At 37.5% G+C, this 72,089-nt stretch overlaps 1 protein-coding gene and 1 pseudogene across 1 annotated transcript; one reads left to right on the plus strand and one right to left on the minus strand.

Moving 5' to 3' along the window:
* Positions 1-20,968: 20,968 nt before the first annotated feature.
* Positions 20,969-56,245, minus strand: LOC101719114 (vomeronasal type-2 receptor 116-like; annotated as a pseudogene).
* Positions 56,246-57,183: 938 nt separating this feature from the next.
* Positions 57,184-58,113, plus strand: LOC101718772 (olfactory receptor 7A10). Its single transcript, XM_004864298.2, has one exon. The coding sequence runs from the start codon at positions 57,184-57,186 to the stop codon at positions 58,111-58,113; it is 930 nt and encodes a 309-aa protein (XP_004864355.2).
* Positions 58,114-72,089: the final 13,976 nt, after the last annotated feature.

A 72,089-nucleotide genomic window follows, 5' to 3' on the forward strand; every position in this document is an offset into this window, starting at 1 on the left:
AGAGAAGTAGATGTTTCATACAGGCAAGCAGGAGCATCTCAAGTAGACTGATTTAGGTCACTAGGGATTCTATGCACTTTCATCTTAGTGATAGTGGATTTTTGAGTGGAGGAATTATTGAACAGACTTCTATTTTTAAAGATCACTCTGGCATGCTATGCACAATATAGGAAATGGTACCTTTAATCACTCCAGATAAAGCCATAGAGACAGCTATTTACAAACCTGAAAATGCCAAAGAGGATTAAAAGGCCCATTAAATAATCTAAAGCAAGTGGTAAAAAAAGACAATATTTATATTGAAAGATTGCTGATGGGGTCTATATAACTAAGATAATAGGTAATATGGTTTGGATCTTAAATGGCCCCTAAAGACTCATGTGTTGAAGCTTGGTCCCCAGCTGACATGCTATTGGGAGGTAATGGGTCCTTGAGGATGTGGGTGCCTGAGGATGTGGAAGGTTGTAGTAAGTACAGTGGCACCTCAGTTCATGAACCCTTTTGTTTGTAAACAACGTGGTTCACAAACAGAAGCATTTGGAAAAATTTTGTTTTGTTTTTGTACTCTGCATTGGAAGACAAACATGATCATGACCATCTTTCCCAAAAATACGTGGACATATTTTCCAAAATCATATCACAAATTAAGGATCTGAACTGTGGTACTACTGTAGTTCATTGTGGATTTGTCTTTGAAGGGAGTATTAGGATCCCTGTCTTTCCCTTTCTCTCTCCCTCTTTACTTCTTTGCCACTATGAACTGAGCTGCTTTGCTCCACCCTGTGCTCCTCACCATGTTGTTCTGCTTCACTACAGTGCCAGAGAAAATAGGACCAAGTGACAATGGACAAGCCAACATGAATCTTTTGAATCTCTGATGACAAGCCAACATGAATCTTTTCCTCTGTAAGTTGTTTTTCTTAGGTATTATGTCATGAAAATAGAAAACTAACTCACTAGAAGATGGATAAGGTAGAAGAAGAGGAGTAGATTGATGTGATCATTGATGTTGATTGTATTACTTTGGCCATGGTGATGTAATTATCCTAGTCAGTTGTGCTTCCTGGTATACCAAGACTGAGATTGCCTAAGGGTCATTACAGGCTTAAAACAGAGAGGCCAACTAAACCTGGAAGACAATCCAAGAAGTAGCCATTCCCTGAGGGTTCTGAATACTTGCCATAAAGATACTTGCAATAAGCAATTTGCAAGCAGCAACCTAAGAGTTAAACCAAAAAACATCATCAACAACAACAAAAACTAGAAATGAGAACACACATAAGCAAGTCTCAAAACAAGACTTCCAGATCATGTAAAGCAGCCACAAGTGTCAACAAGATGGCATAATCTGAAACTCAAGAACCTCTCATCCCTCAACTGCCAATCAGAGTGTGTGGAAAAAAAGTAATCAGAAATAATTTATCAGATAATAACAGAGATGGTGTACTCAAGGAAAGACATGCTGAATAACTCTAGAGAAGATACAGATAAAAAAATAGAGGAGCTCAGGAACATGATGGAATCCCAACATAGGAAACAAATGGAATCTTTAAAACAGATGAAAAAAGATATCCAGGAGACTAAAAACTCCATTGAAAGTTTACACAGCAGAAACACCCAATGTGAGGACAGACTATCACATATAGAACATAGGATTGTGATCAGTGACAAGGAAAAGAAATAGTCTTAAAAATACCAAAGGAAAATGAGAAAACAATCCAGCAGCTGCTAGATGATGCAAATAATAACATAACCCTGGAAGAAGTCAAATAAGAAAGAGTAGAGTGTGCAAATGACATTAAAAAAAACCTGTTTACAGAAGTAATGGCAGAAAACTACCCAAGCAGGGGAAAAGAACTTGACATACAGAGAAGTGAGGCATATAGGACTCCAACTAGCCATGATCAAATAATCCACACCTGGGCATATAATAGTTAACATTCCAGAAACCCAACAGAAGAACAAAATACTACAAACAGGTAGAGAAAAGTAACAAATCATATACAAAGGCAAGCCCATCAGAATCACAACAAACTTCTCAACACAAACTCTCAAGTCAAGAAGATCCTGGAGTGAAGTATTTCAAGCCCTAAAAAACACAACCTCCACCCCAGATCTAAGTAACCTGCAAAACTATCTTTCAATCTTGATGGGGAAATAAGACAGTTTTATGACAAAGAGCACCTGAGGAACTTCATGATTACCAAACTAACATGCAGAAAAATTTTGAACAATATCCTAGGAAAAGAGAGTGAAGGTCACAACCAATGAAGCCCAACAGAATGAACTCATCAGACAAGACATGAAATTAAATGCAAAGTGGAAGAATCCAACAAAAGGAAAATGTCATGAATATGATAAGTCAATACATGTCAGTTATAACCACCAATGTTAAAGGTCTCAATTCACCAATTAAAGAAATGGACTGGCAGAATGGGTCAAGAAGCAAGATCCAACAATATCCTGCATACAAGAAACACACTTAATTAAAAAAGAAACTCATAGACTGAAAGTTAAAGGGTGAAAAATAATGACCCATGTGACAGGAATTGGAAAAAAGCAGGAGTAGCTATCCTCTTTGCAGATCAAATGGATTTTAAACCAATACTAATTAAGAGAGACAAAGAAAGACACTGCATCCTTGTAAGGGAAAAATCCAAGAGGAAGACATGACAATAATGAATATATATGCACCAAATACTAGTCCACCCAACTATATAAAACAAATATGAACAGACATGAAAAATCAATAAGCATTGATACTACAGGAAAGGGGACCTCAATACCCACTGTCACAAATCAATAGAACAATTAGACAAAAATAAACAGTGAAATACTGGAACTCAATCAAACCCCTCAACAAATGGACTTGACAGATGTTTACAGAGTGTTTCAATACACAATATCAGAATACACATTCTTTTCAGCTGCACACAGGTCCTTGTGCAAAATATACCACATACTTGCTTAAGTAAATGTTTAAGTAAATGGAAAGGAATTAAAGTTATCCCCTGCTATTATCAGATAATGGTGCAATGAAATTGGACATCAACACCAAGAAAAACACAAGAACTTTATAAACATATGCTTCTGAATGATCAATGGTTCACAGAGGAATTAAAGAAGAAATCAGACAGTTTCTACAAATAAGTGATGTCAATACAACATATTGGAATTTATGGGACACAGTGAAAGCAGTCTTACAAGGGAAATTCATAGCAATGAATGCCCATATTAGGAAAACAGAGAGAGCTCATATACAAAAACCTGATGCTGAACCTCAAGCTTCAAGAAAAGAAGAGCAGGACAAAGCCAAAGCTCATACAAAGGAGGAAATTATACAGATCAGACCAGAAATCAATGCAATGGAGACTAAGAGATCCATACAAAAAGTCAATGTAGCAAAGAGTTGGTCCTTCAAAAGAATAAATAAAATTCACAAACCTTTTGCCAACCTTATCAAAAAAGAAAAGAAAAGACTCAAATCCAAGCAATTAGGAATGAAGAGTGAAATTACAATTGACAGAGCAGAAATCCAGAGGATCATCAACACATGCTTTGAGAACCTATACACCAATAAGATGGAAAACACAGAAGAAATTGACAGATTTCTAGACACATATGAATTACCAAAGATGAATGAAAAAGATCTAAATATTCTAAACAACCCAATAGCACACAATGAAATTGAATACATAATTTAAAAATTATCAACAAGAAAAGCCCAGGTCATGATGCCTTCACTACTGAATTCTACAAGACATTAAGAGAAGAACTATTGACACTACAGTTTAAACTCTTCAATGAAATTGAAAGGAAAGCATACTCCCAAATTAATTACTGGAAGAATGCATCACCTTGATTCCAAAAGCAGAGATTGATGCAACCAAAAAAAAAAAGAACTATAGCCCAACCTCATTAATGAACATAGATGCAAAAATCCTCAATAAGATACTGGCATACAAAATGCAGAAGATCATCAAATAGATCATACACCCTGACCAAGAGAGATGAATCCCAGGGATACAGGGATGGTTCAACATGTGCAAACCAATAAATGTAAAACACTCTATGAACAGAGCCAAGGACAAACCATATGATAGGCTCAATAGATGCATAAAAAGCATTCAACAAAATCCAACAGAAATTCATGATAAAAAAAACTACAAAAAATTGGAATAGACAGTCTCTATCTCAACCTGATAAAAGCCATCTATGAAAAACCAATAGCCAACATCACTAAATGGCCAAAACCTAACATCCTTCACACTAAAATCAGGAATAAGACAAGGATGTCCACTATCACCACTCCCATTCAGTATAGTTTTGCAAATATTAGCGAGAACTATTAGACAAGAGTAAGAAATAAAAGGAATAAAGATAGGAAATGAAGAAGTTAAATTGTCATTATTTGCTGATGACCTGATATTCTATATAGAATACCCCAAGAACTCCACCAAAAGTCTTCTAGACTTAATAACAAAATTCAGTAGCGTAGCTAGATACAAGGTCAACACACAAAAATCATGAGCCAGTATAGTAAAAATGCCCCTACTTCCAAAACTGCTATAGAGATTCAATCCAATCCCAATTGAAATTGAACAGCGTACTTCAAAGACCAGGAGAAAAAAAGTCCACAAATTCCTTTGGAACAAGAAGAGACCTAGAATAGCAAAAGAAATTGCAGGCAACAAAGACAAGGTAGGGGGTACCACAATTCCCAACTTGAAACTATACTGCAAAGCTATTGTAATAAAAACAGCAAGGTAACGGCAATGAAACAGACCTGCAAATCATTGGAACCAATTAGAAGACACAGAAACAACTCCAGACACACTCAGTCACTTCATCTTTGATAAAGGAGTCAAGCACCCTCACTGAAAGAAAGATAATAAATGGTTCCGGGATAAATTGGGTCTCAACTTGCCAAAGATTAATACTAAACTTATATTTCTCAGTATGCACTAAAATAAAATTGAAATGGGTCAAAGATCTAACTACTAAAACAGAAACACTAAACTGGCTGGAAGACAGGGCAAAGATTTCATGAACAAAATCTCAGTCACACATGAACTAGCACAATGAATCAATAAGTGGAAACTCTTCTCATTAAAAAGCTTCTGCACAGCAAGAGAAACCAGCAACAACATGAAGAGATAACCCACAATAGGGAAAAAAATTTTTCCAGCCGTTCCTCAGACAACTACTATCTAGAATATATAAAGAATTTACAAAAGTCAGAGTTCACAAATTTAATGACTCAATCCAAAAATGGGCATCTGATATGAACAGATATTTCTCAGAATTAGAAACAGCAAATAAGTATTTAAAAAATGTTCGATGTCACTGGTAATTTGAGAGATCCAAATGAAAATAATGCTGAGATTCCACCTCACCCCAGAAAGAATGGCTTCTATCAAGAAATCAACCAATAACAAATGCTGCCAGGGATGTGGGGGGAAAGAACACCTCTCCACTGTTGGTGGAAGGGTAGACTGCTGCAACCACAATTTAAATTAGTATAGAGATACATCAAAAAACTAAGACTAGAGGTCCTACTTTGACCCAGCCATTCCCCTGATGGGTATCTTCCCAAAAGTATTAAAAGCATCATACCACAGCAGTATATATGCATCTATGTTGAAAGTGGCACAGTTTTTAATAGCTAAATCATGGAATCAGCCCAAGTGCCAATCAACTGATGCCTGGATAAAGGAGATGTGTTTTTTTATATAAAATGGAGTACTACTCAACCATAAGGAATGAGAAACTAGAGACATTTATAGCTAAATGGATGCCCATTGAGGCAATACTCAAATGAAATGAATAGGACACATATTTGTAAATACCAAATAGTTTCTGTGGTGTGAGAAACTGTACATGTAAGTAAAGATTAAAATGTGTAATAGATAATGTGAAATAGGAAGAAAAGGTGCAAAGAGGCAGGGGAAGTGGGAGGGGTAGGGGAAAGAAAGAAGGGAATGGAATTAACATGAGAAAAGGAAAAAAATGGAAACAAAGTCTTTGTACATAGAGGGGGTGGAGGGGTTTTAGGCAGGGCAGGGGAATGGGAAAGATTAAGAATCAAGTTATATTACGTAAAGGTATAAATCTCCAATGATGAATGTCATTATATTATATACCTGAAATGTACCAATAAAACTAATTAAAAATAGCTGTGAGAATATTGAAAGGAAAATGTTGTATGGTAATTATGTAAATGTTTATCATAACATACTACTGCCAGAATATGAAAGTGTGGTACTTCAAGAGGAAAAGGCTTAATGAAATATATTAAGAAATTCAAAATCTACAGTAATCAAGGCAGCTTTGGTGTAAGGAAAGACATACAGATCATTGGAATAAAACAGGATCTAGAAATAGAACCACACATGTATGGTCCACTGAGTTTTGAAAGATTATTTAACATTAGCATTTTATAGAATATAAACTCAGTTCAAGAGCCAAGGAAGAGACAATGTTTGCAGCAAATGGCACTAGAACACCTGGTATCCGTATATAAAAAATTAACCTCAACCCTTTTTTCCATACATGAAAATAACTTGAAGGGATCTATGAATCTAAATAAGAAAGCCTAAAAGTATAAAACTTTAAGAAGAAATTATAAGGGAAAATATTTATGAATTCAGGGTAGGCAAGAACTACGTAGGATACAAAAAACATGATGTATAAAAGAAAAAATTTGATAAATGGGATTCCATTACTGCCTTGATTACTGTAGCTTTAGAAGAAATCTAAAAATTAGGTACTAAATGTCTTACAACACTGATTTTGTTTTTAACTTTTTTAGGTCCTTTGTACTCCTACATAACTTTTAAATTTCAATATCCAATTCTTCATTTATAGCAAGAATACACGGACCTGAATTTTTATATATACCTTGTGTTTTCTAATCCTGCTAAATTCAAATACAAGTTCTAGGGGCTCCTAGAGATTTCTTAGTATTTTCTCTGTAGATGATCATTTCATCTACATATAAAGATTTTGCTTCTGCCATGCCAATCCTAACCCAGGTGTGTCATTTTATTGCCAGACTATTTTGGTGGGGACTAGGTTTCAAAGTTTAATGGAAATATGATGAGTAAGCATATCTGCCCTTGTTCCCCACCTTAAGGAGAAAGCATTGTATCTTCTCCATTTATATAAGGCATTCTCACTGGAAGTATGAAGTACATGTCTTAAATCGGCTGAGAAGTTGCTGTTCTACTTCTAGTCTCCTGATATCTTTTACCATGAACAGCTGTAGAATTTAGTCCAATACTTTTTCTCCAACTAGTGACAGGATCATATGACTTTTTCCTTTCCTCCATTAAAATGATGACTTTTGGGGGTGGATCTTCTGATGCTGAACCAACACTGCCATCCCTATAACAAAACCACTTTCTACATCCTGCCAGATCTTCCTTCCAATAGTTTGTCTTGTTAAACAAATTTCTATCTCTGTTCATACATTTTTCTTCTATTATCTTTATCCAGTTTTAGGATTCGCACAATGTGACTTCCTTAAATGAGGGGAGAAATGTTCCTTTTTCTTCTGCTTTAATTGTTTGATATAATTTATGAGTTAAAATGTATATGAGCCTACTGTTGTCATATAGGCAGGTTTTCAAGCTAGGAATATACTTTCTTTAATAGGTGCTATTAAAATATTATATTTCCTCCAGAGTTAGTTTCATTAATTTGTCTTCCAATGTACTTCTTAGAAGTTGTCAAATTTATTTCAAAAAATATTTTTGCAATATGCTTTCTATATCCTTTTAAATTCTGTAAAATCTGTGGTAATGTCTCCTAGATCTTAATATTGTAATTTAAAAAATGTATAACTGATATTGTGTAACTGGAAGAAAAGGTCTAAAAGACCAGGGGAATTGGGAGAGGTAAGGGAAGGGAAAAAAAGGAAAGAAAAAAATATGAAAAGAGGAAAAAAATGGAAACAAGTTCTTTGCAAATAGGGAAGGGTGGAGGGGGTGAAGGGAGGGCAAAGGAAGGGGAAAAAATAAGAACCAAGAAACTTATGTAAAGGTACAAGATCCCAATGATGAATGTAACTGTATTTTATACCAAAAATGTACCAATAAACTTAATGGGAAAAAAAAGAAATTCAGGAACAGTAGCCTACTGACAAAACCGTACATAGTAAAACATGTGGGTTTCCACTTCTGAATATACTCAAAGCCCAGGCATTGGAGGGTATCTGAGGACACTTAATTTCACAACTCAGCTCTTGGGGATATTCACGTAATGGGGCACAGTTATCTAAGAATGACTTAACATACTCAACCACACATGTGTAGCATGGACAAGGTCATGCAGCAGCTGTTTAGTCCCACCATGCCTCAGTAAGCTGATAAGAATATAATTGTTGTGAATTGAAGGAAATATAACCTTTTAGTAGCTGTAACTGCTGTTTTGCTGAAGGAATAAAGGCATGCAGCTCTTGAGCTCTGGACTGGAGCTCCAACTTTCATGCTCTGATGCTGAGGATTAGCTCCCCATGTGTTGTTCTTTATTGGGGAATTAATTAATGAACTTACTCATGCATAAAGGATTATATTGACTAAACAGATCCTTCTCCAGGTGCCTGCCTGAGGAGGCTTGGCTCTCCCAAAATATTAACAAAAGAATTGAGAAAGCCAAAGGAAAACAGTGTAAGAGTCAATGATATAATCAGACTTGAGTACAAGTAATAGGTTTGGTTGGAGATAAAATGAGATTAAAAATCCAGATTAAAATTCAAATTAAAAAAGTGACTGTTAGAGACAAAAGTTACTTTAAGACTGTTAGAGAAGAGGAGTCAGTTGTTCACTGAACTAAACACCACATAGTAGCCTAAAAACAGACTACAATATTGGTGAATATTTGCCTCAGATCCCTCTGTATACTTTAGGAATAAAATTCTTTTTAACTTAGAAATGCTTTTTCCCAGAATGTGACTTATCTCTGAACCTTGAAGAGAGTGCCTATTTGGCTTTCACAAAATAATGTACAAGTTGTGGGGAAAGATACATCGTCTCCTGTACTGGAAGCTAAGATGGAGAAGACCTCCATGGCCACCATGACCTTCCCCTTGGTGCTGTGGTACACAGGGAGGAAGGTGACCCACACACTGCAGAACACCAGCATGCTGAAGTCAGGAACTTGGCTTCATTGAATGTCAGGCAGATTCCTGGCCAGAAAAGCCACAGTGAAGTTCAGGAGGGCCAGGGAGCCCAGGTATCCCGGGACACAGTAGAAGGCAGTGAGTGAGCCCTTGTTGCACATGATGATGATGTGGCCATCATCTGAATGTACATCTGTGTCAATGTAGAGTGGATTTTTTCCATCCAGATTCCAGAGAGTGAGCTGGACCAGGGAGGAGAAAGGGATGATGGAGTTAGATTCCCCTGATATCAGCAACTGCCTCATGCTGCAGTGGCCTTAAAGGTCAGCATCACGGTAATACTTTTGGCTAAAATGGTGGAAACAGCCTCAGTGAACACAACTCCAAATGTAGTCTGCTGGAGGATGCAGGTGGCTGTTGGGATGTCCAATGAAGAGTAAGGAGCAGAGAAAACAGAAGGTGAGGGAGATGAGCAGGGTATAACTGAGAGCCTGGTTGTAGACCTTGACAATAGGACTATCTTGGTTCTTCACAAAAAGCCCAGGAACAACACCTGTCTGTGCCAGCCAGAACCTCAAGGGCTCTTCATAATCCAAAGAAGTCACAGACTTTGGGAGAGAGCAATTTCTCTGCATGTTGCTATACTGATTGTCTGGGCATTTCACACACTGTTGCATGTACTGCTATGACCCATTTTTAACTCACAACCTCACTTTCCTCCAATATTGATACTTTCAATGATGACATGGGCTTAGTTAGACATTTCTTTTCTTTCTCACCATTTGGTAAAAAGGGGAAAGCTGGAGAGCACTCCTGTATTTCCCAGCACAGTAATTATTGTAGACAATGGTCACAGAGTGAAACCCACAGCCCCAAATCTCATGGTTTTATCAAGCAATGAAACTCTTTTATATGATACTGTAATGCTGGCTATTGGTCAATTTACTTTGGCCAAAGTCCAAATAACGTACAACAGAAAAATTGAACTCTAAGTTGAACCATTGATTTTATTAGTATAAATATGTGGTGTTGATTTATGAATTGTGACATAAAATTAAACATAATGGTGAAGGAGAAAGAATAGACTATTCAGATGATCTCTTTAATTTTTGTACACTTAAATTGTTCTTAATATCAATTCTCTTCATTTCAAGAAAAACATTTCTCATAGTGAAAAAACACACATTGAGTCTCACAATTTGTATTTATGTATAATAACTATAACTATTTTTATATTTAGTACATACCAAGATAGGTAGGGGTTGGGATGGTCCTGTAGCAGTGTACTTTAATGCATTCTCCTGTTACGTGCAAGGACCATAGTTTGATCTTTAGCACTACAAAAATGATGAGCCTACATGTTTCTGAATTGTGCACTGCAATATGCACACTCTACACACAGACACATGAAAGTAAAGTAGAGCCAGCATTTCTACATGCTGAGATAACCACACAAGTTCTTGACCTACTATATACAAACTCTCAGGGCCAGACTATCATTGTGGGTTGTACACTTTGGGGTCATGCTGCTGGCTGGACAGTGATGTCATTTCCTGGATTGCTCTGCTTAGTTAGCACTATTTCTGTGGTCTGATGTGGGAAGATGAGGAGAAATGAATCCTGAGCAGAGGATGATCTTCCTAGTACAACCTAACACTGAGGTAGGGTGAACTAAGGCTTGCTGACCTCATCTCCACTCCCTTTCATGCCCACCTCTTGCAAAAGAACTTGAGATATTCTTATTTGAGAAGAGGGCCTGAGAAAAGACAGAAACCATTTGAAAATTGCATCAGACCTAAATTCACACAGTTCAAAATATTTGGTTTATCATCAAGCTCATGACCAGAACATGAGATTCTGCTTTTTATAAGAGGTCTTAGAGCAATTGGATGTATCTTTGTTCATCAGCTGACATGCTCTGCCCCATGCTTTGGTCTCAGGCTAAACCTTTTCACTAGCGAGCATAACCTTATAGAGCTCTCTGGTCTGGTTGCCTCTGTTTTGTACCATAAAGTCCTCACACTGTATCTGCTGTCCAGTGGCATCCACTCTGAGTGACCTTCCCTTGGTCAGGCAATAAGTCCCTGTATGGGGCATAAGTTACTGGGGGCTGACCAGACCCCCAATCGCCTTACCAAGGATACAGCAGAAGGATGACAAAAGACAAGATCTTTATTGCATAAAGGGGGTCCAGGATGGTCAAAGCTCTTATAAGGCTAAGACGCTCTCTCCTAAAGCTTACCATTATTTATTGAATACATAGTTCTTGCAGGGGTAAGGGGAGGGCAGGGAACAGTGAAGTGAAGAGCACTGATACAAGCAGTGTCCTAGCAACAAGGGAACAAGGCATGCTAGCTGGAGCATATCATTGATTAATGAGAAAACTGCTTTTGCCCATAGATTAATTTTTGCTTGTATGGAAGTTGTGTCTATGAGTGATGTTGCCCTTAGTGCAATATTGTCTTGCCATCCAAGATGTCACAGCATAATGGATCATTGAGACCTTTGCTGTGACCAGCAGCATGGGGAGTTGTTACATTCCCACACACCAACTGCTGCCTTTTCAGGCAAGACATTGTGGGCTAATAGACATACTCAAACTTTTAATATGAAAAGCCAATTTATAAATTTGCAGCTCACTCAGGCTGATCTTCATTAATCTTTCACACATGGTGTGAAGTCCATGCTTAGGATAAAGAAAATATCACAGGGCTGAGAATTTCCAACACATTTGCTGATGAATAAATCAGCTACGTGAAGGGGCTGCCTTTCTACAAATATTAGCAGTGAAGAAACCCATCAATAAACTGATAATAAGATTCAGAATGAGGGTTATGAAATTTTATATATACAGGGCCACACAGTAAATATTTTAAGTTTGAAGATCCAGTGGCCTCTATTGGATCTTCTCCCTTTGCAGTTGTACTGGAAATACAGCTGCAGAAAATGGGTGTACACACAATGGGGAAAACTTTTTGCCAGCTACTCCTCTGAGGACTAATACCTAGAACATAAAAAGAACTCAGAAAAATTAGACCTCTCCAAAATAAAAGATCCAGTCAAAAAATAGGCAACTGAAATCAATAGATACTTCTCAAAAGATGTACAAGATGTACAAATGGCAATAAATACATTAAAAAAGTTTTAATATCTCTGGCCATTAGAGAAATGCAAATTAAAACAACACTCAGATTCTCTTACTCCAGAAATAATGGCTATCATCAAGAAATCAAATAATAAATGTTGGTGAGGCTGTGGAGAAAAAGGAACCCTTCTACACAGTTGGTAGAATGTAAACTAGTACACCTGTTATGGAAATCAGTATGAATATTTCTCAAAAAACTAAAAACTAGAAATTCCATTTGACCTACCTATTCTCCTTCTAGGTATTTTCCTGAAAGAGTTAAAGACATAATAGTATACAATGATTAGAATGAATAATTGAAAATGTAAAATAGGAAGAAAAGGTCCAAAGGGGTAGGGGTAGTGGGAGGGGCAGGGGAAAGGAAAGAAGGGAAAGGAAAAATGATGAGAAATGGAAAAAATGGAAATAAAGTCTTTGTAAATAGGGAAGGGTTGAAGGCATGAAGGGAGGGCTAGGAATGGGGAAAAAATAAGAACCAAGATGCATTATGTAATGGTACAATTCCCAATGAGAAATGTAATTGTGTTATGTACATACAATGTACCAATAAAAGAATTGAATTTAAAAAAGACATAATAGTACAGTAATGCTTGCATACTTATGTTTATAGCAGCATAATTCAATAGCTAAATCTTTGAAGTAACCCATATATTCATCAACAGGTGAATGAATGAAGAAAATTGTATTCATACAGAATGGGGTACTATGCTATATAGAAGATAAACTTGATCCTTGTGTAGGAAAATGGATGCACTTTGAAACTATAATGTTAACTGCAATAAATAAGATATGCAAGCTTAAAAAAAGAAAGAAAATAGGCACATTAATTTGAAATCAGCTTGGACATCTCAGTGAGAATCCACTTCAGGAAAAGCAAAATAGTATGATGTCTTTTCAACAGATGGTGCCACACTTGTGTGGGGGACCCTAGAGAACATCACATATCATAGAAACCCCACTACACTGCCGGCCCTTAGGGAAGAAATTAAAAATGCACATGCAGCAATCTCGGTGGCCAAGGTTACCCAAGCAGCATTTCTCTGTGCTAATTAATGTCTGGAAGATCATAGTCACCCCTTGGTACTGGGGATCCCTGCAGTTAGGTTCCAGTATCCTGTCCAGTATATGATGCCAGCCTGAAAAACATACATTAACACACAGAACTAGCAGAGAGAAATGAGGGTGCCAGGATGATGAATGCTGGTGTAACTGACCAAGGGCCTGGTCAGTCCCAGGCACTAACTTTATTGGCAATCAATTGGGGTAAAAGCAAGCTAAGTGTAGTTTCTATGGAAATTAAAGTAAACAAGGCTTGCAAAGGACATGACAAAGAATTCTCAAATTAGGAACAGAATAGACAAACTGCATGATAGTAACTAGAATATTGTCCTTTTAGTCAGAAGGTTTTAGTTGTGGGAATGGAATTTGGGTGCAAGTTACTCTGACCTTGGCATGTAGGCTTCAGCCAGGCTCACTTCTATAAACAACACAATTGAGGGGTTAACTCTTTAAACCTGCTTTGGGAATACTCAATATTACAGTCCTTTGCAACTTGGAGCACTTCTTATAATAGCAGAGGCTAAAGTTACCTTGTATTAATCATATGATCTCAATATAATTGTAGTTTTAAAATATTTATATATTTTATTTTCTTAAAATGTGCACACATTTTATTGGACTCTATCTTATGTCTGATTCGTGTTGTGTGATAAAATTATAATGAAAATATAAATTTTTAAAATTTAAATGATTAAAATACAGTAAAAGATTTTATTTCTTTCTCTTGTCTAATTGCTGTGGCTAATGTTTCCAGAACTATATTGAACAAGAGTGATGATAGTGGACATCCTTGTCTTGTTCCTGATTTTAGTGTGAAGAATTTCAGTTTTTGACCATTTAATATGATATTGGCTGTTGTTTTTACATAGATGGCTTCTATCAGTTTGAGGTAGAGACCATCTATTCCAATTTTTTGTAGGGTTTTTATCATAAATGCATATTGGATTTTGTCAAATGCTTTTTCTGCACCTATGAAGATAATAAAGACAGGTAATGAAGAAGTCAAATTGTCATTATTTGCAGATGACATGATACTCTATATAGAAGACCCCAAGAACTCCACCAAAAGTCTTCTAGACTTAATAGCCAAAATCAGTCAAGTAGCTGGTTACAAGGTCAACACACAAAAATCAATAGCTTTCCTCTACACCAATGACAGACTCACTGAGAGAGAAATAGGGCAAATAATTCCTTTCACAATAGCATCTTAAAAAACTGAAATACCTAGAAATCATCCTAATGAAAGAAATCAAAGACCTCTTCTCTGAAAACTATGGCACTCTGAAAAGAGAGATGGAAGATGATATCAGAAAATGGACAGACATCCCCTGCTCCTGGGTAGGAAGGATTAATATAGTGAAAATGGCCATACTTCCAGAACTACTATATAGATATAATGCAATTCCAATTGAGATCCCAGCAGCATACTTCATAAACCTTGAGAAAACAATCCAAAACTTCATTTGGAACAAGAAGAGATCCAGAATAGCAAAAGCATTTCTAGGTAACAGAGACATGGCAGGGGGTATCACAATGCCCGACCTGCAACTGTACTACAAAGCTACTATGATAAAAACAGCATGGTACTGGCAAAGAAACAGACCTGAGGACCAGTGGAACAGATTAGAAGATGCAGAAACAACTCCAGACACACTCAGCCATCTCATCTTTGATAAAGGAGCCAAACACCCTCACTGGAGGAAAGATAGCCTCTTTAATTAATGGTGCTAGAGAAATTGGGCTTCAACTTGCCAAAGATTAAAACTAGACCTGTATCTCTCAACATGCACTAAATTAAAATCAAAATGGATTAAAATCTAAATATTAAAATAGAAACTCTGAACCAGTTGGAACAGAGGTTAGGTAGAACCCTTGAAGACTTTGGTGTAGGAAAAGATTTTATGACCAAAACCTCAGTTGCCCGTGAACTAGCACAAACAATCAACAAGTGGGATCTCTTCTCATTAAAAATCTTCTGCACAGCAAGAGAAACCACTAACAGTGTGAAGAGACAACCCACAATGTGGGAAAAAATCTTCACCTGCTCTTCCTCAGACAAAGGTCTAATATCTTGACTCTATAAAGAACTTAAAAAGATCAGTCCTCCGAAATTTAAAGACCCAATCCAAAAATGGGCATCTGAAATGAACAGACATTTCTCAGACAAAGAAGGAGAAATAGCAAATAAATACATGAAAAAATGTTCAACATCACTGGTCATTTGAGAGATGCAAATGAAAACAACTCTGAGATTCCACTTCACTCCAGAAAGAGTGGCTGGTATCATGAAATCAACGAATAACAAATGCTGGTGGGGCTGTGGGGAAAGAGGAACCCTGCTCCACTGCTGGTGGGAGTGTAGACTGGTGAAAACACTGTGGAAATCAGTATGGAGATACCTCAAAGAACTAGGACTTGAAGTCCCATTTGACCCCGCTGTTCCACTGCTGGGGATCTTCCCCAAAGAATTCAAAGAATCATACCACAGTGATATATGTGCACTCATGTTCATAGCAGCACAGTTTGTAATAGCTAAAACTTGGAAACAGCCCAAATGCTCATCAACTGGAGACTGGTTAAAGAAAATGTGTCTTTTTTATAAAATGGAGTACTACTCAGCCATAAAAAATGAGAAATTAGAGACATTTATAGCTAAGTGGATGCACATTGAGGCAATGCTCTTAAGTGAAATAAATAGGACACACATGAATAAATACCGAATAGTTTCTCTGGTGTGAGAAACTGAAAGTGTAAATAAGGACTAAATGTATAATAGGTAATGTGAAATAGGAAGAAAAGGGGCAAAGAGGAAGGAAGCGGGAGGGGTAAGGGAAAGGATGGAAGGGAATGGGATTAATATGAGAAAATAGAAAAATAAGAACAAAATCTTTGTAAATAGGGAGGAATGGAGGGGTTGAAGGGAGGCCTGGGTAAGGGTGAAAAATAAGAACCAAGAGAGATTATGTAAAGGTGCAAATTTCCAATGATGAATGTCATTGTATTTTATACCTAAAATGTACCAATGATTAGAATGAATAATTGATAATGTAAAATAGGAAGAAAAGGTCCAAAGGGGTAGGGGTAGTGGGAGGGGCAGGGGAAAGGAAAGAAGGGAAAGGAAAATGATGGGAAATGGAAAAAATGGAAATAAAGTCTTTGTAAATAGGCAAGGGTTGAGCGCATAAAGGGAGGGCTAGGAATGGGAAAAAAATGAGAACCAAGATGCATTATGTAAAGGTACAATTCCCAATGAGAAATGTAATTGTGTTGTATACCTACAATGTGCCAATAAAAGAATTTAATAAAAAAAAAACAGTAAAAGCAACTTTGCCTTCATTTCCCCCAAACACTTGAGACACACTCAGCCCATTGTTCTTACCTCTTTCTGAAAGAGTCTTGGAAAGTCTGTTTTATGAATGTCTTTATTTGTAAAGACCTGGCTGCCTCAGTGTTCTGAATTGATTCAAAATGTTTACCTTTCATGGTAACTTTTTACTTTGCTTCAAGGCAGAATTGAAATGGTGCTGTATTTGGTAAGTACGGTGACTTAGGGCACAGAGTAATGTTCTACGAGCCTACATTTCTGTTGGACAGCACTAAGCAGTAACATTCATTTCATTTTTTACCTCACCTTTTAAAGACACTCAGAGCAGAGAACTTCCAAAACTGCTCAGGAAGTGGCAAGGATCATGGTAGGTGTGCTTGGAGGAAGAGAAAGTATTTTAGGTGGATTAATGGCAATGTGTCTGTTACAGTAAAAATTATTTTAATTTGTACAATCACTCCATATTGCAATCACACCTCATATTCATAAGGAGTAACTGGAGTGGACAGAGGAGTAAAAATGGAGAGATGGAAGTGGTTTCCTTATGATGACAAAAATGTGTCATGTGCAGTAATTGTGGGAATTATTTAGAAGATAATATTCCAGGACAAACAGATCTTGTGTGTGTGTCATGGAAATGGAACATGTTTAGAAAATTGAGATCTGGAAGGAGATACACACATCTAAGTTTATAATCTAGCCATGTCATATTTTAGTCATGAATGTTCATCTGTTACTAAAAGTCGGAGAAATGCATGTCCTCATTTAGAAGTAGGTAGCTAATGCCTACAACAAACTGTATATTGAATGTTAAATGTTTGTTCTGTGTAAAATATGAATATATTCATAACTAACGCAATAATACGTTTTTCAGGTACCTCAAAGTGAAAAAACTGAGTCACTCTTCCTTCTTATTATGACACATATCATCATTTATATATACAGTGTATTTTATTATTAACTGACTGGGAACTGTAGCTTAGAAGTGTCTCGCATACACTAATGTGCATGAGGGATATTGCAACTCACAGAGATAATTAATGGAGGGCAGGATTGAAGTATTACATTGCTAGTACATCAGATAGAACCAAGGAAATTTCTCTGGACTCCTTCTCTCTATACTTTGTGATCTTTGCTTCTATTCAGGGTCATAGGACACATGGGACAGCACTGGCATCGTGACCTGGTTACACTGTGTCTTTGCTGGGTAACAGATTTGGGAGCAAGGCTTGCCACATAAGAGTGCCAATTCCTCCAATATGTTCTGCCTAACCTTCCATGGACTCTATCCCTGCCTGAGTAATAGAACAGAGAGTGGCAGAGGATGCATGTGGCAGAGGTACATGTCAGGATGGATGCATCAGCATTGCCTGAATATCTTACCTGAAAGTACTAACAACACTAAAATTATTTCTCCTCTGAGAAACCCTGGAGCATGTGAGGCTCTGAGCTTCTGGAATCAGTGAGGGATGAAAGTGCTTTTATATCCAGCCAAGATAAAATAAATTTTTAAAAATTGAAAGTGACTTCTTCAATTAGGAGAAAAATGTCAGTGTGCAACATATATCAGGTTATCCTAGGATTTAGCTGTCAGGAGGAAAGATTGAACAATAAGGGAAATTCATTCTGAAAAAATGATTTTCATTTTTTAAATGAAAAATTGGCATAGAAATATATTCTTTTTATAGGTATGAATATTAAACCTCAATGCACTTTATCACTGACCTACATCTTCAACCATGATCTGTTTTATTTTGTGTGTGTGTATGACAAAACCTCACTCTGTTGCCCATGTTGTTCTCCAACACATGATCCTCCTCAATCAGCATCGCAACAGGCTGTGCCTGCAGGCCTTCACCTCCTTGCACAGATGAACACATTGTTTATGCACAGTAAGAGCCAAAGTCTGAATTTTGGCACTGGAAGAGAAGAGAGCGCCCTCTGCTTTTCAGAGCAGTCTGAAAGAACATGTGCATGGACTTTGGAGGGGTCAGTCTCAGACGGTTGGGGGGGAAATTGTAACTGATGTGTCTGGAATTGTTCAAGACTGGAGTTTAGTTCTTCTTGCTTGGTCAGCTCTGCCTGCTGTGACTCAGGCAAAGAAAGGTGGATGCAGGTAGGATTTTTACAATGAATTCTCCAAAACAAAGGGACCTAGACTGTTTCTTAAAATGTCATTTACTGCCAACAGATGGACAATTTTCTTGTCTTAGCCTGAATTATCCAATGTTGCCAAGATGCATTCACAAATCTGAGCTCCTGGCAAGATTCCCCAGAACTCTCTCTCTGATTATTACTGTGGCACAGAGTGATACACAAACAATCAGATTCTTAAAATTGATACTACTTGGATCCAAGCCCAATTGAAAATATACTGGAGAGATGTGGATTCCCTTGGTTTATTTCTCCTTAGACAAGATGTGCTGTGAAAAGCACAATTAAATACTTAATTTAATGCATAGAGCTTGCTTATAGTTTGACAAAGAGAAAATAGAGATAAGTAAAAGAGTGGATTGTGCCGGGGTTTTAGCTCAGTGGTTCTGCCACCTGCCTTGCAAGAGGAAAGATCCGAGTTCACTTCCCAGTACCAAAAAAAAAAAAAAAAAAAAAAAGGGTGGATGATCAATTTCTGGGTAGGGTGAAGTTTATTTCCCATAGATGAATCAGTCAGAGCTAAAGGTTTTGCAGGGTTTAGCAGAGAACAAGGATAAGTGTACTTCCGTGGGTATAGGTAAAAGAGGAAAGTGATGATATTTAAAATTTTAGTGAATAAATTTTGATAGATTAAAATTGAACCTTTTAAAATTATAATAAAAATTAAAATTCTGCATTTCTCTGCTTTATTTTTTGTGCACTCCTTGCCTCTATGCTTCCTTCTAGTTATGCGTGGACCACTTCCGTTGTTTTGCTGCTAACACTGTCTCTTCCCTCTGCCCACCCATGCTTTCATCATCAGACCTCCCATTCATCCAGTTCCTCCTCTCATTTAAGAAATGGTTTTACAGTGTATTTAAATGTAAAAATCCAGCAAGAATGGCACTACAAAAAATGCTGTTCATCAAATCATTGACAATGTATCCAAACAGATTAAATTCAATTTTGCTCAAAATTATCTTAGAAAAAAACAGTACACTGTGAACAATTAAATTTTTACTACTTGCTAATAGTGTTAATACTATTAATAAAATTTCTAAATTTAGGAGTGCTGAAAAATGTATTATGAAGTAAGAAATAGTTTGACCATGAACTGATGAAAATTCTGAGGACTATATAATACATATCTGATCACCTTTATAACAAGATGCCATATTGGCAGTGTAATGAAAATCACAAAGAAACTGCAAGGAAGGAGTAAAGAACATAAATGTATGATAGATTGCAAGATCATATGCATTAAAAATCCAAGGGATTCAACAAACACAAATGTACACCCAAATAATTTGGTTATTTGATTCAACAAATAACTGTTCCTTTATAAAACACTGAATACATTCAAATATGGCAGATAAAATAATTTCTTTTTTCATTAACAACAAGTTATAAAAGCTCAGGAATAAATCTGAGGAGAAAAACTATTGTGTATAATATTTTGGGTGTGTGTAAAATCGTAAAACAAGATATAAACTTGTTGACAGAAGTGTCTCATTATAAAAGGATATTTAAACAAGATAAATAGACTTAGCCAACCACTGATATGAAACTTCACTGGAAGCTCTGCAAAGTTATCCTTAATTTAACATAAAAATTCAATTCATTGCTATTTTAAACCCAAGAACATTTGATATCACATATGATCAACCAATCCTAGGATTCTGAAGGAAACGAGAGGGAAATTCTGCAAATAAAGGGCTTCAGAAATATTGGTAGTCAAGTGTGAGAAAGGAAATACAAACCCAGTTACCGGAATAAAGTTTAATCAGCATATTAAAGGCACACTAATTATCCAAGAGGAAAAACTATAATGAAATACATTAGGGAATTCTGAAATATAATGTTTTGCAGAGAAGAGTTATAATATGAGTAATTCATAAAAGTGATGGAGAACAAGTGGATCACGAGATAAAAGTATATAATATAATCATCTTAAGCAAAATTATAAGAATTTATTGCAGAATTTACAAAACAAAAAATTTCCAAAATAAAATTCAAAGTAAAAAGGTGATTGTTACAGGTAATGGTAACATTAAGGCTATTGTAGAAAAAAATGAGTCCCTTGATTATTGAAGTAAATGCCATGGTTTATTCTAAAACCTGAGACAAAAATGTTGCAGATTTGCCTAGAGACACTCTATATTTTATCAAGAGCATATTTTTTTAACTAATAAATTTTCTTTTTGCTAGAATGTGCTTTATCCCTGAACCCGTGCAGATAATTTCTATCTGGTCTTAACAAAATAATGTAGCATTTAGGAGCAATGATGCAGCCCAGCAATCCTGCACTGGAGGCCAAGGTGGGGAAGACCTCCATGGCCACCATGACCTTCCCCTTGATGCTGTGGTACACAGGGAGGAAGGTGACCCACACACTGCAGAATACCAATATGCTGAAAGTCAGGAACTTGGCTTCATTGAATGTGTCAGGCAGGTTCCTGGCCACGAAAGCCACAGGGAAGCTCAGGAGGGCCAGGGAGCCCAGGTATCCCAGGACACAGTAGAAGGCAGTGAGGGAGCCCTTGTTGCACATGATGATGATGTGGCCATGTTCAGAGTGTGCATCTGTGTCAACCAAGGGAGGAGAGGTTCCCAGCCAGACTGCAAAGAGAATAATTTGGATCAGGGAGCAGATGGGAATGACAAAATTAGAGGCTCCTGACACCAGTAACCACCTGATTGATTGTTCTGGTTTTTGAAGGCCAGAATCACAGTGACAGTTTTGGCCAAAACAGTGGAAACAGCCACAGTGAACACAAGTCCAAATGTTATTTGCTGGAGGATGCAGGTGGCTGTGTTGGGATGGCCAATGAAGCACAAGGCACAGAGAAAGCACAGCAGGAGGGAGATGAGCAGGGTGTAGCTGAGAGCCCTGTTACTGGCCTTGACTATGGGAGTGTCTCAGTGTCTCACAAAGAGCCCCAAAACCAGAGCTGTGAGAACAGAGAAACACAGAGCTGTGCAAATCAGAGCCATCCCTAGGGGATCTGTGAAGGACAGGAAGTCCACAGTCTTGGGGAGACAGCGATCTCTGTCTCTGTTCAGGTACTCATGCGTTGGGCACCATGTACACTGATCTGCATCTGGGGAGAAGGCAAAGATTCAGCATTTCTTTTTCACAAATTTTTCATTTCTGCCCAGTTAAACAAAGTGGTTAGCCTTGCAATATCTCTATAAGTACCGGTGGCTCATATGTAGTTTTGAGATCCATCAGAGTTCATGCCTAACCTAGGGAGAAAGCTTTCAGCTGTGACTAATATCAAAGTCCTTCAAATGGACCCTCAACGTTAGAGGGGTTTGAGGTCACATCAAGCTCTGATTTGTTAATGTCATCAAGGCTATGGGTTGTGGACTTCTCTCAGCCCCTTTGTTACCACCACAGCCCATTCCTCATGAAAATCCATGTGTAGACACATTTGTAATAGTCACTTAGTGCAATTGAATTTAAGGCTTTCCAATATCTGTACTCAGATGGAGAAATATTTATTTGTCTTTTTACAAGCTCAGTGTTTTAACTAATTGATCTTAATTCATGGAAGAACAAGTCTCTCTTCATGTAACATATTTATTTTTCTGTGACTATTCCAGGAAATTTTTCATAAAAATATTGAAAACTGTGAATTGAAAACACTTGTATTTTGTATGCCACTATATTGCTGGTATACAACACTTTAGAGTAACTGATATTTTTATCCAATTAGTGAAGAATATGTGTATTTCTAAAAACTTCATGCACTTACAACTGAAAGTATCATTTCCTAACCTTTTTTTATAATGTGTTATACAATAAGTTGAGACCTTAGTATATATGATGATCATTGCTGCAAATGTTCATGTCTGCTTTTATAGAGCTTGAAAGCAGTCATGGGGCACAGCTCTATTAATGAGTATTTCTTTGTTCAATTTAAAATTTATTTATAGAAGTAATAAGGAACTTTCCTACTCCCATTTTAAGGGTCCTAAGGGTTTTTTCTTCCCACTCAGGTGGAGATTTAACACATGCATTCACAGTAAACTATATCCTCAGCTTCTTTTGTTTTTCATTTTGAGACAGGGTCTTGATAACTTACTCAGGCCAGCCTCAAATTGCAATCTTCCTGCTTCAGAGCCTCTAAGTAGCTGGGGTTACAAGACTGCACCTCCATGCTGGGCTCTTATTTAGATTTTATAGGTAAATCTCTTGCAAGAGGACAAGATTATGAACTGTTTATACAGATTGTCTTTCATGTTTCTCTTGTTGGAATACTCATCCCTCTTCATAGTCACCAGGTGCTCCTGGTTTTTGCCCATAGATCTGCTTGACACAGACAAACAGGTGAATGTGGCAGCACGCATTCCAAATCCTTTATTTCTTTTTTTAATTTTATGAATTACTTTGATGTTTCAAACCTGTCACAAGGAAGAGAATAAGTTTTGGTAACTTATTTTTACTGAAAACAGTTACTAGCTTTGCTAAGTGAATACAACCAAATGATGCTTCCTGCTGATATAATTGGAATGGCCCAGTATTTTTGCAGGAATTCAAACAATTACAATGTTTATTCTGTAAACTTTCTAACATTGAAGTATTTAAAAATTGGTCCTGCATTTCTTATTTTACAAAAGCATTTTGTTTGATTTGTAACTGCATAAATTTAAATGTGTAGACATTACTTTCAGAGATATCAGATGATTGTATCTTTCACTGGAATATTGTGTCTTTGTATTTTCTTATTGTATCATAACATAAAAGTTGATATTATACTATCTTTATATTAACTCTGCATACTTAAGACTGTGAACATGGCACACTGTATAATGGAATATTTCCACAATATTTTATGTAGTTTATTGTTTCATGAGTGTACATTCCTCAGATGAATGCAATTATAAAGCATTCCAAATATATTCCAATAGAAAAGCAACTTATAGTTTGTTATGGAAACTATTGGGTGGGAAACTTCAAAGCACTGGCAGATAGGTAGGGGAATTATATATCTTACATTCCCTGGACAGTCTTTAGAATGGCTCACCATGAGACTCATGTTTTAATGCCATCTGACTCAGCCCTGGATGGCAAAGAAAGGCAACCACTGGAATCAGTGCCTCTGAGGAGCATAATAGAATGTGCACTGTCAAATGAGAATATGGACATATTTTAGTGATCGAGGTTAAAAAATAAATGTATTGGAGGGGCAATTATCATGGTGTAGCTTAATGTTTTCTACCTGTCTGATTGGAAATGTGTCTCTCTGGGCAAAATACACAAGTCAAGCAGCAGGCAGATCTTCTTTCCTGTGGAATTTTTCTAAATCCTGGACCACAGCTCTGGCTACACACTGATTGAGGAGTCTTAAGAGGAAGAGAGAAGCACTGGTCATGATTTTGCACATTCTTAGCAACTTAGCTTTGATGTAAATATTTCCCTCCTCATCAAAGAGAAATTTGACTTTCTCTATGAGATCATCACTTCCTCTCTCCCATCCTTTCCCAATTTGATACTACCTAGACATCTAATTCAGGATTACAATAGTTAACTTCCCTTTGTTTGTTTAAGCTATTTGCCAAATATAATACACAGTACCCTGATTAACTTAATATGTCACCAGAAACATTGCTTGACTATTTTCTCTTATTTATCAACTTCTTCCAGAATCTTTTTTGTGTGTGTGGTACTGGGGATGGAACTCAGGACCTTGCACTTGAAAGGCCAACATGGTGCCACTGAGCTAAATCCCTGTCTCTTCCAAAATCTTTAGAGTGTTAAGTCTTTATGTGTTAATGCTTCAAAGAGGGTTTATTGTGGAGATTATTTTACAATGGCATCACACTTGATTGAACATAATCTTTTAAGTTCTAGAGAGCAGAATGTAATGACATGATAAGTTGGTCAACCACTGAAATTAACTACAGAAAAAATTACCTCCAAGAAATATAAAGAGTGATGCAATAGAGAAATAAAGAGAATACGTTATGAACTGTATGTGTATTTATTGCCTCTCTGTACTTCAAAATCAAGGCGGGCACCGCTTTCTGCACACTAACAGTCTGTTGCATACAGAGCATGACTATTATATAAATCGCCTCTAAAATTTTGTGGGATACTTCAAGCATATAAAGGTGACATGACATCCTGTCAGTGCTTTGAGATGCTAACTAGAACAAAAGCTGAAGACTAAATCTTATGCCAAAGGACAAAGGAAAAAAGGAATAGTGTGAATGTTATTTCAATCTAAGACTTGCCATTTTATAGTCCTTCAAAGTATAGTAAAGAGTCTGACAATGTATGGCAAAGGTTTTTGGGTATTTGGACGGATATGTGTGGTATCTACCTATTATTTCATCTCCACCCCTTTTCACTATTTTTATTCCTTTTTCATTCACTGCAATATGAATAAATATAGCTTGATAAAATATAATTGTTGATATAAATTTGCTCTCTCTACCAGAATTAGCTCAGAATACCTGTCAGATGCTAAAGGTGAATTTAGTGCTGAGTTAAAGGCTTACGTTTAGTCTGATCTCAGACTATATTCATATATCTGCTTTATCCACTATTGAAAGGAGTCATAACTCTGTGAATCCACAGGCCATTCTATCATCTCTTTGCTGATGATCAAGGCCTGATTATGTGGACTGTTGGAGACAAATTCTCCTACTTTAACCAGTAACCCAAGACCAGCTGGGAAATTCACGGTGTTCTTAATGTCATATTGTGCCATATGGTGTCTTTTGTCATCTAAGGAAATGTGGATCCTCACACTGTTTCTGAATTCAATTTTTTTCAGGAATGGATGAAGCTAGAGGAAAGGCCTCAGTTTGAAAATGAGAAATTCATGCAAATTAGAGGTGGAAAACCAATGTGTACTAAGCAATGCTTTTCCCTCCACCATACACTCAAGTTTCATCTTTGATAGATGGTCTGTTGTGTTTGGGTGTTCACCACCCCATGGGTCCAAGTGAGAACTCTTGTCTCCATTAAAGAGTGGGGGAGTAATGGAAACCAATCACAACAATTTTAGGATATTGGCTCCTGTGCAGCATTTTGCACAATCTTTGTTGCAACTCTGAGCTCTAAGTTCATTTTGGATTTGGTACATGTCAATCTTTTGCACTGAAAAGGGATCTATATGAGTGAATTCATTTAGGATCTTTTTTTAAAAATGTATTAAATTCTCTTACTGGTACATTGTAGGTATAAAACACAATTACATTTCTCATTCAGAATTGTACCTTTACATAATGCATCTTGGTTCTTATTTTTTCCCCATTCCTAGCCCTCCCTTCACCCCCTCCACCCTTCCCTATTTACAAAGACTTTATTTCCATTTTTTCCATTTCTCATCATTTGTCCTTTCCCTTCTTTCCTTTCCCCTGCCCCTCCCACTACCCCTACCCCTTTGGACCTTTTCTTACTAGTTTATATTATTGATTATTCATTCTAATCATTGGTACATTTTAGGTATACAATATAATGACATTCATCATTGGAAATTTGCACCTTTACATCGTCTCTCTTGGTTCTTATTTTTCACCCTTGCCCAGCCCTCCCTTCAACCCCTCCATTCCTCCCTATTTACAAAGATTTTGTTACTATTTTTCCATTTTCTCATATTAATCCCATTCCCTTCTATCCTTTCCCCTAGCCCTCCCACTTCCTTCCCCTTGGCCCCTTTTCTTCCTATTTCACATTACGTATTATACATTTAGTCCTTATTTACACTTTCAGTTTCTCACACCAGAGAAACGATTCAGTATTTACACATGTGTGTCTTATTTACTTCACTTAAGAGTATCGCCTTAAGAGATTTCCCAGTCCTCTCATTCTGAACAGACAGAGTTGTGGGTTTTCTTGCTCCGCAGCATTTAGGAAAGGGTGTGTATATGTGATGTTCTATGAAAGAACTCTTAAGATCCACGTGTTCTTTTCATTTCTGGCAGATAGGTCAAGAAGGAGTAAACTTTGGCTAGTGTCTGCCTCACCCCCTCCCTGTTCCCTTGGGCTCCAGTGCCACCTGCCAGCAGCCAATACTGGATGTAATCTCTGAGAAAGAAACAGGTATTTACTGTGTTAATCTCTGAATGTCTTCAAATTATTCCTGCAGTTACCTAGACTGTCTTGAGAAATACAATCACCTACAATGGGTAACTGTGTAAAGACAGTATTTCCAGAATGCTCCCAATGTAACAAATCTATTTATCCATTATGCCCCTAACTGATCTTCATGTTGTTAGGTTCTTCAGGAAAGAACATATGATACTGATACCTGGTAGTAGAAATTTCTCTGGGAGTCTTCTCAATATATCTGTGTGGGTGAATTTAAGGCAGGTTTGTGCAAAGTGGATGAATCTCAATAGAGTTGTAGGAGCTTCAGCTACACTTTGGATCTCTAAAACTTTAAGCCCTCAGTGTTGTCTCAAATAAGTCAGATGTCCCCGTGTCCCTAGACCCACATGGGAGAGTCACTGGCCCCTGGAGGCTCCTGAGACTGTCATGCTCTGTGATGTGCAGATTGTGCTGTGGAGATTCCCCACAACACACAGCTGTGAGCTGCTAGCAATCAATGGTAAAGGAAGTTGGGAAATCAATGCACTGGCACAAGGCATAAATATGGATTGAAGCTCACAGTAACTACTTCTTCCCTCTCTCTCTCTCTTTTTAATCTCAATTATCTCCAAAGGCAGGGAGTTTCCTATAATCTGTCTTAGGCATTTAAAGGATTTCCATTCCTAGTCTCCATATGTCCTATTGACCAGATGGGAGGGAATGACATTGGAAGCATTAAAAAATTTTTCTTTCCAAAATTCATGGCCCACTTGCCTGCGGGAATTTGTAGAGTTCCAAAAGTGTTCCAATCTCAGCTGAAAATGCTGCCATGGTTCCTGCAACGATGGCAGAAAGTTTACTGTGTGTCTGGCAGTTGTAGTTTGGGAATTCCCTCACTGTTCCAGACAGCCAAAGCAGAGTGCTCCACAAGGAGAAGTGGTCACTGGCAATGGCATTGTAGACATGGAAACCCAAGCTCACATTGGGGAGGAGCTGAGAGTCCTTGTTGATCTCCTCCATGGCAAACTAGAAAGCCAGTATGTATGGGTAGCTCTTCCAAAACCATCTATTAAATTAGAAATTATATCAGTTCTACAAATTGTGTCCATAAAATTTTAGAACATAGTATATTTCCTATTTTGTGCAAACAGAAGTTACTTGACTGCCAAATGCACAAAGATACTAAGAGGTTGTAAGATTATGATTATTGTACAGACTAATACATGCTACACTATGAATGAAACCTGAATACACTGCAAAACATGAAATTATCCAGATGGAAATATCACAAATCATATGGATCCATTTATAGGAGATGTTTCAAGTAGGCAAATCTATAGCATTGCAAAGTAAATTATTGCCTTCCAGGAATGGAAGGAAGAATGGTGAGAAACTCTAAATGAATATGTGGTAATGAAAATACGCTGGCTTTCCTGTAAGTGTTTAGCATTAAATATCATCAGCTTTGTCAATGAGGATATCTTTGTAACCAATACTTTTATTTTACTTATATTTATCAGGGAAAATGTGCATAGCTTAATTTAAAAATATTGGACATTTAGGCATCATGGGTACAGAAATTGAGTTACAACCAAAACGTCCAACATTAGTTAAATGAATGGTGGCATACTCATGTAAAATGACAGTAGGCCTGGCAAAAATAACAGAAATGTTCATTACTCCTACAAAATTAGGACTGTGATATACTTCTGGTGACTAGAAGACCATTTACAGAATAAAGCTGAGAGTCTGTGCCCATATTAGGCTTGCACAAGTATAGGAATATATATTTTTATTGTTTTCTGACCATGTTAATTGTAACTGGCTATTTTGCAGAGAAGGAGAGTGGTCTGAGGCTTCCCTGGCTGGACAATAGATTACAGAGTGCAAACGTGGGCTTCCAGCTTTGGGAAATCAGGTGACAGTTTTTCTTCTTCACCCCCTCGGCTCTCATGAACTCTCTTGACCCACAGGTTCTCAGGAGGTCCACAGAATGCCTGGGATTAAAGATTCTTTCCTTCTCTATTATCAGTGCCTACACCCTAACTGAGACAGATGGGAAGCATCAGTAGCTGTCACCTAACCAGAGATTTCACATACATGAAGCAATGGCCAGAAAATGGTCCATTTTATATTTTTGGTAAAGGAAGAGAAAGAGATAAAAGGAAGGGAAACTCAAAATTAAAACATGAAAAGGAAGGATAACAGGCAGGATGTGTCAGAATACTAAAGACAGAGAGTCAGAAAACTAAAATTCTTCCCACAAGTTGGCAGCCCAATATCTTCTCTTCTTATTGAATGTGGTTTTGCTGAAATGACAAGACTTAAAATGATGTCAGCAGATACTGGTAAGAATAGAGACACCCATGGAATCAAGTTGCATAATGACCAACTCTCTTGGGATATGGATATATTGATGTGTTGAGCCCTTCTTTTAGTATGCTCTACTGTTGCACAAGCAAACCATGTAAGGAGAAACATGGTAATCTACAATTAAGCCCTTAATAAAATCAATCTGGGAACCAGTTATTACAAACACATGCCATACTGTTGAGTAAGTCTAGAATGAATGAATTTCTGCTTTTTTTCTGGAAAAATTAACAATGAGTTTCCTGGAGTAAGGCATTTACCCCATTTAAAAGATGGTTTCATTTCTTCTCGTGAACATCAAGCTTAGGGGAATGAATGTCTCATGTTTGATAAGATTCAATTATGGGGACCAGTGAGCAGACAGTGAGGACCTCACCACATGGAGCTGGGCTCCCTCCTGCCTGTGTCCCGGCCCCCAGTGACTAGTTTAGCCATGTGGGGACCTGCTGCACCCTTCCCTCACCTCTGGCCTCCTGGCTGTGCCGGTTCCTGGTTCCACACTACAGAGGCAAAGCGGGGCATAAAGGCCATTGTCCTGAACTGCAGAAGATACAGCAGAAGTGAACAACAAAAAGAGGGCCTTTCTCAGGCTCCTTGATGAAAATTAAAGCCTATTAGAAAAGTGAAGAGAATCTTTGCAATAAAGGCACACCAGACCACCATACTTGGTAAGGTGGACAGATCATCACCTCCCATCAGAACATGGACTATCCTATAGGGAAGGGCAGCCAGAGCCTGCAGTAGAGCCTTGCAGAGTTCAACCCTGCAGGAAGACAGGGAGCTCAACTTGGCCCTTGGAGCCAGAAATCTGCCTGAATCTCATGGGTCTGCTACTGTCTTGCTGAGACTCATTGACTTACATCTGCACACTGCTGCCTGCATTGCCTATTGTGACAGCAGAGACATACCCTAAAGGAGGCCCTTCATTTTTATTTTTTATTTCTTATTTTCAAAAACATCTTTTGCTCTTATTTTTAATTTTTAGTTTTTATTTTTTCTACTCTTCATTTTTTTCTTTTTTCTTTTTCTTTTTTATTCTTTTTTCTTTCTCTCTCACTCTCTCATTCTCTTGCTGTCTTACTTTGTACTTCATCTTCTTTTTTGTTTCTTTTCTGGCCCTAATTTGGATTTCTTCTTTATTTTTCTCTTGTATTTTTCCTCCTCTCAATTGTTATTAGTTTTAAAAGAAAGTAAATAAAATTTCTAGCCACCCTATTGCTGTTAGATTGTTCTGGTCTCTTTGTTCTTTAATTCTGTCTTTTACTCTTGTCTTCAACAGTTTCTTAGAGTTTGCATGATCTTCCTGTGCCCTCTGGCCTCATTGCTAACCCTTCCCTATCCTTCTGCTTATCTATCCCTCCCTCCCTCAGCCAACTAATTTTTAACAAAGGAGCCAACCACCCTCATTGGAGAAAACATAAATATTTAATAAATGGCATTGGAAAAACTGGATTTCAACCTGCCAATGACTAAAACTAGACCCATATCTATCACCATGCACTAAACTAAACTCAAAGGGGATTAAAGAGCTAAATATTAAAACAGAAACACTAAATTTGCTGGAAGATAGTTGGATAAAACTCTTGAAGACATTTGCATAGGAAAAGACTTTATGAACAATTCCTCAGTAGCATGGGAACTAGAATAAAGAATCAACAACTGGGATCTCATCTTATTAAAAAGCTTCTGCACTGCAAGAGAAACCACCAACAGAGCTAAGAGACAACCTACAATATGGGAAACAATTTTTAGCAGCAGAACCTCAGACAAAGGACTACTATCCAAATATATAAAGAACTTAAAAAAATCAAACACCCCCAATTAAAAAACCCAATTCAAAAATTAGCATCTGAAACGAACAGATATTTCTTACAGAAAGAAGTAAAAATAGCGAATACACACATGAAAAATCTTTCAACATCACTGATCATTTGAGAGATGCAGATGAAAACAACACAGAGATTCCATCTCTGTTGGGAGCAATGCTACATAATTTTGGAGAAAAATCATTTGATTAGGTCTAGTTCTCCTGTCTACATGCCAGCTATGGCAATTCAAGACATAATTCCATTTTGGTCTCTGGTAACAACTGAGACTTCAATGATCTGGTGATGCTGTGAAGCTCCAGGACAAGATTATAGCAGCTGAAGATATCCTTGGAGGAGCAAAATCTTCATCTGCATAGTTCCTCATTGATCTAGATATTCCACTGCACTTCATGTACTGAACTCTCTGTCCTGAGTTGTCTGTTACATTTGTTTCTCCCGATGTACCAAATGCTCTATTCTGAGTCATTTGTTACATTTATTTCTCCCACTGTACTGAATGAAAGGTGCAGCTAACTCAGGGGGCTTTTTCTTTGCCGCCCAGAGCAGCACTGATCAGGTCTAAAGCTCAACTTCTTCTCAAAGTCTCATTTTTTCTACCTTTCCTGTATAATAAGTTAATTCACCTTGTGCTCCCGTGGCTCACAGAAGACTAGGACTTACTGCAGAAGTTCTAGTAACATCTGCTTTCCCTGTTCCCTACACACCTCACCCTAGAAAGAATGGCTGCTATCAAGAAATGAACCAACAACAAACATTGGTGTAGTTATGGGGAGAAAGGAACGCTTCTTCATTGTTGGTGGGAGTGCAGACTGATGCAACCACTGAGGAAATCAGTATGGAGATACCACAAAGAACTAGGGCTAGAGGTCCTATTTGACCCAGCTATTCCCCTGCTGGGTATCTTCCCAAAAGAATTAAAAGAATCATACCACGGCGATATATGTGCACCCATGTTTATAGCAGCACAGTTTGCAATAGCTAAAGCTTGGAAACAGCCCAAGTGCCCATCAACTGGAGACTGGATAAAGATGATGTGGGTTTTTTATAAAATGGACTACTGCTCAGCGATAAAGAATGAGAAACTACAGACATTTGTAGCTAAGTGAATGCATATTGAGGCCATACTCTTAAGTGAAATAAATAGAACAGACATGTAAATACCGAATAGTTTCTCTGGCATGAGAAACTGAAAGTGTAAATAAGGATTAAAATGATTAAAATGAATAATTGATAACTTGAAATAGGAACAAAATGTCCAAAGGAGTAGGGGAAGTAGGAGGGGAAGGGGAAAGGAAAATTATGAGAAAAGGAAAAAATGGAAACAAAGTTTTTATAAATAGGGAAGGGTGGAGGGGGTGAAGGGAGGACAGGAATTGTGGAAAAATAACCAAGATATGTCATGTACAGGTACAAGTATGCAATGGTAAATGTAAATATATTGTATACCTAAATGTACCAATAAAAGGATTTAAGGAAAGAAAAGATTCAATTATGGATCTTTTGGGGGACATGGTCTGTTTTGGCTGGTGGATCTCAGCTACAATTGGCTTCACCATGAGACGTAGTTCAACAAGGTCCTTGTCCAAACTGGGCACCTATAGTGAGTCACTGATTTTAAAATTAATGTCAGGCCAGGGCTAAGTTTCTAGGGTGCCTATGGCTGTCACTTCATAGTTGCTCAAGAAGCAGGTTCTGAGGCAGCAACAATGTCATTCATTTGAAGGATCCCCTGCTTGGTAATGAGCATGCATCTGATGGACTGGACACAAGGATGAGGAATTCTATCATCTGTTTTTAAGGAGAGGAGAGCAAAAGATAAGTGAAAAAATATGCAAGTATTGGGAAGTAAAAGAACCTCAGAAATCATGCTTTTCTGCCATGTCTTTACATTTTTTAAAGTACAGTTCTCTATAAATATGAACCACAGATTTGCACATACACAAGCACTTCCAAACAAGGAGTTAATAGCGTATTTAATACACACATACACACACACACACACACAACCAGGAACTTACCTATTGGCTCTCATGCTAGTTTTAGGCTGGAATAAAAAGATAAATGGGATATTTCTGGGTCCTGGTTCATGTAGTACAGAGGGAAAATCCCACCAAGAACAAAGTCTCCATCTCTGTAAACACTTGGACTCAGGTATCCTAAACACCATGAAATGTCCCACTGGGATGTGTGTAGTGGTTCCAGGAGTAGGAAGAGCAAAATTGGGAAGAGTGTGTTAGGCTCTGCCCAAATGGAGACCAAGTTCTTTTTGTAGTCCGGGGTGAGGAAATGGAGCGGGGTCGTGTCTGTCAACTCAGCCCTCTGTAGTGAGAACCAATCTCTGTATAAGGCACAGAGAAGGCCCACAGTCATCATAGGCCTCCCCAAAGTGGAGAACATGAAAAACTAGCTTCTACACAGGAGCAGAGCTAGAGGCACAGTGATGTATTAGTAACGTAGCCATGGTGGTGACATGTCACCCATGATGACATGATGGCCAGAACATTGCTGGCTCCCTCTTTTCAGTGCCTCATGTCTCCTCAGCTAGGAGCTCTGGGGATCGACCTGACCTGGGGCTCTGCACCTGTCACCCCCAACTTGGTGGAAAAACATTTTTGAAAAACATGTTTGGGGCTCCTTCCCTTGGCTTTGTTTTTTCATCATGGTCCACCAAGGATTTGGAGATGCCTCCTCCTGAAACAGAGGGATTTGTATTTTTGTGTCATCAGGGACAATAGTCTGTTTGTCAGAGAATGTTTTGAGGAATTTGGCATATTTTGAAAGTTGGTTTTGAAATCAAGAAAACATCTATTGGCAAAATCCCATATGATGTCTTAAGAAGAAAGTGCATGATGGAGGTTAAGCATTGATGAGCAGTTGTGCAGCCCCCAGAATACACTTTACATGGTTTAGTGTCAGTCTCACTCCTGTGGTACACTCCTAGAATAAATCCTGGACCTCACAATTTGCAATGCTGTAAGCCACATTACAGAGAAGACCAGGAGCCCTCCCACATCTCAGAATTCCCATTGTTATCTCTGAGCTTTATCTGTACTCTTCCCACTTTGAATTCTCACACTATTACATTGTTCCTTTCTTTTTTTCTTTTTGTTTTTCTGTAACTGGAATTAAAGCTCAGGACTTTGCACTTGCTAGGCAGGTATAGTGCCATAGAGCTACATCCCTGGCCCCACATTGTTTTTTGGTGTCACAATGAAAAGGAACTTTATTTCTGACCCAATACTTATGTCCTGCATTCTTACCCTTGTGTTCCACAACTCTTCATAGAAAACTTTTATGTTTCCTGCTTATGTGTTAATTAATAGTTTGCTGTGGACAAGTACAAATTGAATATATTCATGCAACTGAACTAGATATATTGTCATTAGTATATGGTGTGGGATTGTTCTATCAAACTATGCATCTCATATATCATTGTGGTAAAAGATACAAAGTGCAGTGTTTTATTGTCACCTATATTGAGTATGATGTAAAGCAGAACTGTTAAAATTATTCCTGCTGTCTGACTTAAATTTTATGTCCTTTGCCCTAAATCTTCCTAAACACCTCCAATTTTTGGTTTACTTCCTTTTTCTATGAGTTTGACTTTTTAACCCTTGTCATGAGTGAGATCTACAGAGTTTTCCTCTCAGTGTCTGGCTTATTTCATCTAACATATCCTGTAGATTTATTGATATTGTTGAAAATTACTGAATTCCTTTTTTAAAAGGCATAATATTTTACAGTGAATATGTACAACAGTTTTGTTTTGCATTCACCTGTGGATGGATGCTCAGCTTGATTCCATATCTTGGCTACTTGAATATCACTACAAAGAACTAGCAGTGCAAGTACCTCTTAAACAAAGTCATTTTTTAAATTTTGTGCATATATACCCAATTGAGGAGTTGCTCAATCTTATGGTAGTTCTATTTTTAATTTTGGGAGAAGCCTCCAAACTGTTTCTTTAATAGTCCACTACTTTACATTCCCTTCAGCATTGTACAAGTGTTCCCTTATCGGTACATGTCAAGTAACTTTTACTACATTTCTAGCTTTTTATTAATGCATATTTGTAGGACAGAAAAAGTTTGTGATTGTATATTACTACATGTGTTTAATGTTATTTATTTTCTTCTCCATTACCTCCCTCTCTCTTCCTTTTCCCTCTCCCCGAAATACCCCTTCCCATCAGAAGAAGAACATCATTTAGTTTTCTGTTCTCTTTCCTTGGTGTTAGCATTCATTTTTACTTATTTGGAGGTTTATTACTTGAGAAGAGCATGCCATTTTTAACTTTCTGAGACTGGGTTATTTGATTTAAGTACATTGTTTTCAGTTCTATCCATTTTCCTTCAAATGAAATGATTTTTCTTTTTTTAATGGCCACTGTGTATTTATACCACTTTCCCTTTATCCACTAATCTTTTGAGCATCACACTTCCTTAGCTTACTTATTGTCATTTATGCCACTATAAAATTGGAAATGCATACATCATAATATACTCTTTTAATATTTTCATGAATACAAGAGTGGTATAGCTTGATCAAAGTTTTATTTTTTGAAGAATACTCATGCTGCTTTCTGTATGGGTTGGCTTCATCTCAGGGCTCCCAGTGTTAAACTCCCACAGTGACTGGGTGTGAGACAGCCATAGGAGATTGTCAATGGCCAGGGGACTGTAGCAGATGGGCAAGAGATACCAAAGTGTTATATGCTAAACAATTCAGGCCTTAACCCTGTGACCAGAGGCCAGGGTCAGCCTGAAGTTCCATGGATTTGAAAGTCACAGTACTGTCATCCTGCCTAATCTTATGGCAGTGCTGGGGATCAAACTCAGAACCCTGCACTTGCGAGGTGGGTGCAGTGCCAGTGAACTACATCCCCAGCCACCCCACCTAATCTTACTATCAGCTTGCTGGTGTTCACTCAGCATGGATCTGGGCTATGACAGCTTCCCACATCTGCCAGTGAGGGCAGAGTCATGCCTTGCAGTTGACATTGCCCAAAATGCTAGAGCCCAGAAGATAACTATAGCCTTGAAATCCCAGAGAAAGTGTTTTTCTTTGCTTTTTGTTTTGGTTTTGTTTAAATTTTCTTTTATTTTTTTAGTGTGAACATAATTTTTAGGTTTTTTTTATGTTACAGTTGTGCTTTTGTTTTTTTTTCTTTCCTCCCCTCCTGTCTACTTCATCGGTTTCCCAAGGCTTGGGTAATCTTCCTTTATCCTTCAAACTTGCTTCCAATTGCTTCCTTTCTTTTTCTATTTTTTCTCTTTTCCTTTTTACATTTTTTACCCTTGATTACTTTTCTTTTGTTTTTTCTCTCCATATAATTTTTTTCTTTTTTGTCCTTTTTCTTGTATCTTTCCTTTCTTGCTGGTTTTTCTCTTACCTCTACCTCATTTTATAGACATAATTCTACTCCACAATAAGATCCTTTGTACCACTTCTCTCTCCCTCTTCTCATATCATAGAGTTTAATGTTTCAAGGTTTTCCTTTTGCATCCTCCATTCCCAAACCTTAAATCTTTAATAGTATAACTATAAAGCTTTGCTCATTTTTAATTACTGTTGAATTAAAATTAATGTTTACATTTAAAATTACTGTTGAATTATTTTTCCATTAGTAGAGATATAGTGGTTCCATTTAGTACATATTAGCTATAAGTCAGTATCTGTGTTGCAATAATATTTACATCTTAATTGACATTTTCCTCCATAGGAATAAGGGTGGTAACCAACTGGTTCTTATGGTATGTTAATATCTAAGTTGTCATGGGTGTGCTGGGGGTTTGGCTCAGTGGTGCCACTGGTGCCTTGCAAGTCCAAGGTCCTGAAGTTTGAGCCCCAGTGCTGAGTAAATAATTGGTCATGGGCAACACCACTGTAGCTGATTCACTTTATATGAACAGTGTTACATAATTATTGCAATTTCTCTGTAAGCCAACACTCTGATTGCCTTTGTAACATCAACAGCACTGGAGTACATTTCCAGAGAACTTTGTTGCTGGACAACTACATTGTATCCTTTCCCAAAATAACAAAGGTGGGCAAACCTTGGGGCTGTGGCCAAGGATTATACTTAGCAATGCCCAAACTACAACACTGGAAAGCAACTAAGGACATCTCTGGAGTGGCAAAAAGGCTTTAGACAATTAAGTATCCACAAACCTCAGCCCAAAACAAAATATACAAATAAATAAAAACGATAGAAACACAGGAAGAAAATGCAATAAAATACCTCAGTCTCACCCCAGAAAGAATGGCTAATATCAAGAAATCAACCAACAAGAAATGGCGGCAGGGCTGTGGGGTAAAAGGAACCCTTCCCACTGTTTGTGGGAGTGTAGACTGGTACAAGGACTATGGAAATCAACGTGAAGATTCCTTTAAAAATTAGGGTTAGAGGTCCTATTTGACCTAGATATTCCCCTTCTGGGTGTGTTTCCCAAAGAATTAAAAGCATCATATCACAATGATATGTGCTCACCCCTGTTAATAGTGACATCATTTGTAATATCTAAATCTTGGAAACAACCCAAATGCCCATCAACTGGTGACTGAATAAAGATTTTTTTAATAAATGGAGTACTACTCAGCCATAAAGAAAGAAAAACTTGAGACATTTATAGCTAAATGGATGCACCTGGAGACTACAGTCTTAAGTGAAAAAAATTGGACACGTGTAAATGTTGCATTGTGTGTCTGGCATGAGAAACTAAATCGGTAAATAAGAACTAAAATGTTTAATAGATAATGTAAATAGGAAGAAATTTTTCAAAAGGAAAAGAAAATTGTGTAGGGGGATGGGGAAAAAAAGGAAGGGAAAATATAAAAATAAGAAAAGATTGAAAAATGGAAACAAAGCTTTTGTAAATAAGGGGAGGGGGTTGAAGGAAGGGAAGGGGATTGGGACAAAGACAGGAATCAAGATACATCATGTACAGGTACAAACTCCTTTTGATGAATGTGATCATTACATATATTTAAATTATACCAATAAAATTAATGAAAGAAAACAATTACAAAAAATCCCACCTCTCTAAACCCCAAACTTTCCCAAAACCAATCCAGAAAGCACCAAGGGGCAGAAAAGTATAAGTCACTCACCTGAATTACCCAAAAGCATAGAAGAAAGGGTTAGAAAACAGCTCAAAGAGACAGAATTAGAGACTATAGAAATAAACATGAAATGAAAGTAATAACCAAAAGGATGCAAGAGCTCTCAGAAGACACTAATAGAAAGCTAGATGAGCTAGTTTTAATCTTTGGCAAGTTGAAATCCAGTTTTTCTAGCACCATTTATTAAAGAGGCCATCATTCTTCCAGTGAGGGTGTTTGGCTCCTTTGTCAAAGACGAGGTGGCTGAGTGTGTCTGGAATTGTTTCTGCATCCACTAATCTATTCCACTGGTACTCAGGTCTGTTGTGTTGCCAGTCTCATGCAGTTTCTATCACAGTAGCTTTGTAATATAACTTTAAGTTTGGGATTGTGATACCTTCTACCTTGTCTTTGTTGCCTAGAATTGCTTTTGCTATTCTAGGTCTCTTCTTCTTCCAAATGAATTTTTGGATTATTTTCTCAAGGTCTGTGAAGTATGCTGTTGGAATTCTAATTGGGATTCTATTGAATCAATATAGCAGTTTTGGAAGTATGGCCATTTTCACTATATAACTTCTTCCTACTCAGGAGCAAAGGATGTCTTTTCATTAAATGTTCAACATCACTGGCCATTAGAGAGACACAAATGAATACAATGCTGATAGTCCACCTCATCCCAGAAAGAATGGCTGCTATTGTGCAATCAACCAATAACAAATGCTGGTGGGGCTGTGGGGTAAAAGGAACCTTCTCCGTTGTTCATGGGACTGTAGCATGGTGCAACCACTGTTTAAATCAGTATGCAGATATTTCAAAGAACTAGGATTAGAGGTCCCGTTCAACCGAGGTATTCCTCTACTGGGTACATTCCCAAAAGAATTAAAAGAATCACACCACAGAGACATATGTGTAGGGGACAGGGGAAGGGGACGTTACCAGAACCTCTGCAGTTAGTCCTGGTCTCCTGCGAGCCACGGCAGCATACGGCAAATTACAGGAAAGGTAGAAAAATGAGACCGAGAAGAAGCTGAGCTTTGGGTCTGATCAGTGCTGCTCTGGGCAGCAAAGACAAAAGCCCCCAGTTTACCACACCTTTTATTCAGTACATCGGGAGAAACAAATGTAACAGATGACTTGCAGAGAGTTCAATAGTTCACATTGGGATAAACAAGGTGTAACGGAAGGCTTGCAGAGAGTTCAGTACATCTCCGGCAAACAAGATGTTAATCAGTCCAAGAACAATGAGGAACCGAGCAGATGTTTGTTCTCCCAGGATGTTTCTTGTCCTGGAGAATCACAGCATCACTGGATCACTGAAGTCTCAGTTGTGACCGGAGGCCAAACTGGAGTTATTCTGTAGCTGGGCTGTAGGCAAGAGAACTAGGCTAACCAAATGATTTTTCCCTAGAATTATGTAGCATTGCTCCCAACACATATGTGCATATTTGTTCATAACAACACAGTTTGCAATAGATAAAACTTGGAAACTGCCCAGTTGTCCATCAACTGGAGACTGGAGAAAGAAACTGTGGTTTGTTTGTTTTTTATAAAATTTAATACTACTCAGTCATAAAGAATGAGAAACTAGTGACATTTATGGCTAAATGGATGCACCTTGAGGTGATACTCTTAAGTGAAATAAATAGGACAGACATGTGTAAATACCAAATAGTTTCTCTGGCATGAGAAACTGAAAGTGTAAATGAGGATCAAAATGCATAATAGATAATGGAAAATAGGAATAAAAGATCCCAAAGGGAAGGGGAAGTGGGAGGGGTAGGGGAAAGGAAAGAAAGGAAAGGAATAAATATGAGAAAAAGAAAAAATAGACACAAAGTCTTTGTAAATAGGGAGGGGAAGAGGGGTTACAGAGAGGACAGGGGAATGGGGAAAGAAATAAGAACCAAGATATATTCCCATTGATGAATGTCATCATATTGTATACCATAAATGTATAAACTTAATGAATAAAAAAATTGAAAAAAATAAACAAGAACAGAGTCCATTGACATGACCATTCTATAAGGAACCATCAGCATTTCCTGCAGCCTACTCCAGGGAGGACACCAGAATATTTGCCACTGAGGTCACCAGTGTCCATTTCCATGGTGAATCCAGGATCGGGAGATATAGTTGCACACCTCTCCTCATCCAGAGGAGTACCTGCTTGTTAATATGATTGGGAAAGAGCTTTCCCCTCTGAAAGTGCTGTGATTCTTCTACTGCAGCTGTCCTACAACTGAAGACCCTTTACTGAAGACCCTGTCTCTGTGGCTGAAATAATCACAAGCACATCTCAGACACCGCAGCCATTGCTCAGTGACATAGCTTGCAGTCTGGTTACCAGACCTCATTGCATGTGGTCATGCTCTTCTCACTGCCTTAGTGGCCAGGTAAAGCTATGACCTAGTCTCACCGCAAAGCCACTGTACCTCTGTACATGCTTGTGCTTCCATTTTCAGACCATGGGTAACTTCACAAACATCCACACCTTGCATCTTGTGGCATGTGGGGGCACATACACCATGTGCCTATACCCTGTGCCCTATTATCTTTTTTGATGGCAGAACTATAGCCTTCTACTCATGCTTTTGATTCAGGTGCCAGCTCCATTGCTACTCTCTGTGGGGTGTCACAGTTACTCATGTCACTGGGCTCAAGAGTGAAACTGCAAGCCACGCTCATTCCCAGAAGGGATATCCTTAGACACATCTTCCTCAGTTGGAGAAAAGTCATTGGGAGGACTTCAGGAGCCATCACCACTGAGGTTTCCATTACCTCCCAACTCACTGATATTGCAGACATGGACAGCACTGGCCGCTGAACATCCCTGCTGTTTGTCAACTCCAACATGAGTTGAAAGAGCTTCACAGAGATTTACATCTCTACCTTCATGATCGCCAGAGTCACTGCATCCTCCCATCAAGTACCTTTTAACCTCCCCTCTTCTTAGGAGAAAATATCTTCACAGAAAAATTAGCTTGTACAGTTTGGAAGAAGTGACTGCTTTACAAAATATATGGACATCAACCAAAGATAATTGAAGACATGAAAAAGCAAAGTTATAACATCCCAAGATAACTGCCAGAGGCTAACTCTATTGAAATGGAGACGTATGAATCGTTTGACAAAGAATTCAAAACAATTGTTTGAAGGAAGCTTAGCAAACTACAAGAAATACAGAAACAATTTTTTTAAAAACCATAAACCCTAAAGAGGTGAAAGGCCTCTACAATAAAAATTATAGTACTCTGAAGAAAGATTGAAGAGGATGATAGAAAATGGAAAAACACTCCTGTTCCTGGATAGACAGAATTAATAGCATTAAAATGGCCATATTACCAAAAATGATCCATAGATGACTGCAATTCCTATTAAAATACCAAAAAGCTTTTTCACATCTAAACAAAACAATCCTAAAATTTATATGAAACCAGAAGAGGCCCAGAATACCAAAAGCCACCCTGAAAAATAAGAACACAGTGGGAGTTATTGCAATCCTGATTTTAAGATATATCCCGAAGCTACAGTAACAAAATAGAATGGTACAGCACAAAAGTAGGCACACAGACCAATGAGATAGAACAGAAGACACATAAACACCATGTACTTTTAATCATCTGATTTTTGACAAAGGGGCTAAAAATATACACAGGAGAAAAATATACACTGGAACCTCTAACAAATAGTACTGGGAAAATTACTTATCCATGTGCTAAAGAACAAAACCCAAACCTCTCACCTTGCACTAAAATGGAATCAAAATGCATCAAAGTCCTAGTTATAAGAACAGAAACAGTGAAACTTATGGAAGGTATAGAAGGGAAATCACTTGAAAACAGGCATAGGCAAGGACTTCCTGGACAATTCAAATAGCACAAAAAATATGACCAAGAATCAACAAATGGGATTAGATTGTATTAAAACTACTGCACAAAAAAAGGAATCAATCAACAGAGTAAAGAATTAATCTTTAGAATGGAAGGCTAGTGACTAGAGTATATGAAAACCCCCCAAAATTGGACTCCACAAAAAAACCCAGTCAAAAATTGGGAGTTCAATAGACATTCTCAAAAGAAGTGGAAATGACCAATGAGTACCTGAAAAAAATATTCCACACTTTTAGCTAGTAGTGTAATGTAAATTAAAACACTAAGATTCCATCTTACTCCCATCAGAGTAGCTATCATCAAGAAACACACACAGTGGGCAGGGGATTTGGCTCAGTGGCTCTGCCACCTGCCTTGCAAGCAAAAAGTCCTGAGTTTTAGCCTCATACCAAAAAAAGAAGAAGAAGAAAGAAAGAAAGAAAGAAAGAAGGAAAGAAAGAAAGAAAGAAGAAAGAAAGAGAGAGAGAGAAAGAAAGAAAGAAAGAAAGAAAGAAAGAAAGAAAGAAAGAAAGAAAGAAAGAAAGAAAGAAAGAAAGAAAGACACAAACACTATAAAACAACAAATGCTGGTGAGGATGTAGGGAAAAAGAAATCTTCCTGCATTGTTAGGGGAATGTAACCTAGTACCACAGCTATGAAAAACAGTGTGGAGGCTCCTCAAAAAATTAAAAATAGAAGTTCCAGTTGACTCAGCTATACCTCTCCTAGGTATTTTCCAAAAAGAGTTAAAGACATCATACTGTAGAAATACATGGGTACTTGTGCTTATAGCAGCATGATTTACTGGTAAAAATATTTCTAGAGCCACTAACAAAACCTTGCATTTACAAAGTACTGTGGTTGATAAAAATATTCCTCTGGATTGTACAAGAAGGGAGACAGAGACCACTGATAGACACAGTGTGCAATTAATGAGACTTGGATTCTTTCTCTTCTGCTTTGTCAGAGGCTGAAGTCTCTTTGTTTTTAGTTTCTCTCCTTTCATAGGTGGATCTTTTATTTCCTGGGTAGCATTTGGGCCTGTTTTCCCTTAGCTCTGTCTCCCCCACACACATATTTTGTGTGTGTGTTTGTCAGAGTTATCAAGACCCGCCATCTTGGGAGTGGTTCCAACAGCCCTAGGGCAGAATACAGCCTTGCAGAGGGTAGCCTCCTGGGATAGGCCCCACACATACTCTCCCTCCCACCTGGAAGAGGCAGCCCAACATGGACTTTAACTCCAGGTAGGGCCCCAGGGAAGCTGTGGATCACAACCAGAGAAAGGGAGAGACACCAACCAAAAAGAAGCAATCCCTCCCCCCATCACTGGCCCATGCACCAGGGAGCACTGTGTCCCTGCAGGATCCTCCCACCACCCACCACTCAGTGTCAACAAGGAAAGCTCCTTGCCCTAAGCAGACAGAGGCTGAACACTGCAAATTGTGGGTGGTGTGGAGTGTACTGTCTGGAAGTCACAGAGCCCATCCTGGAGACATGGGGAAAGGGGAGAGATTCAGTGGAACCACACTGAGTGGGTGCTTCCCTAGTGTTTCTCCAAACACCAGAAAGATCTGCGACAATGGGAAATCTTGCCCACTGCCCATGATCCCATACAGGCAATGAAGGCCCTCTGCTGAACCTGGGGGCTGCAACAAGTTCCTCTGGAAAGCAGAGCTCTTGAGACAGGGTCCAGGGATGGATAAAGGTCTGAGGGTGAAAGGACAGAAAGCAACACCTGAGAGCTTCTGCTGATAACTGTGCAGAGCCCTGGAAGGAGAGCACAGAGCTGACCGTGGATTTGTCCTGGATTGCGGGGAGCAGGAGGTCACTAGTGGAAGCCAATGTAAAAATGGATGTTGGGAAACTATCATACCTGCTCTTCCCAGTTTAATTGAATTGATCTGGGACAGAGACAGAGGTCTGTAGTTATCCATGCCCAAGGCAGAGCTTGCATCTAGGAGGCAGTTCCAGAGGCCCTGTGAGCTCTCAAGACTCTCATGCAGGTAGTTAAGCAGTCCACAGAGGGAAATGGGCTTGGCTGCCTGCTATTGAACTGTGATTACAACATTAATGCATCTGTGTGGACACTCTGGTTCTATGGTATAGTGTCTGCATGTTTGTTTGATTGTTTCATTGCTAGTGTTTCTGATCTGATTTTTTCTTTGTGTTTTTGCTTTTATATTATTATTTTTTCTTTTTCTCAAAGTTTTTCCCATTATTCTGCTTTTTCAGTTTTTTCTCTTTTCTTAACTTTCTTTCCTCCCTATGATTTTCTTTTTTACTTCTTCCCTTTCCCTATCTTCTTGCCTTCCTTCTTTCCTTGACCTTTCATGCAACATCTATACAGCAGGTGACTGGATATATACAAAAGAGAATAAGAACTGAGCAGTGCTTTAATTTGAATGGTACTGTTCAGGGTCATACTAGGGTAACCCTTACCAGAATTGTGCTTAGAGGATCCAAACAAAACTAACTACAAATATATTAACAGATTCTGACAACCTCACAGCATTTCTCAATCTCTAGTTACATTTCTCTTCCCCTGCATGATCCCTCCCACCTCCACTAATATTCTCTCAACCCACCTCAACACTAGCCTTTTACTCTAGCTACAAAATGCCTCCTAATGACTTCTACCTTCTATTTTTCACCTACTGATGTTTCTATTATTTTCCCCTTTTGTTATTGATATATCCTCCTCCTTTTCTCCTTTCTATTTCCTTAACCCCATCTCTCCACATGGAAGACTAATCACCAGCAGCACTATAGTACAGTCTATAAGGGTTCATGTTAAAAGGGAAAACTTGTCTAAATGAGTTTTTTTGATTATGACTGGTGTATGATTGGAAATATGTGTACTGTTCTAACCAGTAGGACTTCTCCACTTAAAACACAGTCGTTTGATCCAACCCAATTAAACTGAAGAGACTGAAATGATAGACAATGGATCTTGACAAATTAATCCAAGGCCACATCACTGGCAAACAGAATTTAACTAAAGAGTTTTTCATACTAAAATCAAAGTCTCTTTGCTCTTTTTGAAATCAACTCTCAGCACAAAAAATATAGGCACATGAAAAAAGAAGGTAACAAGATGCTTCCAAACAATCCCTACTCCCCCAAAACAGATTCAAGAGATATAGATGAAGAGGAAATTTAAAACATCAAATATGGCAGCTGAACTGCACAAAGTGATCAATGAGGAAGCAAAGAAATTTGATGAGCTCAAAGATGGTATAACCAAACAGATAGTGGAATTAAAGAAATTGCCTAACGTGGTTAAAGAAGAGTCAAATAAAAAATCAAAGGAGCTAATGAAAACCATTCAAAAGATGAATGACAAACTTACTGAAGGAATAGAGTCTCAGAAAATGTACTAAACAGGGCCAGGGATTTAGCTCAGTGGTTTCACCACCTGCTGTGCAAGCCCAAGGACCCGAGCTCAATCCCTGGTAGAAAGAAAGCAAAAAAAAAAAAAAAAAAGAAAGAAAGAAAGAAAGAAAGAAAGAACGAAAGAATGTCCTATGTGGAAAATGGTAGAATTCAGCTGTATAGTTGTAAGAATAGATCACAAGAAGTTTGTTAACTAAGAAAATTAAGCCATTCCTGGGAAATTCCACAAGTCTGTTTATTAAAAGAATGCCAGAAAACTTTGAGACCTTGTAAAAGTCTCACAGGAGAAAAATAGATTTTCCTAGTTTTCTTATTTACTATTTTCTAGGATCAGAGGACCATGACCCAATGACTCTATGGGTGGTAAGAGAGATACGACTCACTATGCACATCTGTGATGTTTATGGTGGGCTGGTGGGCTTGATTTTTGGCTAAAAGTCATCCTGCTCTCTTAATACTATCTGATAAGAAGAGGGCTGTGGTGTGCTCTTTGATGTATGGGATTGGTGAATGGAAACAGGGGACTTGTGAATTCTCCTGTAGCTTTTATGAGTCACTTAAAGTCACTGGTTATCATCAGAGGTGAAAATCAGAAAGACAATAGCCAGAAAAACTAAGCTGCTTTCCTACATGTATAAAAGCCTTGCTTCTTTCCTTTGTGATTGTCAAATAGTGCCAGAGGAATTAAACTGCTGTTCATCCCCCAGGCTGTCTCCTTTCTTTCTTTAAAAGTTGGTGCTTTCTGGCATTCCAGGTCTCCCTCAAGAGAGACCAACGACAGTCCTGAACAGAAATTCTGGAAGCAAAGAATTCTATTGAATATATGAGCAGCAGAAATGACAGTGTGAGGAGAAAATGTCAGATCTCAAAGATACATCAGAAGGACAAGACCATACACTCAGAGATACCTCAAAAACAGCAAAAGAGTAAGGAAAATTGATCCAGCCACTACTAAATAGTGCTAAGAAGACTGATCAAAGGTAGAGAAAAATTAGCAGCACACATGAAATAAAAATATGTTTACAGAAACCTTAGAAGAAAATTTTCTAAGTATTGAGGGAAACTACACATACAGGTGAGAAAGGCTCATAAAATTCCAAATTGCAAGAGAAGAGGTTCCTCATGACACATCACAGTCAAAGTCCAAGCGTTTCAACACAAGGACAGAATCTTCAAAGCTGTCGGCGAAAAGCAAAAAATCCATTATAAAGATAGATCCATTAGGTCTATAACACTTTTCAACACACAATTTAAAGACCAGGAGAGCATGGGGAAAGTTATTCAAGCCCTAAGAATACAACATTTTGGGATTTTTTTTTAAAAGACATGGTGTCACTTGTAGTTAAGGCTATCCTTGAACTCACTACATAGCCCTGGCTGGCCTCAAACTCATGGTGATCCTCTTGCTTCAGCTTCTCAACTGCTGGGATTACAGGCATGCACTACTTCAGCCAGCTAGAAAATGACTTTTAACTGTAATATATCTGGCATTATACAACAAGGATATATGCACACCCATGTTTATAACAGCACAGTTTGTAATAGCTAAAGCAATCAAGTACTACTCTGCCATAAAAAGGATAATCTTGAGACATTTCTAGGAAAATGGGTGCATCTTAAGACCATACTCTTAAGTGAAATAAATCAGACACACGTGTGTAAATATCACATTGTCTCTCTTGTGTGAGAAATTGAAATGGTAAATAAGAACTAAAATATATAATAGATATTGTGAAATAGGAAGTAAATGTTCAAATTAGGAAGGGCAAATGAGGGAGAAAGAGAAAAAGGAAGGAAAAGGAAAGGAAAAACAGAGTAGAAGGAAAAAATGGAAACAAAGAACTGGGCATGGTGGCATACACCTATAATCTCATCACTTGGGAGGCTGAGGCAGGAGAATTATGTTGAGTTCAAGGCCAGCTTTGGCTACAGAGTGACTTCAAGGACAACCTGAACTACAGAGTGAGACCCTGTCTTTAAAAAACTAGTTATCTACAGAGTATTTCACCCTACTGCCATAGAATACACATTCTCAGCAGCATATTGATCTTTCTGCAAAATGCACCACAAAGCCCAAAAATCTTGCTTAAATAAATACACAAGAATCAAAATTATCCCATGTACATTACCAAATCATAGGACACTGAAACTAGAAGTCAATTTCAAAAGAAACAACATAAATTTTGCAAACACCTGGACATAAATAACACAGGCTGGAAAACTCAGTGGATCACAGAAGAAATCAGGAAGAAATTAAAGAATTCCTAGAAACAAATGATAATATCAGGGGCCGGGGATTTAGCTCAATGGTTATGCCACCTGCCTTGCAAGCACAAGGTCCCCAGTTCAAACTATGGTGCCAAATAAGTGATTCCAGAACAACATGCCACAACCTATGGGACACAATGAAAGCTCTCCTAAGACAGAAATTGATTTCTGAGAACGCTCACACTAGAAAAACATAGTGAGCCCAAATAAACAATCCAATGATGCACACAGAGGTCCTAGCAAAGCCGAAACAATCCAAACCCAAATCTAGGACAAGGAGGAAAATCACAAAGGTCAGAGTGGAAATTAATGAAAAGGGGCAAAAAGATACACTAGAAAGAATCAATGAGTTGAAGAACTGATTCTTCAAAAGAATAAACAAAATAGACAAATCTTGAGGTAAGCTTACCAAAGGAGGAAAAAGACCTACATCAGTGATGGTGAACCTTTTAGAGACAAGTGCCCAGACTGCAACCCAGAAAACCACTTGTTGATCACAAAGTGCCACCATTGCAATTAAACTCAAATATTAGAATTTAGTTTAGAAGAAATAACCATACATCAATATCTTTTGTCTTAAAAGAAAAACCAAATAACACGTGTGCTTCAGGTTCACCACCACTGACCTGTATCAAGGCAACTGGAAATTAAAAAGGCAAAAATACAACAGATACCACTGAAATGCAGAAGATCATTTGTAAGTAATGTGAAAATTTACACTCCAGCAAATCACAGTCTATAGAAAAAATGGACAGATTCCTAGATACATATGAATTATCAAAACTGAATGAAGATGAAAAATCCTGAATGGTCCAGTAACAGGGAATAAAATTGGGGCAGTAATAAAATGACTTACCAATAAAGAAATCTCAAGACCCAGTGAATTCACTGCTGGATTCTACAAGAACTTCATGGAAGACCCAATGCCAGTACTCCTCAAACTCTTTAATAATGTGGAAAAGAAAGGAGTATTTCCAAACATTTTCTTGGAAGTGGCATTATCCTGATTCCAAAATCAGAACCAGTGAGAAAAGAATCCAATGAGAATTGGATCCAATGATCCAAGAATCCAATGAGAAAAGAATAATACAGGCGAATCTTTTACTGAATACAGGTGCAAAAATGTCCAACAATATACTGGTAGTGAGAGTGCAACACATTGTCGAAAAGATCATACATCATGACTAGGTTTCATCACAGAAATGCAACTTGGGTTCAACATGTGTAAATCAATAAATGTAGCACTCAACATAAACAGAAGCAAGGATAAAAAAATCATTTCAGAAGATGCAAAAAAAATCCCTTTGATAAAATACAATATATATTTGTGATTTAAAAAAACTTATGTAATCCATTCATGACAAATCTAGTGACAACATCATATTACATGGGGAAAAACTCAAAACATTTCTTCTGAAATCAGGAACAAAAGAAAGATGTCTACTATCATTATCCCTGCTTAATATACTACTTGAAACAGTTGCCAGAGGAATTAGCCAAGAGAAAGAAATAAAGGGGATATGTATAGGAAATGAAGAAGTCAAACTATCATTATTTACAGATGATATGATCCTCTACATGGAAGATCAAAATAATGACACCAAAAGATTCCTAAAATTAATAACAAAATTCATAAGTGTAGCAAGATATAAATACAACACACAAAAATGAATAGCATTACTGTATATCAATAATGAATTCAATGAGAAAGAGATTAGAAAAGCAGTACCATTCACTGTAGCATCAAGAAAACTTAAGCACTTAGTAACTAACCTTAACCAGGAAGGTGTAAGATTTAAATGAAACAACAGTAGTCTGAAAAATGAGAACAAAGAGGGAATGAACGGATTGTCCTCTGTCCCTGAATAGGTAAAACCAATATTGTCAAAATGGCTATTCTTCAAAAACTTATTCATTGATTTAAAGCAATCCCAATAAAAATAACAACCGCATTGCTCACAGAACTAGAAAAAAAATTCTAAAATTTATATAGAACCCCAAAAGACACAAAATAGCAAAAACAGTCCTGGGCAACTTAAACAAAGCAGGAGACATCACAATCCCAGATTTCATGTTATACTATAATGGCACAGTGATAAAAAAAAAAAAAAAGCATAGCACAGGTATGAAAACAGACATGTAGCTCAATGGAGCAGATCGATATTGAAGAAACAAATCCATGGACACTAAGTCATCTGATCTTTGACAAAGGATCCAAAAGCACATGCTAGAGGAAATATAGGCTCTTTAAAAATAGTGCTGGAAAAGCTGTTTACACAAAGGCAAAAGACTGAATCTAGAATCATATCTATCACCATGTATCATAACAAAATCAAAATGAATCAAAAACATAAATATTAAAACAGAAACACTTAATCTGCTGGAAGTTAAAATAGGTAAAACCTCTTAAAGTCATAGGCACAGGAAAAGAATTTCTAAACAGAATCCCAGTTGCACAAGAAATAACTTCAAGAATACCCAAATGGAATTATATCAAATTAAAAAGCTTTTACACAGCAAAGGAAATAACCAGTAGAGTAAAATGACAACATATGGAATTGGAAAACATTTGTGGTAGCTACTCTGTGAAGAGAGGACTAATGAAAGAACACATGAAGAACTAAAATAAAAAAGACCCCTCAAATAAAATACCCAATCAAAAACTAGGTCACTGAAATGAATAGGCATTTCAAAGCAGAACTACAAATGGACACAATAAATATATGAAAAATGTTCAGTATCTCTGGCATTAGAGAAACGCAAATTGAAACACCATAGAGATTCCCTCTTGTACAAGGAAGAAAGGCTGTCATCAAAAAATCAAATAATAAGAAATGCCAATAAACGTCCAGGAAAAGAAGCCTTCTACATTGTTGGTGGGAATGTACACTAGTACAATCACTACAGAAATTGGTATAGAGTGTCCTCAAAAAGCTAAAAATAAAAATTCCATTTGATCCAGCTATTGCCCTTTTAGGTATCTTCTTGATAAAGTTAGACATCATATCACAGTGTTACATTCATGCCCATGTTTATAACAGCACAACTCATCTAAATCTTGGAAGCAGCCTTATGCTCACCAACAGATTAATGGATAAGGAAAACATGGTATTTGTACATAATTGAGTAATACTCTGCCATAAAGGAGAAATTTTAAGTAGTTATAGAAAAATGGATGCACTTGTAGACCATGTTAAGTGAAATATACTTGACACACAAGCTTAAATATCACATGACTTCTCTTATATGAGAAACTCAAAATGCACATGATTTCAAAATCTAAATGAAAGGAAATGAAAAATGGGGAGATTGATCTTTTGCAAATAGGAACAGCATCTAGAGATGAAGGGCATGGAGAGACTTGAGAGTAGGGGAAGAAAATGAATAAAGATATTTTAAGTAGATGCACCTACACCCTAAGATGAATGTAAACATTATATATTCCAAAATGTACTAATAAAATAAATAAATATAAACTACTGAAAAAATCAATAACATTCTTGTATACCAACAATGAGCATACAAAAAAATAAGGAAAATCATCCATTCCTAAAATAAAGTTTGGGGAACTGTTTCATTCTTAGTAGATACTTAGCACCCTCTTGTCAAACACCAAATATTCTTGGGGGAATTATATCTCTCATAGAGAACCACTGGCCCAGAGTTTTAGAACTGATATTATGATTTCAGAATTCAAACCAAGGTCCTATTTCTTACTTGATTTATAACATTTGTTAGCATTGTTTCTGCAGGAGAGATTGGAGCACTACAATCTCATAGAATAGACATTCTAAAAATCAAAGTTACACAATCTGTATCAGGTGGGGAGCTCAGTTTACAGTGCAAAAAAGAACTAAATGCATCTCTTCTAATTAAACATTTCAAAAGGAGAAACTACAGATTTGTTATTTTAAAATCTTATAAGTTTTGGAAAAAAGAAGGCGAGAAGCAGTTCAGGGTTTTACACCAAAGAAACACTATTCTCTCCCTTGATAAAGGAGGAAATGGTGATTTGGGGGGGGGGGTACCAGGTGCTTTTACACACCAGGAAACAATGCTTTGAAGATCCAGTAGATGTAACTGAGCTAGATTCGTGTGTTAGACTTATAAAAATACTTAAAGGAGTGATAAGGTGCTAGGAGGTTATACCTGTAAAGTGTAGGTGAGTTCATAGAGCTGTAAGAATAAAAAGTAGCTTTCCTGGATTATAAACTGGTAACTTGGGAACAGAGAATCAGCAGGAAAAATTTCTTGTTTTTCCAGGCCAGTTTTCCACAAAGACACCAGGCAGATAGAGGATGATGTAAAAGTGGGAAAAGTGCCTAGTGAGCAGTTATAGGGAGCTGCAACCATTTATTTTGATGTCCCCAGTGTACCAGCTTGGAATGGACTGGATCTGATGGTTTCTTCCAAGGAACCGACACCTGACTCTTTACATTTGTCTTTTCTGGAGATAGAACTTCAGTATTTAAGTCAACCATCCAGGGGAGAATTGGCACTTTTATGAGACTTTCCTCTCAGAAATTGTATCCAGGTGAGTCAAATCCAACAGATACTGCAGGTGAGGATCAAAGAGAATAGAATGCAAGAATGTTTATCTGAGGTCACCTGAAAGCCACTCAGACCTAACCGAGAGCAGGGAGTGCTGTGTTTCCTTGCTATTCTGATGTATTAATTATTCATAATTATGAATTTATAATGCTAAAATGTGCAATGAATATTGAACTGATTAATGGAAGTTTCATTGGTGACAATGAAATTATGGTCACAGAGGCCTGAACGGAATAGGGAACGTGAGAAAAAAAGTCCTTCCAGGAAAAGAATGAAAATCCAAAGATCTTTGCAACTAGGATGAGTAGATAAATGGGGTGTTAGTTAAGGAGTGAAATGCAGTGAAACCAGGACATTTTTTATGTTTGAGGTAAGACATATGTTTCTCTATCGATGAGAAAGATCCAGAGAAAAATTCTTGCGAATTTTATCTTGCAACAAAAATTCATGAGACATACTTTTCAAAGTATGAATTTCAGAAGGCCTCCTGTCATATGTAATATTTTGAAGTCTCTGGCAACTTAATCATGAATTAGCAACCCATGTTGAGATCATTAAATAATTACCATTTTTATCTTTTCTGTTAGATCTTTTAGATTTTCCTTCCATTTTGTTTAAATTGGCACATGCTATATACATATCTATAAATACCACACTGAGCCATTCTAACATATATAATGAATGTAACCTAGTCAAAAGTTAAAAAAATAAAAAAATTTCAGTAGAGGGTAGATTACAGACCTCTTGAAATTAGGCAGACTAGGGGGAAGTGAGAATGGGAGTTTGAAAAAGGGGTATCCAAATATATTTATATTGAAGAAATAAGTTCTAGAGTTAATAGCATTGTAGGGCAATAATAGTTCACAATTTATTACATATATTTTTCTGTGAATGATTTTTATAATCATATAAAACAATTATAAAATTACTTCTAAGGGGTTATGCTAGGTTTTTATTATATACTTAAAAAATTAGAAAAGAGAAATTCAAAGTTCCCCAACACACAAAATTCATAAGTATTTAAGGAAAGGGAAATACTACTTTCTGAAAATAAAATACTCATTTTCACTGCAGAAGGAAATATACTCAATTCCAATGTACTTAAACTAATTTAATTGTTACAGTCATTCTTTGTTCTGTAAGTTTGTGGTTTATTTTACAGATGTACAAATTGGATTATGTGCACTTTGTAAATGCTATGTTAAGTTGTTCCCTTACAGTCTCACTCAATAATTCCTTACTGACCTCTCTGCAACTATCATAATGCGGGAATAAATATTTTAGAGCATGTATAATATTTCATAATGGGCTTGTATTATTCACACTTTTGATAGTCTTTCATGTCTTTTCTCACTAATTTGCTATTATATCAATGTTGCAATAATGTTTTGCTATTTTTAAATTCAAAGTTCTGAGACAGGAGTGATTTTGTTCCCCAAGGGACAACAAGTAATGTCCAGAGAAATGATTGACTTCTACCTAGGGCCAGAGTCATTTGAGGTCAGCCATGCTGCTGACCATCCTATTATGTACAGATTACTCCATCCCCAACACACACACACACACGCAAACACACACACACACACACACACACACACACACACACGACAGGAGAATAGTCTGGCTAAGAATGTCCACAGTGCTGAGATTGAGAATCCTTGAATTATATACATGCAATTATAGTATTCACAGCTCTCTTCATAGTGTGCCCCAACACAGGGTACCAAATCATGTTCCAACACCAAATTAGACAGTACCCCCTTTCCTATTTTATTTGAAATTCTACTCCCAATCAATCTAACAGCTCTTGAGGTTTGTTTTTCTCTAGGCTGGAGGTTATGAGTAAACATTTCTTGGCCCCCTAAAACTATTTTTTACTTTAAGCAAATATATATATTTCATCACCATGCTGAGTTTTCTATTATTACCATTATTATTTCTTTTCTTTTTTTGTACCAGGGATCAAACTTGGGACCTTGCACATGCGAGGCAGGTGCTGGAACCACTGAGCTAAATCTCCAGCACTCCATTATTATTTCATATGACTTCTATTTTACAAATTATTGTTTCTCCATTGACTTGCAGGGTGATAATTTTGATCCAAAAAAGGTTTTAAATTATATTTAGGTATACATGTATGTCTTCTTATTCTTGAAGGGTTTTTTTGCCTCCACATGATTTTGTTCAGTGGATTACATACACAGTATAATTTCCAGGTGTTCACCTAAATGAAGTGTGTGTTTTCAGATGAAGTCATTTGGCCCTGTCATTATTGAGTGAGACAGGATTGTGAGATGGGGGATCAACTTTACTTTCTTCTAGAATTATAGGCACTTCCGTTTGCTTTCATTCCACAAGGCAACTGTTTCTTATTACATTGAAACATAATCTTTCATATGTTGAGAGCCCTCATACATGGAGATTCAATTGCTGCTTTTTTCAACAAATGATAACTGAATATCTGTTACAAGCCAGAATGATAGGGTCATTCTATGTCATATGCTAATATTTCAGAGCTTTTGTTAATTTCATCGTTAGTGTGTGTTACTTGTAATGTCTTTCACTTAGTTCCTTAAGAAATGGCAGTGTTGAGGGTGGAAGCCAGAGCCTCACCCAAGCTAGGAAGGCACTTTGTTGCTGAGCTACACCACAGCCCCCATTTCAGTTAGTTGTTGAGGCTCCATGACATTTTATTTGTCCTTTTTTTTTTTTTTTTTTTGGTACGGGGGATAGGGATCGAACCCTGGTCCTTGCGGTTGCACAGCAGGCGGCAAAACCACTGAGCTAAATCCCCAGCCCAACAGTCATTTTGAATCAACTCTATTCAACCTGATTTCATTTACATAACTTCTTATTGTCTTAAAATGCATACATATTTACATAGGTTTGGAAAAATACAAAGATGAGCAAAGCAGGTGAGTTTTCTGCTCATTTGGATCTTGTAACAGAATGGCGTAAACTGAGTACAGTGAAATAAATGTGTGAATGACACTACCCCCAGGCATAAATTAGACGGGTCAAGGCATCCTGGTCATGACATGTGCATGACCTTATAGAATGCCCTGGGGAGGTCATTTCATTTTAGACAGAGACCCAAATGAGGGCTAGAGTGTACATGGGATTTGTTGAAAAATAAATTAAAATTGAAAGCCCAAAAATAACAATGAAAATATACCATGAGAGATGTATCAAACCTCTTGCTGAATTTATTCATTGTGTATCACAAATATACAATAATAAAAAATTGAGAAAAGGACCTGCCTCAGTCATCACTGGGCTGTATCAAAACTGAAAGGTCAAATAAATATGAAATAAGTATAAGAAAATGTTTTGTTCACATAAAAATGTGCTGAACCTTTGTTTTACTTTGTGCTGTATGATTTTGGGGGATTTTTGTTTATTCTCCTTGATCATTTTTTTGTCTTAGAGTCATTTTTATATGGTGTTTAAAACCATGAAAATTTCACAATGTTAGAAAAGATATAAGCTTATTTTTTCTGCCTTCTTGTTTTTGCAGGGCATCCAGGAGATGGAAATTTGGTTGGAATTTTGCCAAAGCCAAGGGAGCACTTTTTTCCCTTAGTCTCTCAGGAAATGTCTGAGTTTCTTTCTTGCTTTATCTTTTGTGTCCCTTTCATTCCTCTCTTATTTCTCACTCGGTGTTTATTGAACTGATTTTTTGGGTGTGTGTTTCTATAAATACAGAGCAGGAGTGTGAAAATGAAGCAAAAGTTAGCTCATACTTGTTGTTTATTGGAGGCTTACCAAATGGGAAGTCTGGGCCCCATTTCCACCTTAGAGGAAAGACAACCCAGTCTGCCCAGCCCACTAGTACCTCCCACGGGGTGGAGAGAAGACCAAACGGCCACAGTGTAAAGATGGCGGTTTGTGCCCAGTCCTGACACTGCAGATACCTGGGCTCTGGATTCCAAGGCGCCTCTGCTAACACAGAGGTAAAACTCAAACATCGGTGGTAGTCGGGAGAGTTTCCATTTGCACTCACAGGGTGCTCTTGCCACAGAATTAATAAGGTGCATTCGGCATGTAGTGTGGATGAGGTTCTCCCTGAGTCTTGCAGCTTCAGCACGACGCACTGCTCAGCATCCTCTGACACCACCTCTTTACTCTCCCTCTTTCCCACTGACCTCCACACACTGGCTCTCCAAAGGCCTTGGACATGTTAAACAAGCACTTGCCACTGGGCTTTTGCACTGGCTTCTCCCTACATCACGTAACATTTCTGGAGAGGACCTTTCAGCTCCTGTTGTCTTCTTGAGCTCCCTGTTCAAATGGCTCCTTCTTGTTGATCTGGCCTAGATACCCATGACAAATGACATCCTCAGGGTTGGGCATAAGGATCAATAGTAGAGAAACTGCATTGCATTCATGACGTCTGGGGTTCTAAATAAAGGTACTCTGAGCACTTCACAAAAAGGAACTTCCTATATACCTGCTTTCATTCTCTATATGGTAACTTCACTGTCTGGCATATTACATGATTATTCCTTTTACTAATGGCTTCATTGAGATATACTTCACATTCAGTTAATGTGTTATCATTTGATGAATACTTGCATATACAAATGTGATGCCTTTCCCACAAAAGTGAATAGATATGTGATTCCTTGTTTGCATGTATTCTTAGTTCATCTTTGGAATGTAAAAACTTCTGTTTTACAGCAGCCTAGTCAGGGCTGGAGCACAGTCAATACTCACTATCCCTAAAATGTGAGAAATAGTTTCTCAGTACAACTGTACATGACATGACTTCCTGGGGAGAAGGCTTATAGTGGGACAGATATTCCTAATTAGGAATGGCACTAGGATCATCTAAGGGGAAAAGATCTTCAAAAAACGTAGAAGTTAATTTATAGACTGGAAAATATAAATTGGAGCATTACAACTATAGAAGTAACATCCATTTGTGTGAATAGTACTCATGCTATTTTTTTTTCCTGGTAGTTGCATCCACCATATGGAACTAGGAAACAACACAAGAATTTCAGAATTTCTTCTACTGGGATTTTCAGATGACCCAGAACTGCAGCCCCTCATATATGCACTTTTCCTGTCCATATATTTGATTGCTGTGCTTGGGAACCTGCTCATCATCCTGACCATCATCTCTGACTCACACCTGCACACTCCCATGTACTTCTTCCTCTCCAACCTGTCCTTTGTGGAAGTCTGTTTCACCTCCACCACCATGTTCAAGATAATGGTGAACATCCAGACCCAGAGCAAGATCATCTGCTATGCAGGCTGCATCACCCAGATGCACTTCTTCTTGCTCTTTGGATGGTTGGACAAGTTCCTCCTGGCTGTGATGGCCTATGACAGGTTTGTAGCCATCTGTCACCCCCTGCATTACACAGTCATCATGAACCGCCCACTCCGTGTGGTGCTGGTGTTAGTGTCCTGGGTCATGAGTGTCCTGCATGCCTTGTTACAAAGCCTGATGGTGCTGCAGCTGTCCTTCTGTACTGACTTGAAAATCCCCCACTTCTTTTGTGAACTCAATCAGGTAGCCCAACTTGCCTGCTCTGAAAACTTTTTAAATGACCTTGTGATGCATTTTGCACCTGTGCTTCTGGGTGCTGCTTCCCTTGCTGGTATCCTTTACTCTTACTCCAAGATCGTTTCCTCTGCATGTGCAGTCTCATCAGCTCAAGGGAAGCATAAAGGCTTTTCCACCTGTGCATCTTACTTCTCAGTTTTCTCCTTATTTTATGGCACTGGCCGGGGTGTGTACTTTAGTTCTGCCATAGCCCATAGCTCACACTCAAGTGCAGCAGCCTCAGTGATGTACACTGTGATTACTCCTAGGCTGAACCCCTTCATCTACAGTCTGAGGAATAAAGATGTAGAGAGAGCTCTGAAAAGACTCTCTGGAGCGGAACTTTAGAAGGGCCCATTGGACATGATGAAGAAGTGCCCTTGCTGGCTGCATTCTAATCCTCAGAGTTGGAAATTGTGATTCTTGGATTCAATTGTGAATGCAAGCTTAGTCTTTCTATTAATTTCCTGGTGTTTTCATTATTCTGATTACAATCTTTCTTTTTAAACATTTAGTAGTACATGTTTGCTGTACATAATGATTGCATTCGTTGTGGGAATTGGTACATGTACAGAACACACCTTAATTCTTTTTATTTCTCCTTCCTTGGCCCTTCTCCCATCTCTAGAACCTCTTCCAGTTTAAAAGAATCTATCTCCCCATTTCCTACTATCTATCTTTTATTTTATTCTTTAATCAGTTATACTTTGAGTTTCTTATATAAGAGAAACAATGTGATATTTGGGCTTGTGGATCTGATTTCTTTTAATGTTACCTTCTCCAGGGGCAGCCATTTTCCTCCAAATGGCTCAATTCATCCCTCTTTATGGCTGAGAAGTACTCTACTGTGTATATATACTACATATGCTTTCTGATGTCAACTTTCTTAGAAATATGAACTCAATTTTAATTAATTAATTAATAGTAGTGTGTATTAGTTTACAGATTAATGGGTTTCATTTTGACATATTTGTACATGAGTGAAGCATACTTCGTTCATTTCCAGCTCCTTTTACTTCTGCCTTTCCATCCCATGATTTTTTTCTCTCCTCTAATAGTCTCCTTTCTACCTTCAAGTCATTTTTTAATGGATTCCACATATGAGAGAAAGCTTACAATGGCTTTCTTTCTGAGTCTGGCTTATTTTGCTGAACACAGTGGTCTCTAGGTCCATTTATTTTTTCTAAAAATACCTGATTTCATTGTTGTTTAGGATTGTATAATGCCCTATTCTGTCTGACTGTCTATCAGCTATCTATCTATCCTCTATCTGCCTATCATCTATATCTTCTATCATCTATCCATCTTTATCACATTTTCTTTGCTATTCATCATTTGATGGGCATTTAGGCTGATTCCATAGCTTGAATGTTCTGAATGAATTGTGCTACAATAAGCATAGTTCTGCAGGTATCTCTATAGAGCTGTGACTAATTTTTTTTTGGTAAATACTGAGGATTGTTAGAGTTTGATCATATGGCTGGCCTATGTTCATATTTTGAGGACTCCCCATACTGATTTCCATCGTGGCTGTACTAATTCATATTGCCTCCAATAGTACATACATGTTCCTTTCTCTTCCCACATCCATACCAGCATTTATTTATTGTATTCTTTTTTTGTATATCCTTTTATTGGTACATTTTAGGTGTATATAATGACATTCACCATTGGAGATATGCACCTTTACATACTCTCTTGGTTCTTATTTTTTCCCCCTTCCCCTGCCCTCCCTTCAACCCCTCCATTACTCCCCATTTACAAAGACTCGTTTCCATTTTCTCATATTACTTCCATTCTCTTCTTTCCTTTCCCCTACCCCTCCCACTTCGCCCTCCCCTTTGCCCCCTTTTGCCTATTATTTATTGTATTCTTGATGATACCTATAAGAGATATGTAAATAAAAAGTACATTGAGATTTTATTTTATGCTGTCCCATAAATCCCATAAGCTTTTTTCACTCCTTTTCACTCTTTTTCTTTGTTTCTTCTGACTGTGTTTGTTTACAAATAACCCATGTTTGAGTTCTCGGATGTTTTTTCTTCTGCTTAATAAATACTCTGGCTAACAAAGTATATTGCACTTTCATTATAGTCATTGCATCATTTAGTCCCAGCATTCGTCATTTTTTAAAAAATTTTATTTGCACGTTTTAGATATACATTTGTACCTGTGCGTGATTTATCTTGGTTCTTATTTTTCCCCATTCCCCTGCCCTCCCTTAAAACCCTCTTTCCCTCCCTATTTACAGACTTTGTTTCCACTTTTTCCTTTTCTCATATTTTTTCCTTTCCCTTCTCCCCCCCCCTTTCCCCTTCCTCATAGGACTTTTTCTTCCTACTTCATGTTTTCTGCTGTACATTTTGGTCCTTATTTAGATTTTCAGTTTTCACACCATAGAAACTATTCAGTACTTACATATGTGCATTCTATTTATTTCACTTAAGAATATCACCTCAATGTGCATCCATTTAGCTATAAATGTCTCTAGTTTAGCATTCTTTATTGTGAGTAGTACTCCATTTTATTAAAAAGAAAACCCACATCTTCTTTATTCAGTTACCAGTTAACAGGCAATTAGGCTGTTTCCATGATTTAGCTGTTATGAAATGTATCACCATAAACATGGGTGTGCATATATCACTGTGGTATGGTTCTTTTAATTCCTTTGGGAAGTTAGCAGGTGAATAGCTAGGTCAAATGCGACCTCTAATTCTAGTTTTGTGAGGTATGGCCATACTCGTCCCATACTGATTTTTACAGACTGGTGGTTGCACCAGTCTGCACTCCCAACAATGGAGAAGGGTTCCTTTTCCTCCACCAACCTGACAGCATTTGTTATTGGTTGATTTCATGATAGCAGCCATTCTTTCTGGATTGAGGTAGAATATCAGTATTGTTTTCATTTGCATTTCTCCAATGACCAGTGATGTTGAATATTTTTTCATATGTTTATTTGCTGTTTCTACTTCTTTGTCTGAGAAATGTCTGCTCATTTCAGATGCCCATTTTTGGATTCAGTCTTTAAATTGGGGAAGTCTAATGTTTAAAACTTGTTTATATATTCTAGGTAGTAAACCTTTGTCTGAGGAACAGCTGGTAAAATTTTTTTGCCATATTGTGAGTTGTCCCTTTACTCACAGTTGGTGGTTTCCCTTGTTGTGCAGAATCTTTTTAATAAGATGAGATCCCAGCTGTTGATTCTTTCCTCCAGTTCCTGTGGGATTCAGGTTTTTTTTATAATGTCTTTTTGTATGTCAGTGTCTTCAAGTATTCTATTTAACCTCTCTTCCAGCAGGTTTAGTGTTTCTGTATTAATTTTTATATCTTTGATGCATTTTGATTTTAGTTTAGTGCATGGTGAGAGATATAGGTCTAGTTTTAATCTTTGGAAGTTGAAACCCAATTTCTCCAGCACCATTTATTAAAGAGGTTATCTTTCCTCCAGTGAGGGTGTTTGGCTCCTTTGTCAATGAGGTGGCTGAGTGTGTCTGGATGTGTTTCTGCAACTTCTGATATGTTCCACTGGTCCCTGGGTCTGTTTCATTGGCAGTACCATGCTGTTTTTCTCACAGTAGCTTTGTAGTATAGTTTCAAGTTGGTGATTGTTATACCCCGTACCTTGTCTTTTTTGCCTAGAACTGCTTTTGCTATTCTAGGTCTCTTCTGGCCATTTTCCTCTTCTATACTCTTTTCTTTTCCCTTCCTTAAGTTCCCCCTCCACTTCCTTGTTTTCCTTCCCATTTGAACATTTTTTTCCTATTTCCCAATATCTTTTATACATTTTGGTCCTTATTTACCCTTTCAGTGTCTCAGGCCAGAGAGGCAATGTGTTATTTAAATATATGTGTTTTATTTATGTCACTTAAAAGTATGCTCTCATGATTCATCCATTTATCTAGAAATGTCTCAAGTTTATCTTTCTTTATGGCAGAGTAGTACTCCATTCCATTAAAAAACTACATCCTCTTTATCCATTCATCCTTTAATTTGAATTTGGGCTGTTTTCACATTTTAGGTATCACAAATTGTACTGCTATAAACATTGGCATCCACCTCACTGTACTAAGTTGCTTTTAATTCTTTTAGAAAGATATGAAGAAGGGGACAAGTTGGGTTAAATGGAACCATTAGTTTTAGTTTTTGAGGAATCTCCACACTGATTTACACAATGGTGGCACCAGTCTACATTTTCACCAGCAGTGGAGCAGTGTTCCTCTTTCTCCACAGCCCAGCCAGCATTTGTTACTGGTTGATTTCATGATAGCAGCCATTCTTTCTGGAGTGAGGTGAAATCTCAGCATTGTTTTCATTGGCATCTCTACAATTAACAGTGATGTTGAACACTTTTTCATTTTTGTTTGCTGTTTTCACTTTGTGTGAGAAATGTCTGTCCATTTCAGATGCCCATTTTTTGATTGAATGTTTAACTTTGGCAGGTCTAGTTGGTTTAAGCTCTTTATAGATTTTAGATGGTAGACCTTTGTCTGAGAAACAGCTGGTGAAAATTTTTTCCCACATTCTGGGTTGTATTTTCCCACTGTTGTTGGTTTCACTTGCTGTGAAGAAGCTGTTTAATAAGAAGAGATCCCACTTGTTGATTCTTTGTGCTAGTTCATGCACAACTGATGTTTTGTCCATAAATCTTTTCCTACGCCAATATCTGCAAGAGTTCTACCTAACTTATCTTCCAGTCAGTTTAGCATTTCTGTTTTAATATTTGCATCTTTAATCCATTTCAATTTTAGATTAGTGCATGGTGAGAGACATAGGTCTTGTTTTAATCTTTGGTAAGTTGAAATCCAGCTTTTCCAAAACCATTTATTAAAGAGGCTATGTTTCCTCTAGTGAGGGAGTTCGGCTCTTTTGTCGAAGGTGAAGTGGCTAAGTGTATCTGGAGTTGTTTCTGCATTTTCTAGTCTGTTCCACTGGTCCTCAGGTCTGTTTCTTTGACAGTATTATGCTGTTTTTCTCACATCAGCTTTGTAATATAGTTTCAAGTTAGGGATTGTGATACATCCAACTTTCTCTTTATTGTCTAGAATTGCCATTCTAGGTCTGCTCTTCTTCCACATGAATCTGTGGATTGTTTTCTCAAGGTCTGTGGAGTATGCTGCAGGAATTTTAATTGGTATTGCATTGAATCTATATAGCAGTTTTGGAAGTATGGCCATTTTCACTGTGTTGTTTCTTCCTACCCATGACCAAGGGATGTCTTTCCATTTTCTTTTTTTTCCCCATTAACTTTATTGTTACATTTTAGGTATAAAATACAGTTACATTCATCATTGGGATCTTGTACCTTTACATGAGTCTCTTAGTTCTTATTTTTTCCCCCTTCCCTTGTGCTCCCTTCACCCCCTCCACCCTTCCCTATTTGCAAAGACCTTGTTTCCATTTTTTTCCTCTTCTCATATTTTTCCTTTCCCTTTTTTCCATTCCCCTACCCCTCCCAATTCCCCTGCTCTTTTAGGCCTTTTCTTCCTGTTACGCAATATCAGTTATACATTTTTAAAATTACAATATTAAATTCTAGGAGACATTATCACAGATTTTACAGAATTTAAAAGGATATAGAAAGCATATTATAGAAATCTTTTTTGAAATAAATTTGACAACTTCTAAGAAGTAACTTGGAAGACAAATTAATGAAACTAACTCTGGAGGAAATATAAAATTTGAATAGCACCTATTAAAGAAAGTATATTCCTAGCTTGAAAACATACCTATATGACAACAGCAGGCACATAAACATTTAACTGATAAATTATATCAAACAATTAAAGCAGAAAAAAGAAGGAACACTTCTCCCCTCATTTTAGGAACTCAACATTGTGCTAATCCTAAAACTGGATAAAGATAATAGAAGAAAAAAGTATGAACATAGATAGAAATTTGTTTAACAGAACAAACTATTAGAAGTCATATCTGACAGGATGTAGAAAGTGGTTTTGTTATAGGGATGGCAGTGTTGGTTCAGCATTGGAAGATCCACCCCCAAAAGTCATCATTTTAACAGAGGAAAGGGAAAAAAAGACATATGATCCTGTCACTAGTTGGAGAAAAAGTATTGGACTAAATTCTACAGCTGTTCGTGATAAAAGCTATCAGGAGACTAGAAGTAGAACAGAAGCTTCTCAACAGATTAAAGCATGTACTCCATAATTCCAGCAAGAATGGCTTACATGAGTGGAGAAGATAAAATGCTTTCTCCTTAAGGTAGGGAACAAGGGCAGATATGCTTACACTTTATCTGTCCATAAATCTTTGAAACCTAGTCCCCACCAAAATAGTCTGGCAGTAAAATGCCACAACTAGAATAGGATTGGCAAGGCAGAAGCAAAATCTTTATATGTAGATGAAATGATCAGCTACAGAGAAAATACTAAGAAATCCCTAGGAGCCCCTAGAACTTGTACTTGAATTTAGCAGGATTAGAAAACACAAGGTATATATAAAAATTCAGGTCTGTATATACTTGCTATAAGTGAAGAACTGGATAATGAAATTTAAAATTATGTAGGGGTACAAAGGACCTAAAAAAGTTAAAAACAAAACAGTGTTGGAAGACATTTAGTACCTAATTTTAAGACTTCTTCTAAAACTACAGTAATCAAGGCAGCTTTGGTGTAAGGAAAGACATATAGCTCATTGGAATAAAACAGAGAATCTAGAACTAGAACCACACATATATGGTCCACTGAGTTTTGAAAGATTATTTAACATTAGCATTTTATAGAATATAAACTCAATTCAAGAGCCAAGGAAGAGATAATGTTTTCAGCAAATGGCACTAGAACACCTGGTATCCGTATATAAAAAACTAACCTCAACCCTTTTTATCCATACATAAAAAATAAATTGAAGGGATCTATGAACCTAAATAAGAAAGCCTAAAAGTATAAAACTTTAAGAAGCACTTATAAGGGAAAATATTTATGAATTCAGGGTAGGCAAGAACTACCTAGGATAAAAGAAACATGTATAAAAGAAAAAAATTGATAAATGAGATTCCATCAATATTTAGAACTTTAGGGCCGGGGGTTTAGCTCAGTGGTGTCGCCGCCTGCCTTGCAAGTGCAAGGACCTGAGTTTGAGCCCTGGTACCAAAATATATATATATATTTAGAACTATAAATGACATCATTAAAATGAAAAGTAGTCCTTAAACAGACCATATTTACAATGCATATAACCTATGACCACAATATATAAAGAATTCTTAGAGCTCATTAATAGACAACCCAATTAAAATGTAGACATAAGAAGATGATAAATAGCCAGTATAGCACAAGGAATGGTGTGCAAGTCTAGAATCAGAAAAATACTAATCAGTACAGTAATAAGATTGAATTATACACTCATTAGGGAGATGAAGTTAAAAGTTTTAAAAGCCTTGTCATGACGTTTTCTTTTTGTTGGATTCTCTCCCTTTGCGTTTAATTTGTCACACCCAATGGATTCATTCTGCTGGGTTTCCTGGGGTTGTGATCCTCATTGTCTTTTCCTAGGGTATTGTCTAAAATTTTTTTGAGTGCTGGTTTGGTATTCATGAAGTTCCTGAGGTGCTCTTTATCATGAAAGTATCTTATTTCTCCATCAATTTTGAAAGATAGTTTTTCAGGGTACATCAATCTGGGTTGGAGGCTGTTTTCCTTTAGGCTTGAAATACATCACTCCAAGCTCTTCTTGCCTTGATGGTTTGTGTTGAGAAGTCTGCTGTGATTCTGATGGGCTTTCCTTTGTATGTGATTTGTTTCTTTTCTCTCACTGCTTGTAGAATTTTATCCTTCTGTTGGATTTCTGGAATCCTAACTATTACATGCTTATGTGTAGATTTTTTTGGATTAAGGCTAGCTGGTGTCCTATATGCCTCACTTATCTGTATGTCAAGTTCTTTTCCCCTCCTTGGGAAGTTTTCTGCCATCACTTCTGTGAACAGTATTTTTATGTCAACTACACTCTCTCCTCTTTCTTCATTGACTCCAATCAGTCTTATGTTACTCTTCTTTGCATCATCTAGCGGCTGCTGGATTGATTTCTCATGTTCCCTTACAATTTTAAAGCAATTTTTCTTTTCCTCCTCACTAATTGCAATCTTATCTTCTATATGTGAAATTCTATCCTCACATTGGTTCATTCTGCTGCACAGAGTTTCCATGGAGTTTTTAATCTCATGGAAATCTGTTTGTATCTGTTTTATGGATTCCATTTGTTTCCGATATTGGGATTCCATCATGTTCCTCAGATCCTCTATTTTTTTATCTGTGTCCTCTCTAGATTTATTAATCATGTCTTGCACCATGAGCAAAATCTTTGCTGTTATCTGAGTAATTATTTCTGATTTCATTTTTCCCAGATCCTCTTTTGTTGCCAGTTCAGAGAGTCCAGGTGGCTGAGTATCAGACTGCTCCATCTCTTTTCCCTTTGGGGTTTCTGTAGGTCATCTAGAAGTCTGTTTTTGAGGCTTCTTTACATGTCTTCTCATTTCCATGGGAGGGGGTGCTTGTGGCCCTCACACAGCTCACCTTCCCTAGGGGCTGGGATGGCAGCGGAGGAGCTTCCTTCTGGGTTCTGGGACTGGCTCAGCTTCTCTGCCCTAGGAGCTTGGGATGGCTGTGGGGGAGCTTCCTTCTGGGTTCTGGGACTGGGTGCTAGGACCGGCTGAGCTTCTCTGCCCTAGGAGCCTGGGATGGAGGCAGGGAGCTTCCTTCTGGGTGCTGGGACCAGCTGAGCTTCTTTGCCCTAGGACAATATTGGAATTCTAAGCAGGGAAATGTGCTAGGAGATCATTTCTCTGATGATGTGAGTTAACACAGAGAGAGGAACAAGAAGTAGGTTTACTGGATCATAAACTGGTGACATGGAATTGCAGAATGAGCAAAAATAATTCTTGCCTTTACAGGGCAGTTTTCCACAGGGAAATCAAGGACTTAGAAGATGATGCAACAAGTGAGAAAGGTGTCCTCCGAGCAGTTATAGGCAGCTGCAACCATCTCTTATGACGCTCCTCAGAGTGTGCAGACCTAAGTTGCAGAGGGCAAAGTGCTTTCTTTTTGAGGTCTCAAGGGTATGTAGGGAAGAAATATTCTTTTTTGCTGTATCTTTTTGGGGGATAGAACTCAACCGTCCAGAGAGGAATTTTCACTTCTGCATAAAGAACTTCCTCCTAAAGATTTTATCCAGGTGAGTCTGAGGTCACAGTAGATACTGCAGGACAGAGCCAAAAAGAATGGTGCCCAAGAAGGTTTATGTGAAGTCATTTGAGACCCAGCCTGACCTAAACCTTGCTACAATTGCTTGCTTTTCTGATGAACAATTCATAATGCTGCATTAATTCATAATGTTAAAACAAATTTTAATAATGCAAATTCATTGGTAACAATGACTTGGTGGCAACAGGAACTCAAAAGGAAGAGGAAATAGTACCTAAAAGTGCTTCCGGGAAAAGAACATAAGTTCAAGGATCCTTAAAATTTAGGAATGGATCAATGGAGTGTTAGTAATGGAAGAAAAGGAAGTGTAATGAAGTTGTTGTTATGCTTAAGTTGAAATATATTTGACTACATTTCTGTATTGAGGAGAATGACGCAGAGAAAATAATTCTTACATATCACGTCTTGCAACAGCAGTTCATGAAACCACATTTTCAAAGTTTTATCTCTATTTTGGGGTACACACATAAAAATTGTTTAATAAGGTAATAAAGGTTTTCCTAAAAGCTTTTCTTTGCTTCAATACTTATGAGGCTAAATATACCATGGGTTAGTTAGACAGGTCTTTTCTCTATTACAAAGTCTCTATGCCAGTCTTTCCCTTTCATTCTCTGTGGGAGTGTTTTTGTTTCTTCTTTGTCCAATATATTTTTCAAATGAAGTATTGGAGTATTAAAATTTTCTTATACAAACATTTTGCCATTTAGTTCTCTTATGTATGTATAGATGCATGTGTAGGGTATGAAAATTTATACTTCTTTTTTGTTGAATGTATCGATTTGCCTTACAATATCCCCATATCACTTATTTTTCTGAAAGAAGTAATTCAATAGTGTTCAGGTGTACGTCCTTGGTTTTAATAAAAACATAATGAAGGTTTTTCTGGGTTTCTAGGTCTAGAAAGTCATATTTTGTACATATATTCAACTTTTTTATCTCTGTTCTTTCTTATTGAGTCTTTTGTCTTTTTGAGCTAGAAATACTTCTAAAAGAGGCAACAGATTCAGTCATCATCTGGAAGGCCTTCCTTTTTTACCATTTGAGGTTAAGGATGTATTTGAATACACATCTTTATAAAAGACAAATTATAACTCTAGATAATGTTACTTCTATGTATTTTAGAAGACTTCCTGTCATATTCCATTATTTCCAAGTCTCTGACAATATAATCTTGAATTAGTAACTCATATTCCTATCATTAAATTATTATTATTTTATTATCATTCTTTTAGGTGTTTTAGATTTTCATTTGTTTTAAGAGTGATACTTTATGCACTTATTTAAATATCACAGTCAATCTTATTAATGTAGGTAATTAATAAATATTGATAAATTTTTTTCAGAAATTAAAAATCACTGTAGTAGAAAATATAATACTGGTCACTAGAAGTTAATATAAAACTTGTCTTGATAGTTTTTTCCCCTTTCCCCACTCCATACCTTTCATCCCTTCTTCTATTCCAAGAAGTCTGCCTTTATTTCACTGTTTAATTTATTTACAATTGGGTTTGTCACATAAAATATTTAACTTTCTGCATCTCGCTTATTTTACCTTATATCGTGGTCTCAACATCATCCATTTTCCTGCAAATGACTCAAGTTCATTCTTCTTTATGGCTGAATAAAATTCCATTGAAATCATAGTACTTACACTAATTTAATTAACATGGTCACTGTTGTGTAAGTTCTTAGTTTAAGATTTTTCTCTATTATGTATTCATTGATACTCATATAATTTTTAAGTGAATGCATAAACAGAATTGGTTATAATTGCACATTGTAAATGGACTCTATGATCAGTGGAGTATTCTTTAATAGAACACTCTTCCTTTACACATAAAAGCTATGAACTTCCTTTAAATCAAGTGTCATAGTGTAGATTACTTATTTCAAAGGCTGTATAATATTTCACAATAGGGCCATGCTATTTACACTTTTGATAGCTTTCATATTCTTTCTCCTTAATTTACTGTTTTTTAAGTATTTCTTTTTATTTTATTCATTGATGTTTACAGAACTAATACATTTTACATTTCTCTTGGGAAATAGGGAGATGTATGTAACACAGCTTGTTTCCTATTAAATTTCTTAAAATTTAGTTTGTTAGTACATGTTTCCTTTTTAGTTCCTTTCCCTTTCCCACCCACCTCGTGCCTTCTGTCTGTAAATCCCCTTTCCACATTTTCATTCTTGTTGTTATTATTCTTAGTTCATATTTATGACTTATAATGTTTATGTTTATTGTGATTGATAACTTTTGTGCATGGCATATCTTAAGCCTTCTTATATCAATGCTGCAAGAATAATTTATTCTTGTTAGGTTCAAACTGCAGTTCTTCTTTAGGAGTAATTTTGTCCCCTATGCAGCATTGAGGAATTCCCAGAAACATTTTTCATTGTCACACAGGGAAGGTGTCATTAGAAGTCAAGAATGGAGTCACACAGAACATGCCAAATAAGCCCGCTGTAGACAGGCAGGTCTGTGCATGCCCTACCAAGGTCCCAAGTTGTGCGCAAGAGGATGAATCACCCCGCTGCAGACAGGGAGCCACCTGGTTCCACAGAGGACACCAGATCACCAGACCAAGGTACTGAGTCCCATTGTTCCCTGCCCAGAGGTAGGGGCTTCTGAGCTGCTGTCCCACTGCTCCTGGTCCAGAGGAAGGGGCTTCCCAGTCACCATCCCTCCTGCTGCTCCTAGCCCAGAGGAAAGGGCCTTTGGGCCACCTTCTGTCCCACTGCTCCTGACCCAGAGGAAGGGGCTTCTGGGCAACCATCCTTCCCACCGTTCCCGGCCCAGAGGTAGGGGCTTCTGAGACACCATCCCACTGCTCCTGCTCCAGAGGAAGGGGCTTCCTGGTCCATCCCTCCTGCTGCTCCCAGCCCACAGGAAAGGGCTTTTGGGTTACCATACCTACCACTGCTACCGGCCCCTGTCCCACCTCTCCCAGCTCAGAGGAGGTAATCCGTGCAGGAGATAACAGACCCCTGCCCCAGATGAAATGAGAAAACACGTAAATAAGTCTCAAAACCAGACTTCCAGATCACCTACAGCAACCACAAAGGGAAATGAGATAGAACACTCTGATATTCAAACACCTGGACCACTGAACTGGCAACAAAAGGGGATCTGGAAAAAATGAAATCAGAAATAATTTCCCAGAAAACAAGAGAAATTGTGCCCCTAGTGCAAGACATGATTAATAAATCTAGAGAGGAGCTGAGGAACATGATGGAATACCAGCATAAGAAACAAATGGAATCCATAAAACAGATGCAAATAGATTTCCAGGACTTGAAAAACTCCATTGAAAGTCTACACAGCAGAATGAGCCAATGTGAGGACAGAATTTCAGATATAGAAGATAAGATTGCAATTAGTGATCAGCAAAAGAAAAATTGCTTCAAAATTAGAAGGGAACATGAGAAATCAATCCAGCAGATGCTAGATGATGCAAAGAAGAATAACATAAGACTGATTTGGCTCAATGAAGAAACAGGAGAGAGTGCAGATGACATAAAAAAATCTCTTCACAGAAATAATGACAGAAAACTTCCCAAGGAGGGGAAAAGAGCTTGACATACAGATAAGTGAGGCATATAGGACTCCAAATAGCCTTGATCAAAAAAAATCTACACATAGGCATATAATTGTTAAGATTCCAGAAACACAACAGAAGAACAAAGTTCTCCAAGCAGTGAGAGAAAAGAAACAAATCACATACAAAGAAAAGGCCATCAGAATCACAGCAAACTTCTCAACACAAACCATCAAGGCAAGAACAGCTTGGAGTGACATATTACAAGCCCTAAAAGAAAACAGCCTCCAACCCAGATTGATGTACCCTGCAACACTATCTTTCAAAATGTATGGAGAAATAAGATACTTTCATGACAAAGAGCACCTTAGGAACTTGATGAATACCAAACCAGCACTCCAAAGAATTTTACACAATATCCTAGGAACAGATATTGAGGATCACAACCCCAGGAAGCAAAGCAGAATGAACCCATCTGGCATGACAAGAAATTAATTGAAAAGGGGGGGGGGAATCCAACAAAAAGTAAAAGTCATGGCAATGATAAGTCAATACATTTCAGTAATAACCATCAATGTTAATGGTCTCAATTCTCCAATCAAAAGAAATAGACTGGCAGAATGTGTCAAGAAGAAAAATCGAACAATATGCTGCATACAAGAAACACCCTTAATTCAAAAGGAAACTCATAGACTGAAAGTTAAAGGGTGGAAAACAGTACTCCATGCGACAGGAACCTGAAAAAAAGCAGGAGTAGCTATTCTCTTGGCAGATCAAGTAGATTTCAAACCAACACTGATTAAGAGAGATGAAGAAGGACACTACATCCTTGTAAAGGGAACAATCCAAGAGGAAGAGATGACAATCATAAATATCTATGCACCAAACACTAGTGCACCCAATTATATAAAACAAATACTAATGGACATGAAAAGTCATATATGCACTAAGGCAATTGTAGTGGGGGACCTCAACACCCCACTGTCACAAATAGATAGATCAACTAGACAAAAAATAAGTAATGAAATACTAGAACTCAATCAAACTTCTGAACAAATGAACTTAACAGATGTTTACAGAGTCTTCCACCCCACAAAATCAGAATACACATTCTTCTCAGCTGAACATGGGTCATTCTCCAAAATAGACCACATAATCACCCAAAGAACATGTTTAAGTAAGTGCAAAGGAATTGAAGTTATCCCCTGTATATTATCAGACCATAGTGCGATGAAATTGGAGATCCATAGCAAAATAAACTCAAAAAACTTCATAAACACGTGGAAATTGAACAACACACTTCTGAATAACCAATGGGTCACAGAGGAAATTAAAGAAGAAATCAGACAGTTCCTTCAATTAAATAACAATGACAATACAGCATATCGGAATCTATGAGACACAATGAAAGCAGTCTTAATGAGGGAAATTCATAGCAGTGAATATGCATATTAGGAAAGCAGGATGAGCCCAATTAAACAACCTGATGCTGAACCTCAAGTTTCTAGAAAAACAAGAGCAGGACAACCCCAAAGCTCATACTAGGGAGGAAATTATAAAGATCAGAGCA

This window comes from Heterocephalus glaber, unplaced genomic scaffold, assembly GCF_053883595.1.
Source record: "Heterocephalus glaber isolate CG9 unplaced genomic scaffold, H.glaber_assembly_v1.0 deba00001845, whole genome shotgun sequence".
NCBI lineage: Eukaryota > Metazoa > Chordata > Mammalia > Rodentia > Bathyergidae > Heterocephalus > Heterocephalus glaber.

Bases quoted from the DNA above. Each gene is read 5' to 3' on its own strand.
- LOC101718772 (XM_004864298.2), top strand. From the start codon at position 57,184: ATGGAACTAGGAAACAACACAAGAATTTCAGAATTTCTTCTACTGGGA.